This window comes from Peromyscus eremicus, unplaced genomic scaffold (assembly GCF_949786415.1).
Source record: "Peromyscus eremicus unplaced genomic scaffold, PerEre_H2_v1 PerEre#2#unplaced_603, whole genome shotgun sequence".
NCBI lineage: Eukaryota > Metazoa > Chordata > Mammalia > Rodentia > Cricetidae > Peromyscus > Peromyscus eremicus.
The window spans coordinates 78,752-150,840 of NW_026734839.1; the positions used below are offsets into that span (position 1 = coordinate 78,752).

At 36.9% G+C, this 72,089-nt stretch overlaps 1 protein-coding gene across 1 annotated transcript; it reads right to left on the bottom strand.

Moving 5' to 3' along the window:
* Nucleotides 1-1,180: 1,180 nt before the first annotated feature.
* LOC131901891 (probable alcohol sulfotransferase) lies at nt 1,181-38,966 on the bottom strand. Its single transcript, XM_059252958.1, has 6 exons — nt 38,834-38,966; nt 37,551-37,759; nt 35,788-35,914; nt 16,613-16,707; nt 5,477-5,654; nt 1,181-1,293 (listed from the first exon to the last, which is right to left on the bottom strand). Exons 1-6 carry the CDS (start codon nt 38,964-38,966, stop codon nt 1,181-1,183), a joined length of 855 nt encoding a protein of 284 aa, XP_059108941.1.
* Between the last annotated feature and the right edge of the window lie 33,123 nt (nt 38,967-72,089).

A 72,089-nucleotide genomic window follows, 5' to 3' on the forward strand; every position in this document is an offset into this window, starting at 1 on the left:
CAGAACAGACAGTCTATATAAAGATGAAAAGACAGGAAGTAGGCCCCTTTTCGGAGAGCTCTCTTGGCTGAAGCAGGAAGGGTAAGGCTCTTAGCTCTGACCTCTTGGCTTTCTTCTCTGAATCGGCCCTGTGTTTCTTACTTAATAAGACGGTTGGTTACATCGACACTAGGTATATTCTCCATCATACCTAAAATAAATAACTTTGTCGAATCATAAAAAGGAAAGGAAATAAATATTGCATTATTTCTCCATTCTGAACATCCATATTTAAATATAAGTGTGTCTACAGGACACTCAAGCAGAGAGGTGCTTAGTGGGAAAAGAAAGTACTAACATGAGTGAATGTATGGCACTTGGCAATAGAGGAGCAATACTGAGAAAATGACAATGATGTGCATGCATGAACCAAAGTTTCCTAATGAAACCCATTATTGTATACACCCAGTAAAAATTACCAAAAAGAAGAAAAAAACTGAAATGAAAATACACAATTGTGAGCAGAAATGAAAATTTATAAAGATCTACCATAGACTACTTAAATTAGGTTTGAATGTCTCTATAAACATGATTTATTTATTTTGCCCAAATGTCACAGACTAAAAATTATCTACAAATTTCTGTAGTGTGTTTTATATTTCAGATATTACAAGGGTTGTTTTAAGCTGGAATTCTGTGAAGCAAATTGGACTTAACTGGCAATGTATAGTAAACCAGTCATAATAGGAACAAATATTTGATGACTCAAGACTACAAGATTCAGGGCTGGAGAGATGATTCAGAGGTTAAGAGCACTGTACTACCCTCATAGAAGACCTGAATTTAGTTCTTAGGACACAAAGAAAGGAGCTTACAGTACATGTAATGGCAACTACTTGGGATCCAATGCATTCTTCTCCTATAAAGGTACAACACACAGAAATGTATGTGCACACCCATGTGCATGATGCACACACACAAACCCCCCCCCACACACACAGACTCACATAAAACAACCAACACTACGCCACTTCTACGACCACTATTGCTACTGCTATTATTACTACTAATACATTTTAGAAAAAAACTACACAATTCAATAATAGGATGTATTATTCTATGACCATACCCACTCAGTCACCTGTACAAGGTCAGAAAAGTAAACACCAGTGTGCATGTAAGATTTTAAAGTTTTAAGAATTTATTTCCATGGAAACAGCCCTGGAGGAAAACCAGCCATTTTCTCCTGGAATACTTTATCAAAGGTTTCAGCTTCAGTTACTGTAAAGTGATTCTTCCAGTCCCCAGCCACACCTGGAAAATGTGAAGCAGACACAGAGATAGGTTAATGATGATTATAAATCTGTTCTCGTTCCTTTATTCACATGATGTAACCCTCTGCGTAAGTAGGAACACACAGTCAATAAAGTAGAACTAACAGTTACTCTATGGAGAATGATTCTTATGCTTTGAAAAATATGCAAACAGACTTGTACCTCTGTGTAAGTAATGTCTACCATTTCTTATACCAATATATCAACTCCACAATATAACAACATAAACACTGGATCTATATTTTTAATGTCCAGATTATTTCTCCTTCTCATTAGACATTCTTCCATTATACTATTGAGCTCAGCAGAGTTTCATACCTCAATTATTCAAACACATTTCAATTGTTCTTTCTTTCTTTTAGGGTTTACTTATAACTGTTCTGCAAACTATACCAGCAACTTTTAAAACACCTTTTAAAATTAATTCTAATTATGTGTCTGTAGCTGCATATGGATGCACATGCCTGCAGAGGTTGAAGATATCAGATACCATGGAGCTGGATATAAACACAATGGTGAGTTACATGTCAGTCATCTTGATATTTCCATCAGATACAAGAGACACAGATACTGTCTGCTGAGAGCATCCCAGGATGTCTGTTCTCAGTTAGTATGGATTTTGGTGATGTGTGAAGATGATTTCATTCCCAGTATTTTTTTGAACCATACCTTGGTTCTCATAACCACATTCTAGGAGGTCTTTAGGTTTGGACTTAGAGATCTCAAATAGTCCACCTTCTCACATTGTATTATGTGTTCCTTAACCATGAAGTGCTGATGTGTTCCACATAGTCACTTGTTCTTTTGTTTCCTTATTTGTGTGATGGTGACCATCTCTTCCTATCTCCTCTCCATGTAGAATTCTACAGGTCCCATCCTTGCTGTATTTTATTTCATAGCTGTGACACTTTGATGAATTTCCTCTTTTTAAACATGCTTGAAATATGCATGTAATATGTTTGAAAAGTAAAGTATTTCTTAAATTGTCAAAGGCTTCATTTATCAAAGTGTATCAGACATACAAAACACTCTCAGTATGGAATTATTGATAGGATTAATGAATGAGTAAGGAAGATAGTGGCCTTGTTGCCATTTTGCTGATGAAGAAAAATTAGTCCTTGAGATCTTACCAGCATTATAGTGATGCATGTAGATTGGAAGCCAAAAGACTGACAATAGAAGTCATGTTTTTTCCTTACTAAAATACAATCTCTGTGTATCACATAAGTTAACTTTAAATGTCCAGTGGTACACATTAAAGGAAATATAATTATTGATACACAATATTCAAATAATATACCATTACTTGCAGTGACTGTAAGAGTTTCATCTATTAATAATGCAATCTATCAATGCCCATTGCTACTTTCAGCTTCATTATTATACTCATTATTGAAACAAGTTGTGTTATTGAATCCCACAGCAATCTTGATCCTCATAAGCCAGACTGGATGCTGAGCTACCAGAATCTCAGCAAATTCAATGTGTCTGCCAAATGGAGTGAATCAGTCCAGATGAGAGAATCATGTTTGTGGAGTGTACACATGAAGTTCTCAGTCCAACCATCTCAAAATCTTGTGTACCATTCATGCATATATTTTTCTTCAGTGCTTCTTTCTAAAAACCTCCTGATACTCTGATGTGTCCAGGGTCAGTCTAATCCTAATGCACAGTGGCTTAACTCTTGTTGGAAAGGAACTTTCTCCTAGTTTAGGAGGCTGCAGGTCTTATAAAATGTTGTTGTCCATACCCTCCTGGCTTTTTTTGCCTGTAGATAGTGGGCTTCTCCATAGGTCTTCTTCCCTCTGTGTCTCTTAATATCTTCTTTGTTACACCAGAGAAAATGATTACTGACACAAGTCCTCTTGTCTAGTAAATATCTACTGTGAACTAATGAGGGTCAAAACCTTGGAAGTTTGTCAGAAGACATTTCCTCTCATATGTCTTGATTGTGACAATGTCTTTAAAAAAGTTATGTCAACCAAACAGAACATCTCTCTGGTCTGTATTTCCTGAAGTATCTAAATATTGAATCATAATGACCAAAATTGTTTGTGGAAAATTTTTCATTGGAGCTTTAAACTAAATTAAAACCATCTAGCCAGATAAGTGATTCTCCCAGGTAAATAGTAGCTCTTCAGATTATCTCTCTAGAGGCAAGGAAATATATCTCTCTGGTGTCCTGAGAAAAGCAACTAAAGGACATCAAAAGTAAGTCGAGAGAATTCCTCTTGTTCAAAGCTAGTATAACATTTAACATAACTTTTCATGCATTATGATTTAAGGATTAGGTATCTAATGGTAAGTGATGAAATAAATTTTAGAATTAATCTTTGACCTGCTAATACTTTCCAGATTAAAAAAGGAATCAATCTAATGTAGGAATTAAGATCAACATTTTCCTCATTCTTCTTATTCTTTTCAAATTGTTTCCCACCATATGCATCTCAGCAACTTCTGCACTGGAGTCATGAATCAGGGTGAAAGGCATAATGAAGTTTGTCTCCCCCTTCATTGACCTCGTTTCCTGTGGGATGCATGGCTTATAGTGAGTTTAATACAAGGAAAACAATTTCTCAGAATAAAAGTTATCTTCAAATACAAAAGAAATGGGTGTCTTATATGACCATTATGATAATTAAAGCCCATATGACTTTAGGGACCATATCCAGTTTTTTGAAATAACTACTATATATTTTTCTCCTAAAAAATATAATACAAGGAAATACTATGTTTTAGAAGAGACTAAACTAAGATCCCAATGTGGTCTCATTCTGGAAAAACATAGATGGAAAAGAGGAAATTACATTTTTCCTCATGTAATTTTGTTCCAAATTCTATTTCATCTCCTCCAGTGTGTCTCAGATAAAACTTTTGTTAGTTTCAGTAGCCTTTCTCTATTAAACAAGCCACCATTTTGTTTTGGCATTTCATTGAAGCCATTTATGTACACATACTCTTTTATCTCTGCAGAACTATTATTCATTTCAGGAAATCCAATAATGGGCTATTTCTTTTTTTTACTTGAGATCTTCAGTTCTTGTACAGAGAACTCTATCTCCTTAGACTCTGGAGTAAAGGAGTCTAAGGTTATGTGTCAATGGCAGTGGACCCTCCCATAGGCCTCAGTTCTTAGTATATAGATGACCATTTCTTGCATTGACATGTTTGTGTGCCCAAATCTGAGTGTAATTTCCTCTTGTGAGGATACCAGGAGTATTAAATTAAATGCAATACACTAATGACTTTAACTCACTTATCTCTCTATATATTCCTAATGTCCTTAGAGTCTTGTGACCTGATCCTCACACTGTAGGTTGGAGGTTGACTGAAGATTAAGAATGAAGCATGTAAGTAATTAGAAGAGGAAAATTAAATACCTAACTCTCCACTTCCTGCATTTATTCCCAAGTTCTTTAGTCATCCCCAAATACCTCACATCTAACTCATTCCTTCTTAAACCCTGAGTCCCACCTCACCAATTATTCACTAATTTGGTGTGGTGTATTCTGGCAGTCACTCCTCAACTGCACAGCTAGGAAACCATACCCAGAATTTGCTTATAGCATAGAGAGGTGGCACAGACATAGAGAAGATGGATATTCCCATTCCAATGGAGACAATTCAGAAAAAAACAGTAACTATGATCATGAAGCAATCCAAATTGAGCTTGGCAAATGCCATCATATTTTAACACTGGAGGATAATTCACTTAGTCCTTATAAGTTCTACTCTTAGCCTGTAGTGTATCAGCAACCTTGACCTGTTGGACATCTTTTGCAGCAGTGAATGGAAGTGTATTTTGGGATTATCATCTAATATATACCTTTGGTTCTTTCCATTAAACATTTTCTTTAGAGTTTAGGGCTATGATACAGAGAGCCTAACAAAGACTCACAAAAACATGTCTCTCATATTCCATTGAGGATATTAGACACAACCCTCTAAAAACCCAAGATCATCTCCAAGATGTTTTCAGAAACTTTTCAGAGTTTCTGAAGTCCATGTCATCACCACAGAAAGATTCCACTGCAAGGTCTCTGAGAAACTATGAGAGATGAGCAATGAATGTTGACACATTCACAACAATTTCTTACAGCCTCATTGGAACAAAAAACCCTCCACATATTCTGACATATTTGGGGACTAAAGAGTTTCTTCACCTTTTCTCATGAGGACCAAACCATTAGTAATTATATCTTCTGAGATAAGACTAAAATTAGACATTTTGTTTTCTTTCATGGCTTGGAAGGAGCTGTACTTGAGGACCAGATCTAGCTCATCTGGCTCCAGTTTCTTTCCTAGGAAGTCACAGATCTTCTCTATGGTTCCCCTTGTATTCTAAAAGAAGAATCAAAACAAAAATGAGGTTAATAATTAGAGAATTCTGAGAAAACAGATGCAGAGAAGGTAACTACAGATGGAGGATGGAAAAAGAAACATGAAGAATGAAATGGTACCACGAAATGAGAAAATATTGAATTGGGTTTAGGAAAGAAGCAGGCCTTGTAAAGAGGGCAAGAGTCACACACAACATTTGTATATTTAGTCAGCTTGCAATGTGACTGATCTCTGGCCCCTAAAATACAGAAGCTGTGATTTTTTTTTATGGAGGAGTTAATATTAGACGGGTTTCATTTAACTTAGAATGTCCTCAAATTTACTTTGTATTGAATGAAGACCTTAAACTTTTGATCATCTTGACTTCAACTGTCTATTGCTATATTCACAGGTGTATGCCAATCTACTTACTAAATGCAATGGGATTTTTGTCTTGAGACAGTATGCTATGGAGGGAGTCCTATCTGGTCTGATGCAAATTGCTGTGGAGACCAGACTGACCTCAAACACAAAGAAATTTTTCCCCTTAAGTGCTAGCATTAAAATTGTGCACCACCATACCTAACCTGCCCTCAGAAGTTTAAAGATACTTATAGAAATACTTCTAGAAAGCAGTCAATGTGAGTGAAGGCAATATGCACAAAAAATTTGATAGAGGTTCATGTTTATGTCAAAGGATACTTTTTCCTATGGGTAACTGAGCAAAGCATAGATTTAAAACACTTTAATAAAAATGTTCTCAATAATTTTTACTTGGGGCTACTGCCAATATGTTATTTTGTTTTGAATTATGATTTCATGCTGTTACTTAGATGGGCATCAAATTCACAACCTTTTTACCTCAGACCCCCCACTGGGATTATAACTGTGCACTGCCACAACTGGCTCAATTCTAGAAGTTAGTCATAAGAATGCAAAATTTTGGAATAAGGAAGACTTTGCTTAGAATCCAAGCCCTACAAATGGGCTCATAAAGGAATTTTTGGCTCTAAACTTTTACTACAAATTTTATCACAGATTCAGTTAATATTTAATGTAAAGGTGAACAACCATGGCAATAACTGAAAACAGTGCATTGAATGGTTGCAAAGGAGACTTATGGGAAAATGAATAAGCATGCAGCAGAGGTGGTTAATGAAGTTTCCTGGGAAAAATTGAATTTTATAATGAAAAATTCAAATATTTCTCAAAAGACAAAGTATCTGATGGATGGCTTTGTTTTTTACATAGAAAATTTCTACCCCTGGAAGATAAAATCAAGAGAGCAAAATATTTTGGAATGATTCAATTTTTCTGTTTTTGTTTATCCTTAATATATTTCATCAAAGATTACTTTTCTGACTCATGCCAGGGAAGTAGGTTGGCTGACCACATATTTTCTCCTTTTCCTCTTTTCTTCCAGTTCCAACTCTGAAGTGTCATACCAACACCTCCCTCCATCAGGAGTGGATCCCAAAGAGCTTCTCCTCTTATCCTGAGTCTTCCAACTCATAAGATTATCCCAAGCCCTTACTTCAACTGGCCCTCCTTGGGAATCCACAGATTACTCTGGCCAGGGAAATGTAAGCTAACTATAGATTTTTGGCTCACTCTCCAATCCTTTGAGTCCCATCCCCCAGTGTTATCCCCAGTTCTGCATCAAAACACCTACATCAGACACCTCCATCTCTAGTGGATTTCAGAGACCCTCCCAAATACCCCTACCATAAATTGTTGATTGGTCCCACACCTCAAGTCAATCAACCATTTCCCAAGAACCCAAGGCAAAACTGGGTATGGAAGTAGTAGACTCAATGCAGAGCTTTATCTCTCCATTTCCTCCTCAAGTCCATTCTCCTAGTTTCACCCTCATCTCTTTGCAGAACACCTGCTATAGTCTCTCCCCAAAATTCCCCAATATGATGTATATACCATAGGCCTTATTCTCCAAAGTTCCTTCTACCTACTCATTGTTTTCCCCTCACCTCCAGATAAAGAAGACACTCAATAAGGACCCACAGGTCACTCTGAAAGCAAGTAGGCTAACTGTAGATGCTCACGTCTACCTCTGTTATCCCAAGGCCAATCATTCAGTTTCATTCACAGCTTTATATCCAAATTTTGCTGTGGCCTGTCCTCACTCAGCACCCCCTTTCCAGGTGGTTATCTATGCAGTTCCTGCAGAAAACTCTGCTTTCTTCCATGCTGGCGTCCTTCCTCCCCACTCCTAGACCACCTTATTTTCTAAGTGCTATGGAATGTTCCTGTACTCTGTATAAATTATGCCCAGCTGGTTCATTGAAAAAGCTGACTGACCAATAGCCAAGCAAGATACAGTTAGGCAATAAAATCAAAGTATGGGGGAGGAAATGAAAAGCAGAGTGGATTGAGCCACTGAAGAAGCAAGATGTTATAGGCAGGTGAAACCACAGGACATGTGGCAATACATAGATTAATAAATATGGGTTAATTTAAATGTAAGATCTTGTTAGTAGCAAGCTTGAGCTATTGGCTGAGCTTTTTGATGTTAATATAAGCCTCTGAGTGGTAATTTGAGAACTGGCTTTTGGGAGAGAAATGTCCATTTACATATGGCACCCAATGTGTGTCCCACAGTGCTGGAGGTCCTAAAAAGGCTTCTAGACACATAAAAACAGAGCCAAGAAGCTTTATCATTCATGCCTCTCATGTGGGCCACTATAGAGAGACACATCCCCTGGCTGTGACGTGTGGACTTGACCTGCAGCATGGCAAGTTATTACAGTCTCACACAGGATGATGTACAGAGAGGCATCTCCCAGCCACATGGTAGGTGGCAAATTTAGGTTTTTTTGCTCAAAAAGACAGAAAGGGTTAGAGGTACACAGTAAGGACAAATTTAGACATAAAGGCCTCTAAGTTGATCACAGTTTGTTTGGAAAACGTGTGTAGGCTTGGGATAGGAAGAGAAAGGATAGAAACAGTCATAGATTTAAAATGATTTAAAAATAATTAAGTAAAATTCTTAAAAAAGAATTCGAATAAAAAAATTATGATAAGCCATGTACAGTCAAAAAACACAGAGAGTCTAAATTCCGTATTATGTTGTGTGTTGTGTTTAGATTTTTTGACTGTTAATGAGTGAATGATAACATCTGAGAGACATTTGATTGTGAAAGCTATTAAATTAAACCAATCTATATATTTAAAATTATCTTGATTTCAAAATTTAAGTCAAAAGGTATGTTAATTAGAGGAGAGGATATGCTTTTATTTCCACAAAAAATAAGAGCCTATGGATTCACCTTGGGTCAAAGAAAATCAGGTTTGATCAAGAAAGATCCCCTAAAATCCTGACTACAGACATGAGAAAGCAAACCTAAAGTAAATACAAGAGAAATGGTGTATATTTTACCTGCTCCAACATAAAACAAAAAAAAAATTATTTTTGGCTAGTTTGTGTACAATGCACAGTTTATATTTTTAATAAAGATACATATATATAATATATAATATATATATATTATATATATATTTTTTCTTTCAGACCAAGTGGACAAAATACCAATAAAAATGTTGAGGGTGATCCAACATCCAAAATAGCATTAATATGGCTAGCTGAGCTGACCCAGGCTCACAAAATATTCAAGCCAAATCTTAACAATTATCCTGCTTTTCTCAGAGTTCCTGAAATTTTACCAGTACCTACCAATCAGCTGTAAGTATTCTAGAAATCTAGACCTACAGTCCCAAAATATTGATTATAAATGTTTGTTTTCATTTAAGAAGGGTTGGTTGCAATTTGAAAGTGATCATAATCTCTTTCTAAAAGCAGAAAGGGGATATGATACAGAAATGATGGAAATAAATTAGATCATTATGATAGGAAAAAAGAGTAGATTATGGAATATTTAATCCCCTCAAACAATTGTTAAACTCTAAATATTTTACATTGGAATGAATTTTACTTTATTTATATAAATTTAATGTTACTTTTGTAATAATGTATGTATACTACTACTATTTCTTAAGGCAATTTTTATGCAACTCAATAATAAATGTAATGTATAATTAAGCAATACAGATCAGTATTCATCTGTAATAGTCAAATTTATAGTCTTGTCAGTTAGATGTTCTAGGTATACAAACATGTATTTTAAATAGATAGGTAATCTTCCAAACATTCAAAGAACTACAAAATATGACATTATAAATGTTTTAATAATTTAAGCTTTTCATGAAAGTGAGATATGTCTGTCCTGGCAGAACCAATCTACTTCAGAATAGATGATGAACATCAAAGAAACTGTATGGAGTATTTTTTTGTTTTTGTATTTTAATAAATAAAGCTAGTAATGTGGTCAATGAAATGGCCTTTGCTTCAATTGCTGTCAGTCTCTGTAAAACCTGGGTCATGATAATGTAACAAGTGGTAATTGCCAAACTTTGCCAAGACAAGGTAGGAAGTCTTTCAGAATTCTCTGCTTCACACTAAAGTCTGCAAAATATTCCAGGACTGTATGCCAAAGATGGATTCCCCATCATTGCAGAGGATCTTTGGGTGACTGTTGATATAGCCTGATGTCCCTGTTTTTAAGTAATATTTCATCCTTCTCGGATTTGATGGAGTTGGAGAATAAGTAGTTATAAATAAATATTTCTTAGTTATAACGGAAAGAAAATTAGATACAAAACTTTAGACTAAGATAAGTTAGATAATAATTTTATCTACTTTTGCCAAACGCAAAGGGATTGGGTATTGGTACTGTAATTCTTAATAATTTTTCCATTTTATATAGCTTTACTATGCTAATGCTAAAACCTTCCTATTAATTTAGACAAAAAAGAGGGAAATGTTGTGGAATATTTCTATACCCTGTGTAAATTATGTTCTGATTGGTTTAATAAAGAAGCGTATTGACCAATACCCCAGCTGGATGAGGTTAGGTAGAAAACTAAACTACAGAGGGGAAGAAGAAGGGCACAGTTGACAGACGCAACTGAGATGCCCAAGGAGCAAGGTGCTGGAGGACAGGTAAAGCCACAGGACTTGTGACAATACAAAGATTAATAAAAATGGGTTAATTTAAATGTAAAAGTGAGAAATCAAACCAAAATTATTCAAAAAAGAATTTGGAGGATATTTTATACTTATTCAGGTAAAAATCCACCACGATGACATTTCAATTCTTGACATTTATTCTCCAAATGCAACAGCACTCATATTTGTAAGAGAAACATGACTAACACTTAAATCAAATGCCAAATCCCAAACATTTATACTGGGACACTTCAGAGGCTCATTCCTACAAATGGACATGCCATCCAGAAGAAAATTAAACAGATAAATAATGGAATTATCAAACATTATGGTGCAAATGACCAGGACATAAACCTATAGTACATTTCACCCAAACACAAAGGAGTTATACGTGTTTCCCAATCCCTAATAGAACCTTCTCCAAAATTGATCATATACTCAGTCACAAATCAAGTATCCACACATCAAAAAAATTGAAATAACCCACTATATACTATGAGACCACTGTGAGTAAAATTTGCATTTCAAAAGCAACAGACACTATAAAAAGCCTATAAAATCATGAAAACTGAAAAACTCCCAACTGAATTAACAATAAGTCAAGAAAGAAATAAAGTTATTAAACACTTCTTAGAATTCAATTAAAATTATTCCATGACCTACTGAATCTAATGGGACACAATTAAAGCTATGTTAAGAGAAGCCGCATAGCACTAAGAACCTGATACAGAAAATCTGGTATATTTATATAATGGAGTATTACTCAGCTGTTAAAAACAATGACATCATTAAATTTGAAGACAAACTGATGGATGTAGAACAGATAGTCATGATTAAGGCAATTCTGACACAGAAATACAAGAATGGTATGTACTCAATCATAAGTGACTATTACGTAGAAAGTAAAGGAGAACCAAGCTACAACTGACAGACCAAGAGAAACTAAATAACTAGGTATGCCCAAGGGGGTATGCATGAGACTCACTGTGAGAAAGTAAAATGAACATTGCTAGTGGATGGAGGAGGGACTTAGAAAGGAGAATGAGGATGGGAACAGGAGGGATCATGTGGGTGGAGGATGGGTTGAGAGAGAATTAGGAGAGACAATGGGATATGGAGCATCACTGGGATGAGATGGAAACCTAGAGCAATGGAAACACTCAGGAATCTATGAGGGTGACCTAGTAACATAGACTATGTCAGCTGATCTAGCCATCTCCTGTAACCAGGCAAGATTTCCTGTGGAAGGACTGGGACACCAGCCCAGCCACAAAGCCTTCAACCTACAATCTGTCCTGCTGACAAAAGTTGCTTGGGTAAAGATGTGGCAGAAATTGGGGGAATGAACAAGTAATGACTGGCAGAGCACAGACCCATATCCTGAGAGGGACTCCCCTCTGTGGGCTAGCACCCAGAGGCAGTATACCCCAGAGATTTAGGATAGCAAAAATGTGAATGGCAAAGGAAGTCAATGAAATGATATACTGCTTTTCTCATAGATTGATGTCTAGTACAACTGTTCATCACATAGGCTTCACCACAAAGCAACTGATGGAAAAATATGCAGATACTACAGCCAAACATTAGGTGGAGCTCACAAATATCCTTCAGAACAGGGCAAGGCTGGAGTGTAGGGCCCAGTGATATCAAAGTCACCAAAAGAAAATCCACAGAATCAACTAACCTGGGCTCATAGGGGCTCATAGACAGAACAAACAACAGTGGACCTCCATGAGACTGATATAGGTGTTGTGCATATATATTACAGTTATGTAACTTAGTGTTCATGTGAAACTCCTAATAATGAGAGCAGGGGGAGTCTCTGACTCTTGTAATTCCGTTCAACACCCTTTTCTGATACCAGATTACCTCATCCAGCCTTAATAGAAAAGGAAGAGACTAATCACCTGGCTATTTGATATACCATGGCTACCTGAAATCATTGGGAGGCCCACCAGTATCTAAAGAGTAACAGTGGAGGGGAATGGAGTGGGTGGGAGTAGTGTTGGAGGAAGTAGGAAGAGGGGAGTGAGGGAAATTTTGGTTTGGATGAAAAAACAAAAATAAATAAATAAATAAACCAAAAATAAATCATGAATATAACTCTCTAACCTAAAGAAGGAAATGCCTATCAAAGTAAAAAAATATGAGGAACCCAAAATAGACAACAGAAAAAAACAGACAATCAGGAAAAAAAGTTCATTCAGCTCATAATCATAATGAAAGAACTGAACATGGAGAACAAGTTATGGATGGATAGTCAAGGCCTGGAATGGGATAATCAAATGAGAAGGGAGGAGAGGGACTTGAAGGAGGGAGGGAATATGAGGAGTGACAGCTACAATTAAGGAATACACCAGTGAATGTATGAAAACCTAGTACAATACATCTTCTTAAAATATATACACATATGATTATCATCTAAATAATATTACCAAATAATGGGGGAGATCGTTTTCCAAATGACCATCTCTTGTCTGGTATTGGGTTACACCTAATAAGTTCTTGGCCAAAGGGATTCCACAGGACCCCTAACACAAGCCTTTGCCAAGACTATAGGTTGCTCTCCACAAACTGACAGCAAGGACTCATTGCTGAAGACAACACCTTTATCACTCATCAACCATGGAAATGCTGGTGATTACATACAGCTTTAAGCTCCGCATTCCATCATCATTATTAAAAGATGGTACTATGCATACTATCTAAAGAGAAATGCAAACGTTAATCTAGCCACAAATACTTTGATCTACAATTTTGTCCTGAGAGATATGCTAGAGTAATGTTTGCACAAAGCTCATGGGAGGAAATAACCAATAATTTATTTTACTTAAGGCCCACTTCATGAGATGGAATCCATACCTGACACTGCTTTGCTGACCAGAGGTTAGATAGCCTGGGGACCTAGTGTAAAGGAAACTAATACTGATCTAACAATTTAGTGACAAAATGACTCCTAACGATATACTGCTATGCTCAGATTTGTGCCTTGTTCAGCCATCATCAGAGAAGCTTTCTCCTGAAGCTGGCAAGAACAAATAAGAGACCCTCAGACAGACATTACACAGAGTGAATACTTTTGAACAAATCAGTTCTTAATGGTATGTTTCCACTAAATCCCTCCCTCTATAGCTCAGAGAACTCCTACTCAGAAGAAGAAAGTGTAAGAGCCAGAGAGGAGGGAGGACATGAAGAAAACAAGGCCCTCCACATCAGCACGAGAAAAACACATTGAAGCCACATTCTGCAGCATGCTGCACTGTGCTCCATGTCTGTACCAGTTCTCTACTTATAAATTAGAGTTTCTAGTTTCATGGTTTTATGGGCTTCCCAATTGATCAAACATAGAGATCACTGATTTTTGTGCCATTTCTTGTGATGCTTTTGTTCTGGTGATTTGTCTTGTCCAACTCTAAGATGAAAGTATTGTTTCATCATATTGTACCTTATTTTGTTATAATTTCTAAAAATGAATGAATGAAAGAATGAGTGAATGAATGAATGAAAATCTAGCCACTGGGGTAAAGGTTAACACCTGAACTGTCATTTATACCTGCTGAGAGAGGGAAAATCATGTTTCTGCAGTGCAGTGACCCTGTATATATCAACCACTCTAGGGCAGTCTTCATGTTCAGGAGTAATTGACTGACATATAATAGACTCCATAGTTTTGTGTGTGTGTGTGGGGGGGTGCTCACATTTGGTTACACTTTGGTGTTTTACTTTTGTTCCTTTTTTTTATTAGTATTAGAAATTTTCTATTCATTTTACATACTGACCACAGATCCCTTTCCTTACCTTCCTCTGACCCCCATAGCCTTCCCCCTCAACCCACATCCCCATTTCCGTCTCCTCCAATGTGAGACCTACGATGGAGAGTCAGCAGAGCCTGATATACTCAGTTGAAGCAGGTCCAAGCCCCTACTCTGCTGTGGATATCTATTGCTCTGTATAAATAAAAACCGATTGGCTGGTGGCGAGGCAGGAAGTATAGGTGGGACTAACAGAGAGGAGAAAAGAGGAAACAGGAAGGCAGAGGAGAGACTGCCTGGAGCCGCAGCCAGGACAAGGAAGATGTAAAGTACCGGTAAGCCATGAGCCACATGGCAAAGTAAAGATTAATATAAATGGGCTAAATATAAGAGTAAGAGCTAGACAATGATAGGCCTGAGCTAACAGCCAAGCAGTTTAAATAATGTAAGAGTCTGTGTGTTAATTTTATAAGTGGGCTCTGGGACTGGCAGGACTTGGCGGCGGGAGCTGGAGAGAAATTCTCCAGTAACACTACTCCTGCACCAAGGTTGTGTATGTTGTCCCACCCTAGGATGTGTGAACTCTCCAAAGCCTGCTATGCACAGGGATGGTCCCTGATCCCACTGTCAGGGGGCCCATATAGCAGAGCAAACTACTCAACTCTCTTGCCTGTGCAGAGGGCCTAGTCCAGTCTCAAAGTGTTTTTCTCTTTTGCTATTGTTTTCATTTGGGAAATTTTTTTTAACAAGGAATTTAAAGTTGGATGTGTAAGGAAGGGGAGACGATTTGGAAAGAATTGTGTAAGGGAAAGAATCTGATCAAAATATATTTAAATTGCCATGTGTGGTGGTGCTCGACATTAATCCCAGCACTCAGGAGGCAGAGGCAGGCAGATTTCTGCATGTTCAAGGCAAGGCTTGGCTACAAATTGAATTCCAGGACAGGCTCCAAAATAATATATAATTAATAATTGTTTTAAACAATAAAATATATAATAAGAGAAAATAAAATCAACAAAAAAGTTACAACTATCAGCAGCCTTTGTCATCACTAGAATCTACTTCTATAAGGTTAGCAGTGGCTGTAAGACTGCTTCTCCTTAACTAAATTTTTGAAGAATTCTGAAGCTGGACAAGTATTTTTTCTGACAGACTGCTTGCTCAGGACAATTTTGTTTTGCTCAATAAAAAGTACAATTGATATCTTTATCATTGATTATAAGTGTGTAAATGATGGTTGCATTTCACATATAACCTTCAAACTACTTAAATTTTTGAATTGCTAATCAAATGATAATACTTTCTTACTTATATGCTTGGTTTCATTATTATGTGCCCATCATTAGAGGGAAGATTTTTTTTAATTACATGAAAATAAATTAGACAAATGAACTTCAAAATTATTTTCCTGAGTAGTCTTTTGAAACAAGGTCTCTTGTACCCATGGTTGGCCTCAAACACACCAGACAACCAAGGATGGCCTGTGGTTCTTAGTCAGTCACTACCTCTCAGTGCAAGGTTTACAATTATGTGACACCCTGCCAAGATATGGGTTTTTTTATGTTTAAAGTAAGAGATATTTGTGACATGCACGTATTACTTAAAAATATTTATGACTTTCAGTGGGACATTTCAATGAAATGAAACCTGCAAAATAACATAAGGGTATGGCCTATCAGAGTATTTAGATATATTTCATTACTTAGTGTTGAAACATTTTAGATATTCTCTTCTAAGAGTATTGAAATTTCCAGTGTCTCCTAGCTAACCATGCAGAAACCCTCAGTACTTCAGAGCACAGGACACCTTCCTCCCTGAAAGATTGCATGCCTTTTTCCCCTCTTCTTTTCATCAAAGGGAGATGGCATACATTTCGTCACACCAGTGGTGTGACACTGTTTACCCCTTCCCCACTATCACTGGGTTATCAACTGTATCAAAATTGTTGCATAGACAGAATTGAAACACCACTAGAACAAGTTTGAGCTACCCCAACCTCCTTCAGGGTTAAGTAGGGTGACTAGGAGGCTGGAGAGTAAATGACAGATGCACCTTAATAAAGGAAATAGGGTATAATATCACATTTAGTGATTCTTCATGACCCTACCAGTGATAGAGTAGGTGGAAAAGGGATACTGAACAATGTGGGGTGCTGCATGGGCTGAATTGCTAAAGGAATTTATGATTGCTGTAAGAATGACAGTTACCTTTTTCATGTCTTCATAGCTGAGTAACAGGAAGTTGTCATTTCCTCTCATAGACAGCCAGCCACGGGTGTGCTCAAACCATGATCCATATGGCACTGTGTGAAAGGGGAAGGAAATTATTGATTACAAAGAATAAAATTGAGGTCTGCCTGTTATTATTCACTTTCCACAAATGGCAGACACTTTACTAAGAAAAACAAAACCAGTATTTACAGCATTTAATGTGATATTTTATATAGCCATGTCAGAGGAGCAGTAGGCAGCAACTGAAGATCAGTAGGTTAGTCCACCAGGAAGGAAAGTTCTAATGGGTGAATCTCAGATAGGTAAGGCCCCAAAGGCTTTGGCTCTAGAATGTCTTTTGCTAATGTTGCCCCTTAACATTTTTGCCACTGTTATTTTCCTATGGTATCTAGCATGGTGTGAATGCATGTGGGAAGATCCCCACTTCCCTTAATTTATTATGACTATCTCCAGGAAATATCCCATTCTACTGGGCATTTTAATTTGTGGATTATTATAAAAATGATTCCCTCCTAAGCTATTCTGTTTAGAGCAATGATTTTATACAAAATAATAGTGTTGGTTTAAACGGCATTTTGGTTATTTGGGTTCTTTAATAAATGTAGTAATTGAATATGATAGAGTTTAGTTGAGTGTAGAAACTAATAAAGTCAAAAGCAAGGTATGGTGTTTCCCCTGCCCATGATAAAGCATGGACTGCAGAGGATAGAAAATAAGAACAAGGAAATTACACATACCTAGTTTCTTTTGAGGATCCATATGGATTGTGGTTTAGATTAATGATTAAGAAAAACATTTGTGTTGTAGAATATTTTTAAAAGTATGTTACTTTTTTATGCTGAATTTGTTTAACTCTGTGAAATTGTGTTATTGCACCTTTCTAAACACCTGATGGTCTAATAAAGATGTGAAGCCAATAGTGAGGCACGAGAAAGGACAGAAGGGGCTGGCAGGCAGAGAACATATAGAAGAATTCTGGGAGTAAAAAAGATCAATGAATGAGAAAGAAATAGAAAGACATCAGAGTCAGCCAACCAGATACACAGCCAGTGCCAGTAGGAGTAAGAATAAGAGTAAGATTTACAGATGTAAGAGAATGGGAAAATCCCAGAGGCAAAAGGTAGATGAGTTAATTGAAGTTAAGGAAAGAGGGCAAGAAACAAGTCAAACTAAGCCCAGGTGTTTACAAGTAAGAATAAGCCTCCTTGTGCGATACATTTGGAAGCTGAGTGGTAGACCACCCAAAAGAGGAAAAATGAACAACAACACAATTGTGTCCCAAAAGTTAAGCTAGCTCAAGTTCTTTTAATCTTATTTTTAAGAGATGTGACATGGGCTTCAGTGTGCATCATAGCTGAAACAAAGCTTTCAATGTGACTTGCAGATAAGATAAGATATTTTTGTTAATAACTTTGAGGTGAAAAACCTGTGGAAAACATCTAAAGCTTAGAAAGGCACATAGTTGAGTGAGGGACTCATTGAGGTCAAGAAACACAAACAACGCAGCCTAGTTATTATTTGTGGATGGATATTTCTTGTTAGGATGGTTTGGCAATCCAAGATGATGATTAATTCCTTAATTCCTTAAATCCTGATAATTAATTCAAAGACAGAGATTAATTAATGCCCAATTTGCCCTATGCTTCCTGATACAAAAAAAGCTATTGATGAAGGAATACACAATCTGAGTATTTAAAAAACAGAAGACTGATTGTTTTTCATATATAATAACTTAGGTTTGTGACTCTTTTAAGATTATTTATAAGATTACCATTTGAGATAAGTAATAAATCATTGATCTTTCCTTTGTAACCACAAAATTTAGCCTGGCTGTAAAAGAATGGCTGAGAAATACATATTACTTGTTTATATTCTTTTAATCTATACCAAGTTGCTTGGATATGAATGTATGTGGGTTCTTCGGATAATTTGTTTTACATCCATAATGTGTAGGATGTTTAAACATTTGAGGGAAATTGGAAATCATGTTTTCTAACTGTATTCATTGTAATCATGCACTTGAAAAATAGACGTTTTTTTGTAAGTTTTATATTGCCTGCGAGATTTTGTTCAGATATATAAACCTTAAGAGAAACATAGAGAAAATGATGGAGAAGTATAAATGTTTGTGCATATTTCCTCCTTTTTGTTGGCCCCAGAGAGTTAAATTTTGTCCTCTCTCTCACCCCAGCAAATTAAATTTTACACCCTCTGATAGAAAATTCAAGTTAAGTGATTAGTTTGCCGACTCCATGGCTTCCCCTTCAATCCTTGAGCTCCTGAAGGCTGGTCATCATTTCAATGATACCATTTACCACACACACACAGTTAGTAAGCAGATAAAATCCAGTTCATTAGTGAACTCATCACCTCACAGATTTACTACTGATGCCATGAGGAGACATCCTATTAACAAGTAGCAGTAACAAAGGCATGAGTTGGTAAAATGTGATCACCACAGTATAGGAAGCCAGAGGATTCTGAGCATTTCCAGGTTGGGACTTTTTATTACCATCATGTCTGAAGAACACTATTAACTCCTTCTGAGGGATATCTCTTTCCACTAACATTCATCTCTCAGGTTCCACAACTTGTGGATAGTGACTCCTTAAGACCAAAGACACCAAAACATAGACAGCTAGAGATGCTCAAGACATAGTCTTCCATACTCAACCCAATGCTTCATTTACATTCCTAGTACTATTTTAATGTGTTTTCACTAGTCAGAGTGTCCTGACTGTTCCTCATCTAGTTGTGCTGTCTCTTCATGCCTCACCCGCCATTGCAGGCTTGTATTGTTCCCCATTATCTCAAGAACCAACTGAATTAGTCAGGAGAGAAGGTAGAGACTTAAGCCAGTGCCAGAGTAGTAGGATACATGAATTCAATGAATCTAAGATTTGATTGAAACCTGGTGGTGTTAAATGATCTACAGAGAATGTGTAGATATAAAGTGAGTTGCATAATATATGAGAGAATTAAGTCACTTAAAGAGATTGAAAGCTCGGCTCATGTGATAGCTCAATGGAAATCAACTGCCTTGTATGTCACAAGACCTGAGTTTGGATCCTCAAAAACCATTCAAACATGTGATGCAGCCTGTTTTATTAAACCTAGTACCCCTTCTATGACATGAGAGGTGGCGACAGGAGATTGCCTACATGCTTAGGACCTGCCAATTTGCCACACACAGGGATGTACAAGAAGAAGGAGATTGTCTCAAACAAGGTAGAAATTAAGGTTCAACACCTGATATTATCATCTGTCTTTAGCATAAGAACACCTACATTTTCACATTTGCATGCGCTTCATCATAAACACTAATACATACATGCATAAAAAGAAAAGCTAGAAGCCCAAGTGAAATGTTGTGTCACACATATGTAATGCCAAAATTAAGAAGGGAGAGCCCGCCGGGCGGTGGTGGCTCACGCCTTTAATCCCAGCACTCGGGAGGCAGAGCCAGGCGGATCTCTGTGAGTTCGAGGCCAGCCTGGACTACCAAGTGAGTTCCAGGAGAGGCGTAAAGCTACACAGAGAAACCCTGTCTCGAAAAACAAAAAAAAAACAAAAAAAAAACAAAAAAAAAAAAAAGAAGGGAGAGCCCAAAGACCAGGGATTCAATGTAATTTTCAATTACATGATGAATTTCTTGTCAACTTGGGATACAACAGATTCTGTCTCAAAACCAAAAAAACCAAAAGCATGTTAGTGAGTGCACACCAAAAATAAGCCAGTGAGAAACACTGATAATAATTAATAGCAGTTCTGCTTTGGAAGTTGTTTTAAAAGGTATTTGTTTGGGGACATGAATTACAAAGTGTACGCCAACAAGGCTGTGGTTAGAAGATTTCCTGTGTCCTGACCTGCTGGCAGTAGGGACACATCTCTCCCATTCGCATCTCCCAAGTAAACACACAGAAGCTTATATTAATTATAACTGCATGGTTATGGCTCAAACTTTTTGCTAGCTATTTTTTATATCTTAAATTATCCCATAACTATTAATTTGTGTATCTCCACAGGTTCTGTGGCTTTAACTACATCCCATTACATGTTGCTCCTAGGGTGGCTCACTGGCATCTCTTCTCTCCCTTCTTCCTGTCTCTTTTAATTTCCAGCCTGCCTCTAAGCTGCCTTGTTATAGGTCAAATGGCTTTATTTATCAACCAATCAAAGCAACACATATTCACAGCATACAGAATGACATTTCCCATCTTCTGTCTAAACAAAAGGAAGGTTTTAACTTTAACCTATTAAAATTATGAATAACAAATGAGTTATCAAGCAATAATTACAGTTACAATATCTAGTCTATTTGTATTTTGTAAAATTAAAGAAAATATTCTATCTGTCCTACATTTGTGAGTCTAAGTTTTCATATGTAATTTGTCTTTTATCATAACCAAGGAAAATTATAATTAGAACTATCTTGTCTTCAACTACATCAAAGACCCCAGAAGGATATATTATTTAAGTAAACAAGAAATACATTGTATGCAACTTCCAAAAATCTAGAATGACAGAGAGAGCTGGCTACCTGGACAGTTACATGCAACATTAGGGCATCCTTATTCAGTCTATAAGCCTAGTGTCTCTCAGTTGCTTCTTTGTGTCCTGTGGAATGTCTGACAGTCTCATCCGTTAAGTAGAAACCTGAAGAACCATCTTATTTTGAAAAGTTCAGTGGTCACCTTTTATGGGTCCTGGATGTCCACTTTATACAACATATTTTCTAACAGTCAAGGCAAGGACAATTTTTTTTGTGCAGTGACTAACTTTTGCAGCAAAGAAAGCAAACTTCATAATGAGTTTCTTCAAGGCCCATTATCTTCTCTGAAGTAGATTGGTGCTGCCAGGAGCAGACATGTCTCAATGTCCAGAAAGTCAAAGTTCTTAAAACATTTTAAATGCCATATTCTGTAGGTCTTTGAACTGTATGAAGATTACATGCATAATTGAAATATATCTATGTATATCTAGACAACTTAACTAAAATGACTACAAGTTTGATTATCATAGATGATTAACTATGAATATGTATTTCTTAATGATACATTACAACTTTAAATGAGTTGCACAAACAAAATACTTCCAAAAAGAGTATAAATATACATACAGCATAACAAAATTTATTTTAAATTTGTATCAATAAACTAAAATCTATAGCAATGTAAAACATTTTTAAACAATTATCTACCCTTTCAGCCTATCTTAACTATAACATTCTCTTTTCCTCTTTAGAAAGAAATTGCATTTATAATCAACCTGCTTTAAACAAAAATAAACATTTATAAACAATATTTTGGGAATTTGGGAGTAGCTTCTTATACTATCCATGCTGGTTGAGGGTGCTGGTAATCTTAGGGGAATCCTGAGAAAATTTGAGATAATGTTCAAGTCCTGGGAAGCCTGGTTATAACCTTTCTTGATAGGTACCATCTGTTAAGGTTCAAGATGTCTAGCTTGATCAAATTTGAACCCTCTTAATATGGAACAAATCCATAGCCTCTTAGTTTCTTTGGAAACAAAAGCAGAGCCTCATTTCCAAAGCAATGTATCCTTAGATCCAAATTTTGAAGTCAAAATACCTTTAAAATACATATATTGGTTTAACTTAGACTCCCATATAATCAAATGTCTTTCTGCAGTTAAAAATCCCAATGACAATATAATCCAAATTCTGTGTATGATTTCCATGTTTATGTGGCTCACTTTTTATATTACTTTTACTGTCTCTTTAAAGACTTTACTTTTTAAAACTTTTTATTTTATATAAATCTATATTCCTTCATTTCTCTTCCAAGCCTATATTTATTTTTACACTCACTGTAATCTCTTTAGGGTTTATCACATTTGAATCTGTCTCATTGTGAATTTATTGCTTTAAACTGCAGTGGCTAGTACTGAATTGTCAGACTCTGCCTACCTCAGCTTTTCAACAGGGTGGAGATAATTCACCACTGTCTCTGGGAGCCATGCTCTCCACTGACTCCAGGAGGCCATGGGTCTGTGCTTCCATCCAGAAGTGTGTAGCCCAAAGCCTCTTCCTTTTTTCTTTTGTGTGTACTAGCAAAAACTAAATCCACCGTGCAGCATGAAGATGCCTCTGTATACTCTGGGGGGAATCTGCCATGTTACTGGTCAAGCCCACATGCCACCAACCTGCCATACTCAAGCCCTCAGGCAGCAGTTGGCCACACAGACACACTAGGAAGCTGTTTTCACCTCCTTTTAGAATCCTTTTTTTAAAAAGCTTTCTCAAGTTTTGGGTGGAAACTCTTGCCACATGTTGGGCACCAAATGTAGCTTGAAGTTTTCCTACAGCCGCTCAGACACAATTTAAACACACAGAGGCTTATATTAATTATAACTGCAAGGTCATGGCTCAAGTTTTTTTTCTAGGTAGATAATTAAATTATCCCATAAATATTAATCTACATATCTTTACATGTTCTGTGGCTTTACCTGCGTCCCAACACATGTTGCTCCTTGGACAGTTTGCTGGCATCTCTACCTGTCTCTCTCTTTGTACTTCCTGCCTGCTTCTAATCTGCCTTGCCATAGGCCAAATAGCTTTATTAATCAACCAGTTGGAGCAACACATATTCACAGCATACAGAAAGACATTTCCCCCATTACAAAGCTGTCCTCAATCTTGGTACATAAACAAAGATGGCCTTGAATTTTTGATCTATTCATCTCCACCCAATTAATACTTACATCATCCTACTCGTATGTAAATTTATTATTTGTTACATTTGAATAGAAAGGTGTCAATTTTGAGACCTAGTGGCTGTACCCACAACAAACAACCACAAAATTTTAGTGTCAGTGGTGAGTAATATTCAATAACCAGTCAAGTGTGTTCTTGCCACCTGGAAAACTTCCAGAGGAAGTCTGAAAGCTCCAGTTACAAATATGTAAAGCATGACATCTCATAATATGACAGAAAGGAAGATTACCATCAATAAAGCAACCTGTTGAGTGAAATCAAATGAAGGTATGTATCAAGGTTATATTATCACATTAATAATTACATTAATGACCAGAGTGAGGTACATAAGTAAACTGGTAGAGAGAGAGGGGAGGTGTAGGGGAAGAGGAGAGAGAGAGAGAGCAGTAAAAGGAGAAAGAGAATGGGGATTTTAAACATGTATATGTGGATAAAATACAAATCTCTAGAAACTTGTGGATAAAGAAATAAATTTTCAATTGTTTATTGTATTTTTATTTTTGTACGTTTATATGTTCTTATGTGAGTACAAGTCTGTGTGTGTGTGTGTGTGTGTGTGTGTGTGTGTGTGTGTGTGTCTACAGAGGTGAGAGTGTTGGTTTCCTCTGAAGCTAGAGTTACAGGAAGTAGTGAGCAATTCTGTGAGGGCTCTGGGAAACAAAGCACCTTCTTCTAAAAAGCATTAAGTTCTTTTGGCCAGAGCCGTCTGTCAAACTCCTATGATAATATAATTTTAAAGAATAAGTTATATTGTAAAATGAAAAGTATAAAGTAGCACAAAATGATCTTCACAACAAATACATTGTAAATGAATTAACTAGTGATACAAAAAGGAATGGTGTGGTAATGACATGACAATGGGTAAAATGCTTGTCATATAAACCTAATGACCAGACTTCAGTCTCTGTAAACCGTATAAATTAGAAATGGACAACTGACTCCACAAGGTTTTTCTCAGGTTCTTCCAAATGTTCTGTGAGAGGTGTATACTCACACAGACACTTATGCACACATGTACACTAGATCACAATAAATAAGAAAAATTTAAAAGAAAAATATATCACGGTGTGAAGGCAAGGTAAAAGATGTGTGACAATTCAATAAGAAACAAAGATAATACAAGAAGAAGATATGAGTGGGAATTCCAAGATATTTGTCACTCTATGGAAAAAAAAAATTTAAGTGATGTTACATTAAAATTACCTACTGTTAACTTGCCAAAACCTATATCTGCTTTGGAACAGATATTTAATGAGGAATTATCTAGATCACATAAGCCTGTGGGTATATCAATGAAAGATTATCCTGATTGTTAACTAATGACGTAAAAGGTGAAGAATTATTGTGGCAGCCCCATTCTCTACTCAGGTGGGTTCAGGAAAGCATAAAGTAAGAGAATATTAACTGAAGGCAAGAAAGCAAGAGCAAACATATTTATTGTCTCTCTACTCTTGTCTGTGAATACACTGCCTTAATTACCTGCCTAGGCTTCTCATCAAAATAAACTGTAACTTGGAGTTGTAAAATAGATTAACACTTTTTTCTCTAGGTTGCTTTTTGTTCAAACAGATGCCAGTTAAGATAAAGGAGGAATTTAGAACACCATATATACAAGACCACAAAGTATGTTTTCCTCATAAAATTATAGTTGAAGAAAGTACATTGAAACTGGCAAGGGAGAAACACCAAGTCAAATGTAAAGGAAATTCTGTCAGAATAACAGATTTTTCAACTGAGATTTTTAAAATGCAGGAGGGCCTGGGACTGTATTTCAAGTTCTAAAGACAACCAATGACAACTCAGACTACTGTACCCATCAAAACTGCTTGTCATAAATAAAGGAGAAAAAATTATGCTAAAAATATGAAAATGAATTTATGACCATCAAAACAGCTCTACAGAATATACTTATAGGAATCTTTTCCAGTAAAGAGAAAAAATGAATCCACAAGGCTGCAAAAAGCAAAAGTTAACTTCAGTTTTTAAGTTGACTCAACCTAGAATTATCTGAGAGAGTCTCATTTAAGAGTTTGTATAGATCAGATTGGCTGGTGACAAAGTATTTGAGTTGTTGTCCTGACTGATGATTGGTGTGTTGGAGCCTACAGCATAGGTAGCTGTGACTGGATTTTATGAGAAAGACAACTCAGCATAAGACACTAAAACAAGTTAACATGCAGATTAGTAAAATGGTTTCTGCTTCAGTTCCTTCTGGAGATATTGCTCTGACTTCTCCCATAGATACATTATAATCTGAAAGTTTAAGCCAGATAAACAACTTCTTCCCATACATTGCTTCTGGCAAGAGTGTTTTTATCACAGAGACCATAAAGCAAACTAGACCAATAGTTAAATAAGAAAACAACTCAGTCATCTTGGTTAAATCATCAAAATGAGAGGAATCAACAAACATCTTTCACTATTGTAGTTGAAGTGCTGTGGGATGTCTTGTATGCTGTGAATATATGCTGCTAGAATTGATTGATTGATAAATAAAACACTGATTGGCCAGTAGCCAGGCAGGAAGGATAGTGTAGGCGGGACAAGGAATGAGGAGAACGCTGGGTGGAAGAAGGCTGAGTCAGAGAGATGCTGCCAGCCTGCCACGGGGAGCAGGATGTAAAGTACCGGTAAGCCACAAGCCACATGGCAAGGTATAGATTTATAGAAATGGGTTAATTTAAAATATAAGAACAGTTAGCAAGAAGCCTGAGCCATTAGGCCATACAGTTTGTAAATAATATAAGTTTCTGTGTGTTTACTTGGGGGACACTAGTGGGAGAGGTTTGCCCTGACTACTGGCAGGACGGGACACAAGAAAACTCCAGCTACAGGCTAGTAACTGAATATTAATGGTGCCAATTCCTTAATCAAAAGAAACAGTGTAGGACGTTGGATTAAAGTCCTACACTTTAGGATGTTTATATTTGTTGTAGGCCATCATATAAGACAGCTATAAACTTACAATGAAATAATGGAAAAAAGAGATTCTGGAAAAATGATGCTATAAAACAGGGATATGTTGTTGATCAAATATGACATAATAGACTTGAAATCTATTGAGCAATGATATACATTACTTCCTACTGCTTAAGGGAACAATTCATGGGGAGAACTGTACAATTACAAAGACAGGTTCACCCAGTTATGCACAGAAAATACTACTAGATGTAAAGATATAAGCAAGCATCACAGTACTTTCATTTCCAATAGTTAACACTTCATCCCAATAGAAAATAAATAGAATTAACTGACATCACAGGTAAAATGGTCTTAAAAGACATCTATAGAATATTGTATCCAAAAACTGAAGAATACACCATGTTCTCATAAGTACATGGAACTTTCTGTAAAATAGATTTGTACAAGGTCAGAAAGAACACCTTAACAAACATAGGGGGATTAAAGTAATTCCTTATGTTCTACCCCAAAACTATAAAATGTCTGTAAATAAATAAGAAAAACTCCAGAACATAAACAAAATCATGGAGAGTAAACAACTTACAACGTAATGATGAATGAGTCCTTGATAAAATTAAGAATTGAAAGATGAAATGAAACAAAAATACCACAATATTCTTTAACCTATGGGATACAATGAAAATGCCCCAAGAGGGATGTTTAAGGTTCAAATTAACTACATTATAATGTCAAAGAGATTTCTAATGAATTAGCTAACGAATTACCCTGGGGCTTTGGAAAAGGAATACGTCAAACATCAAAATTAGTAGCTGGAAAGAAAACACGGACATTAAAAAATAGTTAGTGAAATGAAAACAGCAGGAGCAACCAAACAAATCCAGAGAGTCAATGAAATAGTTTGTTCCTTCAACATATAAATAATATTGACAAAACTTTTAATAAATATAGACATATTTCTAAATGGTTTTATTAAAGAAAAGCCATGAAGCCAAATATAGGGGTGAAAGCCTTAGAGAGATCAGGGAACTAGGGAAAGCCACCAGCCAACCTTAACTCACCAACTCTGCAGCTTCCATAGAGAATGACTTCCTATCTACCCAGTCTTATATTACTTGCTGTTTGTCAACTGATTGGTCTCCTAGCCCAGATACCTCACTTCCTCTTCCTACACAGCTCAGTCATTTTCTGTCTCTCTGGACAGACTTCCAGGCCTCTATGGTTGGTACTGGGATTAATGGCATGTGTCACCATGCTTGGCTCTGTTCTCTAGTGTGGCCTTGAACACACAACGACCCTGCTTGCTAAGTGATAGAATTAACGGCATGTTTTACCACTGCCAGACTTCTTTGTTTACTTAAAATGGCTTTCTATTTTCCCTGATCTCAGGGCAAACTTTAGTTATTGATGCAAAAGTAAAATGTGACCACATTTGAGCACAAATAAAATATCACCATGGATAAACTAAGAAAAGGAAGAGAAACAGCAAAAGATAACACAGTAAGTCATGAAAGGGAATAACTCATTATGACAAGCACCAGTGAATTCAAAGATTTATTAAAGTTTACATTAAAATCATTCCACTAAACCAGAAAATCTAAAATATATGGATTAATTTCTACATAGGTTAAAACTTATCTAAATAAAACTAAGATGATATTTTAAATTTTTAAATAGGTAGATGTAGGAACAAGGCTCAGAAGTTAAAAATATTTACTTTTCTTCTAGAGGGTCAGGATTCAATTTCCAGTACCTACATGATAGCTCACAATGCCATCTTCCCGCCTCTGTGGGCACAAGACACATATCCAAAACCACACATACATGCAGCAAAACCCTTCTACACATAAAATATAATAAACCTGTAAAATAGTCAGGCCTGACCCTGCCTCTCATCTGCCACCTCTGGAGCTAAGGGAAGGCATAGCAAATACTGTGGCTGAACAACTCAGCTACCACTGAAGCTCATATCCTCAGCTTTTAGTTGGCTCTCTCCAACATCTACTCTATGTATGAGCTGCTGGAGATGATGGAAAGAGCTGGTCCTGTGGAACCATAGCCACAGGATTTCCTTGATTTTGAGCAATAGTAGGATATCTGAGAGGAGTCTGGATGAGGGTCCACTGTTGATAGTGTAGCAGAAGCCAGAGGCCCTGAACCAGACCAGCCATTTCACCAGGCAGGCTACCTGGAAAACAGGACCCCAAGAAAGACACAGGGATCACCCAATGACAGATAAATGGAATGAGATCTACATGAACAGCCTGGACATGAGTGGGGGTAGTGAAGGGCGAGGGTCAAGGGAAAGAGAGCTTGGGTGAGTGGGAGATCCCAGCTGGATCAACAACAGAGAGGGAGAACAAGGAATAGGAGACCATGGTAAATGAAGACCACATGAGAATAGGAAGAAACAAAGTGCTAGAGAGGCCCACAGAAATCCACAAAGATACCCCCACAACAGACTGCTGGCAATGGTCGAGAGACAGTCCAAACTGACCTACTCTGGTGATGGGATGGCCAAACACCCTAATTGTCGTGCTAGAAACCTCATCCAACTACTGAGGGATCTGGATGCAGAGATCCATGACTAGGCCCCAGGTGGATCTCTGGGAGTCCAATTAGCGAGAATGAGGAGGGTTTATATGAGAGAGAATTGTTGAGACCAAGGTCGGATAAAGCACAGAGACAAATAGCCAAACAAACGGAAACACATGAAATATGAACCAATGGCTGAGGGGTCACCAACTGGATCAGGCCCTCTGAGTGGGTGAGACAGTTGATTGGCCTGATCTGTTTGGGAGGCATCCAGGCAGTGGCACCGGGTCCTGTGCTCATTGCATGAGTCGGCTGTTTGAAACCTGGGGCCTATGCAGGGTCCCTTGGCTCGGCCTGGGAGGAGGGGACTGGACCTACCTGGACTGAGTCCACCAGGTTGATCTCATTCTGTGGGGAAGGCTTTGCCCTGGAGGAGATTGGAATGGGGGGCGGGCTGGGGGGAAGGTGAGGGGGGAGGGAGGGGGGAGAACAAGGGAATCTGTGGCTGATATGTAGAACTGAATTGTATTGCAAAATCTTAACAGTGGCCATTTCTAATTGGAAAATGTAAAGTTGAACATTTATTTATCCTCTTTATCTTTCCTCTCTATTTCCTAAGTAGTCTATAATGTATGTGTTGGCTATATCTTCAAAAAAGTACAATATGATATGTGAAATTAAGTTAATTATAAAATAAAAATATTAAATAAATTTTTAAAAAGTACAATAAACAGTTAACTCCCAAAAAAAAAAAAAAAAAAAAAAAAAAAGCAAAATAAAAATTTTAAAAAAAAAGAACATTTGAAATTAAAGCTTTTGGGGTAAAAGGGTATGTGGTATGACACACAACAGCACCCAATGTAACTATAATGAACAAATATGTGGTGGGTAGATGGGGAATACAGAGGAGTGAACAGGTACAAGTATGCCAGAATTTGAGATGTGAGAGCTGTGACTGGTAAGAGAAAATTGCTGATGGATAGCAGAGCTTGTCATTTCCCCAGAGGGGTCAGTGAGATATTTGTTTTTTGTTTTCGTTTTTATTTTTTTTTCATTTTTTATTTCCTTTTGGGCGGCAGGATACAAGGTTGGAGGGTAGATATGAAAGGACAGGGCAATGAGTGGGACTGATATGCATGATGAGAAGTTCCCAAAGAATCAATAAAAATTATGTTATAGAAATATTCTAAGGCCTAAAACAACAACGAGTTTGCAAAAGTAATTAAAAAATCTCTAAACAAAGAGAAATGTTCAGACCAGTTGAATTTTTCCAGACCTTCAGACAACACAATGTAGTGGGTAGCCATTCCAGCATTGATCTGGAAGTTCCAACCCCCATTGAGACTGTCACGCCTACAAGGCGGGGCCAAGGGAGGCGCCTGGGGACCCGAGATCTGGATCGGCGCCTGCCTGCTCGGTTCTGGGACCCTGGATGGTGGAGGTGGACCAAGCAGAGCTCCAGAGAACACCGCTGGACTGTGATACACCTTCCCCAGACCCCGCGACCTACCTATGCCTTAATTTGTAAGTTATGCCATTAAATAAATCTCCTTTTAACTACGTGGAGTGGCCTTAATAATTTCACCAATAACACAAAGATTATTGAACTGTTACATAAAAGAAGGAAAATAAGGCTCATTACCAAAGTATTTTTGAAGTATCATCTTGATACAAAGAACAAAGAAATATTAAACAACAAAAAAATCATATAGACCAAGATCTATGATTCACATAGCTGCAATGTTTCTCAATAATATAGTTTGATAACATGTTCAGGAACTTATCAGAAGACAGTAAAATGGCTGAACAGGTAAAGTTGTTTATTTCCAAACCTGAAGACCTAAATCCACATGGTCAACCTGCACATTTGGATATATATGGACCCACACAATATGCATATATATGTACATGCACATCTACAAGTACACACACACACACACACACACACACACACACACACACAAACATACACTATATCAAAACAACCATTCATTATGATCAAGTTGACTTTATTCCAGAGTCTCAGTGATGGGCTGGTTCAATACCCAAACATCAATCAATATAAATTAAATATTATAAATGGACTCAAGAACAGAAAACGCATTGTAATCTGTGTAGATATAGAAAAGAATTTTTGATAAAATTTATCATCACCTCATGTATAAAATGCCAAAGAACTTAGAATAGAAGAAATATCTTTCAACATATTAGTGGACGTACATAGGAAAACTGTAGCTTACATTCCACTAGGTAGGGGGAAATCCAATACATTTCCAGTACAAGCAAGAAGAAAATGAACTGAATTCCTCCAGTCTTATTTAATAGAGTACCAAATTCTAAGATAGAAAAAAAAATAAATGAACAAAAAAAAAGCTGTACAAATAAAAAATCAAGTCAAAGTACCTACTCTTGAGTGATACAATTCTATCAGTGCAAGACTGAAAGTATTTAGCAGGGATCACTTAGATCTGATAAAGACTTTTAACAAAGCGACAGGGTACAAAATTATCAAACATAAACAGTTTTTCTCTATACCATTGATGAACAAATTGAGAAACAAATCAGAGATATCAGTCTATTACAAATGTCTAAAGAATACACCTCAGGGTAAATCTAAACAAGTTTGCTGGCTTCTAAAAATGTCCCATATAATGTTAAGGTTTGAATACTTGGTTCGAAGTTGGTGTATCTTATGGGAAGATCAGCAAGTATGAACTTGCTGGAGGAAATATGTCACTGGGGTGGGATTTAAGGTTTCAAGGACTAGCACTGTTTTGAGTGCTCTCCTTCTGCTTCCTGTTTGTGGGTTGAGGTGTGAGATCTCGGGTGTTACCCCCATGCCATGCCTGTCTCCCTGGTGCCATGCTTCCTGTAATGGTAATGATCAACACTTATCGCTCTGGAATCATAAGTTCCAAACAAAGCATTCCTTCAATAGGTTGCCTGGTTAATGGTGTTTTATCACAACAATAGAAAAGTAATGAATACACCCAGGAGGCAAAGCCCTCATTACTGAAATCCTCAACAAATTGAAGACAGAACCTTATGCATATATTAGAAGATGGAAAATGTTCCCATGGTCACAGACTAGAGAAATTCATGTTATGAAAATGCCCAAACTAACAAAAGCAATGAACAGACTCAATATAATACCAATCAAGATTTTAGTGTTATTCATAGAAATAAAAATTAGTAATCTTCAAATTATTGTGGAATGGTTGGATGCTCATTCTTAAATTCAACACTACAGAACTGTCTCTAATCCTCAGGGATCATTGCAGAAGAGGGAATGTAAATAATGTAGAAGCTGAAAAGAGAAAGAGAAGGGATGGAATGTGCTGACATGTGAGCATGACAGAACAAGTGTACTCAAGATCTTAAAACAACTGAAGCAGCTACAAAGATCATGCATAAGACTAGCCCAAAAATGAGGTATCATGGACTGATGAGGATACTCACTGGACACTACAACTTCACAATGAAATTATGAATACTGAATGATTCTGGGTAGTAGGAAGACACTGTCCTCAGTTGGGTCCATAGTGAGGTGCCAGCTAGGTTTCCATAGGTGGTCCAAACCCCACATTCCCACAGAAGATAAAAATCATGGTTAAATTAAATGGGTCACAAATAAAGAGATGTGAAAGTTATAAAAGATAACTGTAGGGAATGGGGGTTACTAAATGTGAGAGGGAGATAAGGGAGGGAAAAGGATTTCAATAAGCAGAATATAATTTATAAATCTTTGTAATTTCTAAGGAACAAATTCAATAATAAATTCATACAAAAGCACAAACAATTCCAGATAATAAAAGCATCTTGGAAAAAGATAGGACCTTATTTAAGTTATACTACAGAGATAGAGTAATGAAAACAGCAAAGTACTGACACCAAACAAACATGTGGATTAATTGAAATGAAAACCAAGACATAAGTTCACACAACTGCAGGCACTGTATTTTTGACAAAATATCAAAAACATGCATTGGAAGAAAAATCTTGGTATCTTCAGTACATGGCATTTTAGAAACTAGATTGCTGTGTGTAGAAGAATGAAGTTCAATCTTAATCCTTCATCACACACGCACACACACACACACATTCACACCAATTGTAAATGTATCAAGACCATCAAGAGAAGACACAACACTCTGACACAGTTGAGGAAAATACAGGAAGTGTACTTTGAGAGGTAATCACAGGTAAGGACTTTCTTAATGCTACTCATCTCACTCAGAAAATAAGGCAAATACTCAACAAGTGGGACCCCTTGAAATTAAAAGTTTTCTATCCACCAAAGGAAATCATTAACCATGTGAAGATTCAGCTAATAAAATGGAAGGAAGCTTTGCCAGTTATATGCTTCCAGACAATGTGTATCTAGTATCTAAAAAGAATTAAAGATAATAAAATATTTAATACAAACAAAGAAATGGATCAAAACTTGTGGTATGGAACTAGAAACCATACCATAAAAGAAAGAGAATGCCTCATATGAATTTTGAAAGTGTTCATCAACATTAGCTATCAAGGAAAGACAAATAAAAACTAAAAATTACTTAGGAGTCCATCTTATCTATGTCAGAATGGCCATTGTTATTTAAAAACTTATGCCAGAGCTGTAACACAGAGAAAATGCATCTCAGAAACAACAAAAAAGAAAAAAAAATAAATGTTTGAAGTGTATGTTGAAAATGTTTGAAAATAAAGATAACTCAAATATAAAGGGATGAGAAAGGAGTAGTTGCAAGTAATGGACAGGAGTGTTGAATGATAATATAGGCTTATATTTTTCTTGTTCTAAATTTCTCATGGATTTGGGGGTCTTGTGGTCCAAAATTGGGTGAAATATAAGCAATATTGAAAGTATAACATTTAATATGAAGTTTCCCATCTTCTCTTTTGGAAACCAATTCTAACTGTACATGAATTCATTAAATTGCATAGACTCTGAGTCTCAATAATTTTGGTGAATCTGGTTTTTATTTATGTACAAGTTGCTTTATAATAAAATTTAGTTGTTTTTTTTTTAATTTTCATAAAAATTGTGGGGAAAGAAAAACACTGTTGGGACTGAAAACTGCATAGCCAATACTTAAATCACTGTGGGAATCATTAACAAAGATGAAAACAGAAATTCCATATCACCCAGCTATCAAAAATTAGGTATATACTCAAACTAGGTAGGTATATACTACTATAGACATAGATATATACAACAGCATATACTTGAACAGTTGTGCTAATTGCAGCTCTATTCACAATAGATACAGAACAGGTTTAGCCTAGATGCCCATCAACTGAAAATAGATGAGATTGTGATATGTACACACAATAAAATTTCATTCAGCTTTAAAGATGAAATTATGAAATTCACAGTGGAATATTTGGAACTAGAGACTGTAATTAATGAGTTAACACAAGCACAGGTAGACAAACACTGCATCTTTTGTCTCATATTTGGATCCTAGACAAATTTTTAGCATGTTTACCTTGATCTATATATAAAGGAGAGGAAGGCAGAAAAGAACCACTAGAAGTGTAGCAAGAAAAAAGAGACCTTAAGAAGAGAGAAGTACCAGGACACATATGGTATCAATATGAAGGAAGGGAATATGAGACTGATCGTGTGGATGCAAAGATGGGGTGGGTAAATTAGGGACAGAATTAAGCAAAACCAAGAATATATAAAAATGCCATATGCCAACTCATTAGTTTGTAAAGTCATTTAAAATTTTACTAAAGAGTTTAAATCAAGGCAACTTTCATGAGCAGATACTACTGCTCCCAGAAGTTATTGGTTATAAATGAAAACTGCATTGCTATTATTGGGATACCTCTCTAAGAGTTGTTGCCTAAAACGGGCCTGAGGATCCAAATAATGTAGGCAATTGTCACTATTGTCAGTTGCCCACAAAAACTGATTGGGAAGACCCTATTTCTTTCTTTTTTCTTTTTCTTTTTTCTTTCTTTCTTTTCTTTTTTTTTTTTTTTTTGCTTTCGAGACAGGATTTCTCTGTGTAATTTTGGTACCTGTCCTAGATCTGGCTCTGTAGACCAGGCTGGCCTTGAACTCACAGAGATCCACCTGGCTCTGCTTCCCGAGTGCTGGGATTAAAGATGTGTACCACCACTGCCCGGCTAGACTTTATTCCTAAAGCCAATCTCATAGTCTTGTCACACAACGTAAGGAAAGAAAATTGGGAATGAGCTGAAATACGCCTATTCTGCTGAATAGTCTTCATTGTAACAGAAGGTTTATGAATGATTCTAGTGGGACAATCTTGTCAATAATATTACTATATGGACACTGATATCTATATTTCAACCATCCATACAACATACACCCACTGGTGCAATAACTGCAATTGTGGTATCAGAGTAACCAATCATTTTCTGATTGAGAAGTCTTCACATCTGATATAGTCAGCATGTTCAAATATTCATGATGAGGAAGAAATAGGTTGTTGCTATCACTGTTGTTCTGTTAACCACAAGGTATAACATTTTAATTAGTACTAGAAAGACTAGATACTCCAAATATTGCCAGGATTGTTAGTCATAGGTCAAGCTGTAGCTGTGCCATTAGGCAGTGGCTTGTGGGAACAGGAAGACTTCGCAATTAGGTTTGTAATGGTAATGATCCTTGGATTGGTTGGTAGAGTGTAGAGGAATAAGATGGAGGGAGCCAAGTTAAAATACAGAATATACTAAAGGCTTGAGTTGTAACCAAGTTAGATAACATAAATGACTTGGGGGTTAAATCCCAGCATTAAAGAAACTGAATATTGAAGTGAGTGCTTATAGTCTTAGAACTCATGAAGGGCAGAGAGGACGAGCAGATATCCAAGTTAATCCCTATCTGCATAGAGAATTCAAGGCCAGGCTAATCTGTATCACAACTTATCTCCATAAATGTAACTGAGCCTCCCTCAACCCGTATATTTAACAGGACACTCACGATTTCCTTTGAGGAACCATTCAATGTAAGTTCTTAGTGACTCTGGATTATCAACAAGGTTTGTGTTACCTTGGAAAAAATAACCAGACACAAGAACATCTCTGGGATTTCTGATGATATAGATCACCTTAAATGGAAAAACATGTAAATGAACGTCAATATAGTTGTAAACCAATTTTATCTGGCATAGTTTATATGAAAAGTCAATCAAATATCAGTGAGGTTTCCAAAAATATTTATTATTTTTATTTGAACAAAATATGAACAGAAGTGCAAAATGTCTATATTTATCAGAATTTTCTTTTATAATTTTGATTTACAAAAATGTAACAGCAAAATGACTGAGGTCAGTAATACTGTAATAAAACCAACAGCAACAATAAAAAGACAAGATTGATTCAATACTTGTAAAGATCAATATTTTACAAGGTGAAAGACTATCCATCCACTGTGAAAGAATGTTTTATATACATGGAATAATGCATACTGTGCTAAATTTATCTTCAAAATGACAAACTAATTGGTTTCTGTAACTGTAACTATAAAAGAAAACTCTCAAAAGAATCATTATGCAGAGTTTAATGCTAAAGTTTCATTGCAAAATGGTGAACACAAAGACCCATGAGCACCTAAAAAATGCTGAGATTGAAAGAAATGGGAAAAGCATAGCAATTGGTTATACAACACCAATTTCTTAGCCCTGAAAACATAATACAAGTAACATTGTACATACTGAGCAGATTGTACCAAGGTACTTAGGACTATGTAGATACATATACAGATGTAACAACAAATAATGAAAAAACACAAATTTGTAAGACAGAGAAGAGGGGTATGATGGTAAGCCTGGAGATAGGAAGAAGGGGGAATAATGTATGTAATTATAGTATAATCTCAAAACAGAAGAAATAGTTTAAAAAAATTAATGAAATGAAATAAATATTTTGTCCCAATGCTCATTGTGACATTATTATATAATTCATCTTGTGGGCCTTAATTTCTCCAGACACAAGTTTTCTAAATCCACATAAGACACAAATATAGCTTTATGATCACAACTTCATTGTGATAGTTTCAAGAGACATTATTTTCTACATTTGTCTTTGTGTTTAAGCATAAATAATAATAGTTTCTAAGGTGTGGGGATTTCCACAAAACTTTCTTATTAACACTGAGCAAAGATGTGTCAGAACCTGGATATTTCTGATTCCTTTAGGAGATCCCCTATCAGTGATGTCGGTGATTTTTGTGGCTACTGATCTTAATGGACAGTTAGACACAGCAAGACACAATGGATACAGATAAGCCATGGTTGTTGAACAATCTCCCAGATTACAGCATTAGTGCCTGTTCAGGCTGCTTCCCCTATGAGCAACTCTGCTTGGGTGATTCACCCATTAGGTTTCGGCTATATGTAGAACCAATTTTAGCTAAATGACTTTGATGACAACAAAACAGTAATATCCACTGTACACTAGAGTTTGACCTCTACTTGACCTGTATGTGTAGTCCCTGAATGCTCTACTGTGATAACACAGTTTTTTGCATTATATCTGCCCAGGATCACTGAGAGGTGGTTGATATCATGGTATTCTGATATAGTCTGAGGAGGGGACAGATTAGTATCACCTAGTACATGAAAATCCCAACTTCCCTCTCCAAATCTACACAGAATGCATTTCAGGCAGAGGTCCAGGGCCCAACGCAGTAGAATAAGTTCAACGAGCATTTGGCCAAAGATTTCTCAACCACTGGACACTTACCTTGGCCTTGGATCTGAAGAAAGACTTGGGGAAAAGATGGAAAGGGAGGTGGGAGGTCATGAAGCGTGGTCCTTCCTTATTGATTAATATTGGAAATCCCCTTTGAGTCTCTATCCAGGGTGAACGGTCCCAGATAGGCACAGATTGGATCCATTTGGGATTTCCCTTGGTCTGAATCAAGCAGACAATCTCAATCAGCCAGTTAGTTCCTGAACAAGAAGGAAAAGTTATTGACACTCATATCAAAAGCACTTCTGAAAAGCCTTCAATAGAATATACAACCATACAGTTTACAATGTAGCTGTTTCCAAGCACAAAAGCATGTGGTATTTGCAATATCCACATCGTGTAAGTACAAAATATATTCTTCCAGAAGATTGAAAATACTTCACCTAACAAAACTGAGAATCTTTACTCAGTAAACCCTACCTGCCTATTGAACATTCCCTTCAGTCAAGAACCATTCTGTTTCTGTGAATTCAACTATTCCAGATATTTGTCAGGGATGCAGTCATGGTATCTGTCCTTGAGATTGAAACATTTTATTTAATACAGTGTCATTAAGATGCATCCATCCTGCACTGTATGTATTAGTACTGCTTCTCTTTAGCTTAAATAAATTCCATGGTCTATTTACCATACACACATGTATTTGTGATTATATGCTCATTTGTCAATGAGTGTTTCTCTAGCATTATTCTCTGGGCTATTATCTGAATCCTTTTCCTGCACTCCACTGTCCTTAGATTTTTCATGTTATTGCCCTTTGATGTTAGCAACCTAATACTTAACCAATGGTTACTGCTTCTGCCATCTGCCACACTCCTACCCCGAATGACCATGATGCCTTTCTTGCTTCCTTGAGTTTTGAGACTCTTTCCTCTACTTGAAGAAGGTCCATGGTAATTCTTCTGACGTTGTCCTCTTCTCCACATATTCTTACATTCATGCCTTTGTTTCTTGATGCTCTTTTATCTGTTTATTCTCATCAATATCTCTTCCACATAGAGAGAAACGAATGCCACAATCTGCTTTAGGAAACACTGTCATTGCTCCAAGGATCAGCTCAGGCACTGCTAGTGCCTAAACTGCTCCACTGACAACATTGGTTAGGTTAGAGTTCTTCCTCTTAGTATTAATGCTCTCAGATACAGCTCTTCAAGCCCACAAACCATTGAAAACATGAGATATATAAATCATTCCATTCACCACCTAAATGAAGGATGATTAAAGCCCAAAACTTCCACAGACAGTTCAGGATCATTCTCAGTGATGTTCCTTACCTGATTTAGGATAACTCACTATGACTGTGTCTTCATCTCTGATCACAAACTTATCATGGCTTTCTTCAATAATTTCTCTTTTATACACTATAGCAGGGAAAGCTATTCCTTCAAACCAAAAGTAGGCTGACATCCCAAAGAACTCTTTCTTGGTGCTGTAAGAATTCCAGCATTGATCACTGTTCAGATTAAAGCAAATGCTGAGAGGTAAAATTTATAGTGCAGTCAAAAAATCATTAACATCCCAAAGTTTGTACTGAAATGAGCTGCTGATAGGAAGAAATAGAGATTGCAGAAACCAGTCAAAGGTTGCTGTATTAAGCAACTGTGAACTTATTCAGAGATTATTCTAGAAAATTGTGAGCCTGAGGTCATGGCCCCAAACCAGAAACTCAATAACAAGTACTTAGATATTGAAATAAGGCTTAGTTAAAATATTTCCTAATACAATTAAGTATTCACAATGGTTTCAAATGTGCAAAAAATTTACAGAGACCATAAAAAATGTTGCCCTGAAAAAAAGTTGCCATGTACAATCATTTTTTTAAAGTAGGGATTGTTTTCGATATATATAGTGCCTTTACTATACCTCAGCCTCGTTTTTCCACTCCAATGCTTTCCTTCCTTTCCCATATTCATGATCCCTTCTTTAATTTTCACTTCTATGTTGATAAGTTCACACATTTACATAACATACAGAGTCCATTTACTTCTCTTTGTATGTGAATATATCCTTAGATGAGCACTAGGGTTTGAACAACCAATATGGGATTTCCCCTCCTGAGGCAGTTGATTCTACCTTCATTGACTTGTTTTGCTTTGTTTTATTTTTTTCATCTAGGGATAAGACAATGTAAACTTTCCCCTATCATTATTTGGGTAAAAACTGGTGCCATTATGGTGATTCATTTGGGTAAGTATACTGGTGAGGGTTCAAAAGTGTGTTGCTCTGTCATGTCTGTAGGATATGTCCTATCAACAGATATCCTCAGGCTCTGTGTTTCTACAAGCCTTATGTAGAACGGATTCAATGTAAAAAAGTTTTGAAACTCTGTGGGTTTGGTCCTGGTTTTTGGCACCAAAATGTAGTTAGGTTTTGCAACTCTGTGGATTTGGTCCCAGGTTTTGGCACCAAAATATGAATTTTGCAACTCTGGGGGAAAGGTATCTTTACTATTTACAGAGTCAGGTGACACCTTGAGCTGCTAGGACAGCCCTGACAGCAGGAGCTGCAATGAGAAAGCTCAGCCCTAGAGGGTGAGGTATCTGGGATACCTCAAGCTGCTAGGACAGCTCAGCCCTGGAGGCATCCCAGATACCTTGACTTGCTTAGGACAGATCAGCCCTGGAGGGGAAGGTCTCCCAGATACCTTGAGCTGCTAGGACAGCTCTGAGGGCTGGATCTGAATGAGACAGCTCAGCCCTGGAAGGGAAGGTATTCTGACTTCTCAGGAGAGCCAGGCCTGGAGCTTCTAGGACAGCTCAGCATGAAAGGGTGAATTAAGATCTTCACACCTAAAACGCTTTTGAGAAAGGAATTTATTTGGGAAAGAGGATTCCAGTAGAGTGGTTGCCTCTAACAGGGTTGAGAGAATTGCCCACAACTGAACATGCAGGGTGCTCTATATAGAATATCTTGGGGGTGGAGTCAACCAAAGATTGGTTAGTTTTTTCTGCTCAGGGTTTGGTTAGTTTTATGGGTTAGGGGCAGAGTTAGCCTTGATCTCAGAGCCAAACTGTGTTTTTTTTTTTTTACTGGCCTTTCTTGGCTTTTTGACATTAATTCTAAGGCTAGGGCATATTTCTTTCACTGACTCTGATTCTAGGGACCAAGTGTGTTTCTTTGGTAATGGTTTCAGAGTCAGGGCATGTTTCTTAGGTTCTGGGTTTGGGGATAATTTTTCTTTCTCTGGCTCAGTTCCCAGACCCAGGCTGTGTTTCTTTCCCTGGTTCTGGGCTCCAGGGTCAGGTTGGGTTACTTTAACCAGCCCCTTTTCCCATATTCACTGCAGATGTGTCAACTGGAGTTGGGTACTTTACAGTGAATTATTTGTGGAACTTTGTGATAGTCTCCATATATTACAAAAAGAAGCTTCTTTGATGAGGGGTGAGAACTATATTCATCTGTGTGTATAAAGATAGGTATTTAGAAAACAGCTGGAAAGTATGCTGGTTAGTTAGACTGGCAGCAGCAGGTTCACCTCTTGGGTCTATGCCCTCTCCTTGCCTAATTGGTTGTCTATGTTACAGTACCAGACAGGGCTCACCTCTTGTTGAGTGTGCTTTAAGTCCAATTAGACAGCCCGTGAAACCTCTGGATAGGTCTAGTGACTGATCCTTTCCCTTTGCAGCTTTTCACTTTTGAAAGCCACTTTTCAGGAAAGAGGTTCCAGGTCAGGTTCAGTTCAATTCCCCAAATAGCTGTGTCTGAAATGCATCGCATCGAGACTTTAACAAAAGAGTTAAATTTTCAAATTCTGAGACAATCAAGGGCAACATTAGCTGATAGTGTTTTGGAAATCTCATGGATTACCCTGACCAACAACTTAAAAAGAGGTTTCTCATGCATGGTACTTGGCTATATATATATATATATATATTCCACGGCATTTGGGGTAATATGATCACTATTAATGCATAATTTTAAAAAATACATGGTAATACATGCATATTATATGTGATTTTAGATAAGGATGGAATAATAAGATCATGTTTGTCTTTTTAAACATGCTTAGTAGTATGTATCCCTCCTTCCACTCTGTCAATCTGTGTTGCACTCTGTGACCCTTTATCAGTTAAAGCCCCCATACATTTATTCCATTTCTCCCTTTGTAGTACCTGCATGCTGTTCTAGTATTGAGAGATGCTTTACCAATCGATCCCATTTTGCTTTCTTGGTTCTGCAGTTGCTTGAGGTTACAAACTTGCATCTACAGGTTCAAAGTCAGAAAGCACAAAGGAGAGAACATTTAACATCTGTGTCTGTGTCTGTGTTACCACATTCAGTATAATATTTTTTACTTTAACACATTTACATGAAAATTTCATTAATTCATTTTTTCTCCATTCCTGAATAGATATCCATTGTATACATGTATCATGTTTTCATTAGTAGTTCATTGGTTGAAGGACATTTAAGTTGTTTTTCTTTCTTATCTATTATGAACAGGGAGTAATGAACATGGCCAAGAAAGTATTTGTGAAATAGAATATCAAGTTCTTTAAACAATGTCAAGGAGTAGTGGATTTGGGCCTTGTGATAAATTTTCCACACTGATTTTCAGAGAGGCTCAACTGATCTCTAGAGTTCCTATCCCACTAAAAGTGCATGAGGGTTCCCCTTTCTCTACACCTTCTCCAGCATTTATTCTCACAAGCATTTGTTGTTTATGGTTTTTGGAATGATAGTCATTCTTGCTGAGTAAGATGAAATCTCAAAGTAGTTTCAGTTACCATTTCCTGAAGTGTAATTATATTGACCAATTTAAAATATAATTCTTACAGGCGTAAGGTGGTATCTCAGAGTTGTTTTGATTTGCATTTCTCTGATGATTAGGGATGTTGAGCAATTCCTTAAATGTCTTTCAGCCACTTGAGTTTCCTCTGTTGAGAATTCTCTGTTTAATTCTATAGCCCATTACTTGATTGGACTGTTGGGCATTTTGATGTCTAATTTCTTGAGTTCCTTATATATTCTGGATATCAGTCCTCTGTCACATGTGGGGTTGGTGAAGATCTTTTCCCATTCTGTAGGCTGTCGCTTTGCCTTGTTGACCGTATCCTTTGCTCTACAAAAGCTTCTCAGTTTCAAGAGGTCCCATTGATTGATTGTTTCTCTCAGTGTCTGTGCTACTGGTGTTCTATTTAGAAAGTGGTCTCCTATGCCAATGTGTTCAAGACTACTTCCTACTTTCTCTTCTAGCAGGTTCAGAGTAGCTGGATTTATGTTGAGGTCCTTGATCCACTTGGACTTAAGTTTTGTGCACGGTGATAGATATGGATCTATTTGCATCCTTCTACATGTTGATATCCAGTTTTGCCAGCACCATTTGTTGAAGATGCTTTCTTTTTTCCATTGTGCACTTTTGGCTTCTTTGTCAAAAATTATATGTTCATAGGTGTGGGGATAAATGTCAGGGTCTTCAATTTGATTCTGTTGGTCCACATGTCGGTTTTTATGCCAGTAACAAGCTGCTTTTAGTACTGTAGCTCTATAGTACAGCTTGAAGTCAGGGATCGTGATGCCTCCAGAGGTTGTGTTATTGTACAGGATTCTTTTGGCTATCCTGGGTTTTTTGTTTTTGCATATGAAGTTGAGTATTATTCTTTTCAGGTCTGTGAAGAATTGTGTTGGTATTTTGATGGGGATTGCATTGAATCTGTAGATTGCTTTTGGTAAGATTGCCATTTTTACTATGTTAGTCCTACCTATCCGTGAGCATGGGAAATGTCTCCATTTTCTGACATCTTCTTCAATTTCTTTTTTCAGGGACTTAAAGTTCTTGTCATATAGGTCCTTCACTTGCTTGGTTAGTGTTACCCCAAGGTATTTTATGTCATTTGTGGCTATTATAAAGGGTGATGTATCTCTGATTTCTTTCTCCGCTTTTTTGTCCATTGTATATAGGAGGGCTACCGATTTTTTTGAGTTGATCTTGTATCCTGCTATGTTGCTGAAGGTGTTTATAAGCTGTATCAGTTCCTTGGTGGAATCTTTGGGGTTGCTCAAGTATACTATCATGTCATCTGCAAATAGGGAAAGCTTGACTTCTTCCTTTCCAATTTGTATCCCCTGAATCTCCTTATGTTGTCTTATTGCTCTGGCTAGAACTTCAAGTACTATATTGAATAAGTATGGGGAGAGCTGACAGCCTTGCCTCATTCCTGATTTTAGTGGAATTGCTTTGAGTTTCTCTCCATTTAATTTGATGTTGGCTGTTGGCTTGCTGTAAATTGCCTTTATTATGTTTAGGTATGTTCCCTGTATTCCTGATCGCTCCAAGACCTTTATCATGAAGGGGTGTTGGATTTTGTCAAATGCCTTTTCAGCATCTAGTGAGATGATCATGTGGTTTTTTTCTTTGAGTTTGTTTATATGGTGTATCACATTGACAGACTTTCATATGTTGAACCACCCTTGCATCCCTGGAATGAATCCTACTTGATCATGGTGGATAATTGTTTTGATGTGTTCTTGGAGTCTGTTTGCCAGTATTTTATTGAGTATTTTTGCATCAATGTTCATGAGGGAGATCGGTCTGTAGTTCTCTTTCTTTGTTGTATCCTTGTTTGGTTTGGGAATAAGGGTAATTGTAGCCTCATAGAAGGAGTTTGGTAATGTTCCTTCTGTTTCTATTATATGGAACAATTTAGAGAGTATTGGTATTAACTCTTCTTTGAAGATCTGGTAGAATTCTGCACTGAAACCATCTGGTCCTGGGCTTTTTTTGGTTGGGAGACTTTTAATGACTGTTTCTATTTCCTTAGGGGTTATTGGACTATTTAAGTAGTTTATCTGGTCTTGATTTAATTTAGGTATGTGGTAACTATCCAGAAAATTATCCATTTCTTTTAGGTTTTCCAGTTTTGTGGAATAGAGGTTTTTGAAGTATGACCTGATGATTCTCTGGATTTCCTCAATGTCTGTTGTTATGTCCCCCTTTTCATTTCTGATTTTGTTGATTTGGATGCTCTCTCTCTGTCTTTTGGTTAGTTTGGATAAGGGCTTGTCTATCTTGTTGATTTTCTCAAAGAACCAACTCTTTGTTTCATTAATTTTTTGTATTGTTCTCTTTGTTTCTATTTTATTGATTTCAGCTCTCACTTTGATAATTTCCTGGCATCTATTTTTCCTGGGAGACTTTGCTTCTTCCTGTTCTAGAACTTTCAGGTGTGCTGTTAAGTCACTAGTGTGAGATTTCTCCAGCTTATTTATGTGGGCGTTTAGTGCTATGAATTTCCCTCTTAGTACTGCTTTCATAGTGTCCCATAGGTTTGGATATGTGGTGTCTTCATTTTCGTTGATCTCTAGGAAGTCTTTAATTTCTTTCTTTATTTCTTCCTAAACCCATTGGTGATTCAGGTGGGTATTGTTCAGTTTCCATGAGATTGTAGGTTTTCTGTAGTTTTTGTTGTTGTTGAAATCCAACTTTAGACCATGGTGGTCTGATAGAACACAGGAGGTTATTCCAATTGTTTTGTATCTGTTTAGATTTGTTTTGTGACCAAGTATGTGGTCGATTTTAGAGAAGGTTCCATGGGGTGCTGAGAAGAAGGTATATTCTTTTTTGTTAGGATGGAATGTTCTGTAGATGTCGATTAAGTCCATTTGAGTCATGACATCAATTAAGTCCTTTATTTCTCTGTTAAGTTTCGATTTGGGGGATCTGTCCAGTGGTGAAAGTGGGGTGTTGAGGTCTCCCACTATTAATGTGTGGGGTTTTATATGTGATTTAAGCTTTAATAATGTTTCTTTTACATATGTGGGTGCCCTTGTGTTTGGGGCATAAATGTTCAGAATTGAGACTTCATCTTGGTGGATCTTTCCTGTGATGAGTATGTAATGCCCTTCTTGATCTCTTTTGTTTGATTTTAGTTTGAAGTCTATTTTGCTGGATATCAGGATGGCTACACCCGCTTGTTTCTTAAGACCGTTTGATTGGAAAGTCTTTTCCCAGGCTTTTATTTTTAGGTAGTGTCTATCTTTGAATTTGAGATGTGTTTCTTGTATGCAGCAGAAAGATGGGTCCTGCTTTCATATCCATTCTGTAAGCCTATGTCTTTTTATAGGTGAATTAAGTCCATTGATATTGAGGGATATTAATGTCCAGTGATTGTTCATTCCTGTTATTTTTTGGTGGTGATGTGTGTGTACTTTTCTTCGTTGGGGTTTACTGCTGTGGCTTTATCTATTGTCTGTGTTTTCGAGTGTGTATCTGACTTCCTTAGGTTGGAATTTTCCTTCTAGTGCTTTCTGTAGGGCCGGGTTTGTGGATAAATATTGTTTAAATCTGGCTTTGTCATGGAATGTCTTGTTCACTCCATCTACGATGATTGAAAGTTTTGCTGGGTATATGAGTCTAGGCTGACATCCATGGTCTCTTAGTGTCTGCATTACATCTGTCTAGGACCTTCTGGCTTTCAAAGTCTCCATTGAGAAATCGGGTGTTATTCTGATAGGTTTGCCTTTATATGTCACTTGGCCTTTTTCCTTTGCTGCTCTTAATATTCTTTCTTTATTCTGTACGTTTAATTGTTTAATTATTATGTGGCGAGGGGACTTTTTTGGGGGTCTAGTCTGTTTGGTGTTCTATAGGTTTCCTGTATCTTCATAGGCATTTCCTTCTTTAAGTTGGGAATGTTTTCTTCTATGATCTTGTTGAATATATTTTCTGTGCCCTTGAGTTGGTATTCTCCTTCTTCTACCCCTATTATTCGTAGGTTTGGTCTTTTCATGGTGTCCCAAATTTCTTGGACATTTTGGTTCATGACTTTGTTGACTTTAGTGTTTTCTTTGACTGATGAATCTATTTCTTCTATTGTATCTTCAACGCTAGAGATTCTCTCTTCCATCTCTTGCATTCTGTTGATTATACTTGCATCTGAAGTTCCCAATCGTTTTCTCAGATTTTCTATTTCCAGCATTCCCTCTGTTTGTGTCTTCTTCATTTTTTCTATTTCCCTTTTCAGGTCTTGGACTGTTTCCTTCATTTGTTTCATTGATTTTTCTTGATTTTCTTTCAGTATTTTATTGTTCTCTTCCAGGACTTTTTTGATTTCTTCTAATTTGTTTGCCCTTTCCTCTAGTTGTTTACAGCGTTCTTCACATTTTTTTGTCTTTTCCTCTACATGAGCCTCTAGCTTCTTCATGATGACATTCATAAGGCTATTTTCTTCTGCTTCTTCCAATTTCTGATGTTCAGGTCTAGGTGTTGGAGGAGGGCTAGGGCCTGGTGATGGTGTATTGCTATTCGTTTTGTTGTATGTGTTTCTGCCTTGACGTCTGCCCATCTCCTTGTGGTTCGTTCTTGGCCTTATCCGCACACTTGGTTCAGACAGAGCTGACAGATTCAGGAAGTCTCTCTCTCTTGTCCATATGGGAGCTCTCTTGTCCAAATTGGAAGTCCGGGGCAGGATGGGAGCTCTTGTTCAGAAGGGAAGTCGGGGGAGGATGGGTGCACTTCGCTCTCCTCTCTCTCTCTCTCTCTCTCTCTCTCTCTCTCTCTCTCTCTCTTTCCTCCAGATGGGAAATCCGGGGCAAGATGGGAGCTGGGGGCCAGCCTCTAAGTCTCAAGAAGAGGCTTGGGGCTTGGGCGGATGGGCGTGGGGTCAGGGCGTGGAGACTGCAGGGTCTGCCAGGGGTCTTGGAGAAGGGGATCCTTCCCGGTGGGGCTAGAAGGGAACTTGTCCGGTGACCAGAACCTGGGGCCAAGTTGGACAGGTCTTCCCGAGTGGCTGGTGCCCATGGATGGGGTCGGGGGCAAGCTAGGGCACTCACCTGTGCTTCAGAAGGGAAGTCCAGGGCAAGATGGGAGCTGGGGGCCGGCCTCTAAGTCCTTGTTTATATTTTGAAGGACCAAAATTGATTTCATTGACTCTGGGGTTTGTTTTCTTGTTCAGCTGTTTTCATTTCACTAATTTCATTAATGTCAGTACTTTCTTTCCAGCTCCTGATTTTGATGTGTAACTTGTTCTTTTTCCAGATCCCTAAGATGAAACATTAACTAAATTATTAGAAATCTCTTTAATTTTATAAGGTAGGCATGTTGACCTTTAAACATCTCTCTTAGGACTATTTACATTGCATCTCACAGATTAAAGGATGTTGTGTTTAATTTTCATTTTATTGAAGGAGTCTTTATACTCTTGGTTTCTTCAAGAAATCATTCATGTTTATGTTGTGAGTTGTTTAACCTCTGTGAGTTTGTTTACCGTCTAGAGTTTCTCATGTTTATTGAAGTTATTTCATTGTTGTCATGTAGAATAAAAGGAAATATTTCAGTTTCCCCATCTTTGCTCTGACGTTCTTTGTGTTCTAATATATGATCTATTTTAAAGAAAGTTCCATGGGCTGCTGAGAACAATTTGTATTCTGCAATGTTTGGATACAATATTCTATAGTTGACTTTTCAGGCCATTTTACCTTTGATTTCATTTAAGTCTGTTTACTTTCTGTTGGGATGAAGGGTTAATTCTTAGAATGAGCTACTATGATACCTGGTGATAAACTGTGGCTTTACATCTAGTAGTATTTTCTGTGTAGTACTGGGTGCACCTGTGTGTGGAATTGTACAGTTCTCTCCATGAATTGTTCCCTTAATCAGTAGGAAGTCATATTTATCATTTCTTATTAGATGTGTTTTTAAGTCTATTTTGTCAGATTGGATCAGCAACAATTACTTGTTTATAAGCTCCATTTGCCTCAAATATCTTTTTTCATCAGTTCATTTTAAGGTTACATATATCTTTTATGATGGAGTACAACAAAAAATACTTCATACTTTATTATTCTAATCTCCTAACCTGTGACTTTTGATTAAGGAATTGATTCCATTATAATTAAGGTACTACTGAAAGGTCTGTATTCATTATTGTAATTTTGATGATTTTGCCAATGTGCTCGAGCTGTTTTCCTTTTATTATTGTTTGTTTAGCTGTTGTTCTACTTTGCTTTATGGTTTATGTGAAGAAACACTCTTGCTAGAATAAATGTAGGGGAAGAAATTATTATATTTTCTGTTCACAATTTATCTATTGGAGAAGTCCGGGCAGTATCTCCAAAAGGAACTGAAGCAGAAACCATTTTACTAATCTGCTTGTTAACTTCATCTGTGTTTCATGCTCAGTTTCTTTCTTATACAACTCAGTCTCAGCTACCTATGCTGTGGGCCCAAACACACTGATCATCAATGAAGACGACGTCTCAAACACCTGGTGACATGTCAGCCTCATGAGGACAATATCTTAACTGAGGCTTTCTCAGATAATTCTAGGTTGTGTCAAGTTGACTGGTGAAATGAATTTTGCTTGTTGCATTCTTAAGGGTACACCTATTTTTCTCTTAATTATAAAAGACTCCTTTAAATATACTTCATAGAGCTGTGTTGGTGGTCATAATTTCATTTTGCATATTTTTATCATATAAATTTTTATATCTCCTTCAGTAATGACAAGCAGCTTTGATGGGTAGTCTGAATTGTCATTAGCTGTCTTTTAGAACATGAAATACAGCTTTCCAGTTTCTCCTTCTTTCCAAAATCTCAGCTAAAAATCTGTTATTCTGACAGACCTTCCTTTAATTTTGTCTTGACATTTCTCTCTTATCAATGTTAATACATATTCTTTATTTAAATATAATATTTTGAGAGGAGGTTCTTTTCTGATCTTGTCTATTTGAGGTTCCAAATTCTGCCTGTATCTGAATTTGTATCCATTCTAACAAAATGCAACTTAGCGAGAAAAGGGTTTGTTTTGCTTACAACTCCAGAGTACAGTATAGTATTGATAAGAAGTCTTGGTAGGAAGTTCAAACACTGCATTCACAGTCAAAATCAGACAGACAATGTGTTTACTCTTGCTTTCTTACCTCAAACTAGCTTTCTCTTCCCTTATACTTTTGTGGACTCCTATGAGTAGGGAATGATGCTGAATGTGATTCATCATTCTACATTATAAATGAATTATCAGGATACTCTTTCAAAGACATGCCTACAGGCCAATGTAATCTACATGATTCCTCATTGCAAATCTCTTCCAAGGTGGATATAGGTTGTGTTAAATTAACAATAAAAGCTACTAAACGTAACATCTCATTTCCTAATTACAAGAAATGATCATAAAATGTTTTCTATACCTATGAAACTTAGATTTCATCTTTGCATAGGGTAACAGATATCTTGGAATTCCTCCTTTTATCTTCTTATTCTGTTATCTTTGTTATTACTGGATCATCCCAAGTCCTCCATCTTGCCTTCACACTATTATTTTTTTTCCTTTAAAAATATCCTTTTTTAGAATTTATTCATTTTTTCACTTTTCTTTATAAAGAGATTTTTCTACTCACTCCACATACACTCACAGATCTGCCCTCCTCCCTCCTCCCAGCCCAGCACTAAAAATATCTTATTAATTATGATCTAATGTGTATGTGTGCAGGAGTGGCTATGTGGTTACACACATTTCAAAGAACATTTGAGAAACTTGAGAACAATGTTGCAGAGTTACTTTTCTACTTCTGATTTATGTGGGTTACAGAGACAGATTGGTTATCAGGTTTATATGTTAAACACTTTTTTTTACCCATTGTTATCTCATAGTGCCACCATTCCCTTTTGTATATCTATTTACTTTATTTACAATTTATTTGTTGTGTAGAGCGTCTGTGAAAATTTCTACACTTCCTTGTTCAAATTGTTTTTATAACTTACTCTTCAAAATTAAGTCATTAGTGCTGGATAGTTACTTCAGTAATCAAAAGTACTTAGAAGTACTAGAAAAAAGTACTTAGAAGAGTGGCATGTGTTTCCTAGCACTCACATTAAGTAGCTCAAATTGTTTCATGGCTACAGCTTCAGGGAACTGACACTCTTCAAACTTCAGTGGGCACACACACATATGCACACTCACACATACACACACAGATTCATACTTCTATGAAAATATGCAAGCATATACAAAAATTAAAAAAAATCTTTTGAAAATGATTTCATTAACTACAAGTTTCTAGGGCCTTGCATGCTATCTGAATGCCCATGTGAAACCTCTCTCTCTCTCTCTCTCTCTCTCTCTCTCTCTCTCTCTCTCTCTCTCTCCCTCTACATCTTTCCCACTCCTTCTCTGCTTCCCCACCTCAGTCTTTACCAGATGATTTATTCTCCTCACTCTGTTCATTGATGTGATAATTAACAATGTTATATAACCTTGATTCATACCATCAATTCTTTTCACTCAACATGTTTTTGTATTGATGGGAATCATTCATTCCATCATTATACAAAATATTATTCTTCCCATCTCTGTCATGCAATCTTTCTGTTCTATTAGCATACTTCACCAGGAGGCAGGTATTTACTTGTTTGTTTTTTGAACATTACTCCCTGTTAACACATAGATTTTATGGTTGTTTTTTGTTAGATCCAGCCATTAGATGTCATCACTTGATACACATCAATGAAAATGTAACAAAATAATAAATATCAAGGCTGATTATTATGATGTAAGCCTTCGATCACAACATTCATGGGACAGATTCAAGTAGATCAATAGTTCATGACCCTCCTCATCTACATGCCAAGACTGAGACAACCTTATTGACATACCCTTTGGAATCCCTGCCTCCAAATAAACACATATTTCCAATTTCAATTCCAAGTCAGAACCACTGTTAATTATCAGCTACATTTATGACTGGTTATTTTTGTGTTTTTGCTAACAGAGTTTGGCTTTTTTTACGGCATCTGATGTACTCCAGGATGGCCACAAATGCTATGAGAACTGGAAAATGACACAGAATTTTTGGTCATCTCAAGTCTCTTTCTTCCTCCTGCGTTTTAGTATCACATATGGATGCCATCACATTTGACTTGCCTTTTAGCGTTTTTTATGTGCATAGGTGTGTTTGTTTATGATGGTGTGGATACAAATGTGTGAATATGGTTGTTCTTCTGCCAAAGTTTGAGTACAGAAGAGAAGCAACAAAATCACATCTATTATATATTGGTCAACTGCTCCTGAACATGAAGATTGCATTGGAATGATTGATATACCAGTTCACTGCATTGAAGAAAAACTGAATTTCCCTTTCCCAGCAGGTATAAATGAAAGCTGAGTTGTTAACCTTTGGCTTAGTGCATAGATTTTCATTCATTCATTCACTCATTAATTCATTCATTTTAAAAAATATGGCAAAATAAAGTAAAATATGTTGAAATAATATCACCTCACAAAGCTGGACAACACAAACCAACAGAAGGAAAAGAGCACAAGGGAAAGCAGAAGCAGAGACCCACATGTTCACAAACTCAGGAATCCCATAAAATAACTAAACTGGAAGTTATAACTTATAAACAGAAAATTGGTGCAGAGTGGAGTGGCACTATGCATGTTGTACCAGTCTATGGGGTCATATGTGCTTTCCTTGTGTTGAAGTGGAAGGCCATGTTTTTGGTGTCCTCCTTCTTCCCTGGCTCTAACATTCTTTTTTCTTCCTCTGAAGAGTTCTCTGAGCTCTAAAGTAAGAGATTTGGTAGAGACAGATGATTTAGGGCTGATTGTCCAAGAGCATCTCAAACTCTGTTTATTGTCTGTCTGTTTGTTCCCAACTGCTTTGGGATGAAATTTCTCTAATGTTGGCTAAACGAGGCTCTAATCTGAATATAGCAGAACATCATTATTTGTCATTTTTCACAATATTTTAGGAAAATATTATTTGGTTTTACCCTAGTCTCTTGCCATCAAAGCAGTGTCAGGTATGTATCCCGTCACATGGAGTGGGCCTCAAGGAAAATATTTTACTGGTTGGTTACTCCCATGAGATTTGTGGCATCATTGATCTAGCATACATATCTTGCAAGTAAGATTATGTAAATGAATGTTTCCTGTTCTAATTGCCTGGTCCCAAATAAGCAACACAGAAGGTGAATGGGAATTTTGAATGATTGGCTGATAACTTAGGCTTGTTACAAGCTAACACTTACCTTTAAATTTACCCATCTCTGTTAATCTATATATTGCCAGGTGGCTCATGGCTTTACCTGTCCTCTAGCAAGTCTTGCTTCCTGGGTGGTTGGCTGGCATATCTCCTAACTCCACCCTTTTTCTTCCCATCAATCTCAGTTTTGTTTTTTTCTCTATTACTCCCATCCAATCAGCTTTTTATTAACTAATGAGATTAAATATATTCAAAGTGTAGAAAAGGATTGCTGAACAGCAGACATCATTATAGATCAAAGGATTTGAGTCTGGCTTCATGTCTACATTTCTCTTTTGATTGTGTGCAAAGTAAGTTCCTCTACCAAAGATGCTAGAAACTAAGGGTGAGAGCTCTATGTAGTCACCAATCAATCATCTCCATGTTCAATGAATTCTGAACGTGTTTTCTTCAAAAATGGGTCCTTTATGTCAGTTTGTAAAGAGCAACCTACAAACTGTGTTGTTTAAGGTTTCAATAATGTCTCTTTGCCAACAACTAAATTAGACTTAATCCAATCAAAGTAAAAGAAAATTACTTTGGTGTCTAGAGATAGACATTTGGGACACCATCTACCCCATTATTAGTTTATATTATTTATATGGTATTCATATGTATGTACATTTATATTTGTTTACTTATATATTTATATATTATATATTATATAAATTATAATATTTATATAATTATTGTACTGGATTTTTTCTTTTTCCTCTATTCTTCTTATTAAACTTATTATTTTTATGCTGTACCAGATATCCTGAATGTATTGTGCCAGGAATATTTTAGATTTAACATTTTCTCTGACAAATGTCTACATATCTTTTACATTTTCTTCAATGCTTGAGTTTCTCTCATCCATTTCTTGTACTGTATTCATGAAGATCATCTCTGAGGTTCCTGATTGATTTCCTAAATTTTTGTTTTGCATTTCCTTCAATTTGGGTTTTCTATATCTAATACTCTTTCCATTTTCAGGTCTTGAATGGTTTTATTCATTTCCTTCTACTGCTTCTGTTTTCACAGATTTCTTTATGAGAGTTATCATTTCCTTTTTAACTACCTGTATCATCTTCATACAAGCTTTTTAGTGTTCTTTTTTTAATTTTTATTTTGCAATACAATTCAGTTCTACATATCAGCCACGGATTCCCTTGTTCTCCCCCCTCCTGCCCCCCTCATCTTCCCCCCCGTCCATTCCCCATTCCCACCTCCTCCAGGGCAAAGCCTCCCCCGCGGACTGAGATCAACCTGGTACACTCAGTCTTATTCTGCAATTATGTTGGAATAGTCAGAGCCTGTTGTAGTATAATTTCTGGGCTCTAGTGAAGCCATACTGTCTTGGATGTTATTGACTGTGCTTTTAGGCTGGCATCTAGGCATCTGGGATTGGGAAAATTGTAATTCTACATGCTGATATCTGGTACTGTCTTTGCTGGGTTGGTATTTCCTTCCTTATTTTCTGTTGCTGGGTCTGGTACTTAGGATAGTGTGTTGGCTGTGAGTTGCCTGGTAGAAAATTCTTCTGGAATCCTGATAAGTGTGGCCACTGGGGGTTTCAGGTAAAATATCTCCAGGTTTACAAAGCTGACATTTAAGATTAGAGATGATCTAGGAGGAAGGCATAAGCAGGTCCACAGAAGGGAAGAGAACAGATTATTCCATAGGAGTTACTTAGTTAGTTACCTGGGAATAGGACAACTTAGGGAAGTCAGATCACAAGAGAAAGTTTGAAATGAAGCTGTGAATGAGACTGAAAATTGGACTTGGAAGAATGGAAGGAGAGATCAAGATCTGCAGTTAGTCTAATTGTTTCCTGGTTAGAGTGGCCAGTAAGTTCTTAGATAGTATCTTCTGGATTTCATGATTTGCTAGGACAAAGAAATGAGAAGGGAGAAGGAACTTTGGTTGTTAAGATCTGTGTTATCTCCATGAGACAGGGGCATATGTGGGAGGGAGGCTGCAGCAGGTGTTGTACATAGAGCTTGAAATGAGACTAGGAGACTGGACATGGAGAAGCAAATGGAGAGGTGAAGATCTGCATTTAACCTAACTGTTTCCTTGCCTAGGTTGGTCTGTCTGTTTTTAGGGAATGCTTGATTGAGTTGAGGTGTGGGGCAAATCCTTGCATTGTGGTAGAGATGTTAGCAGGGATCTCAGACATCCACTAGAGATGTGGGTGGCTAAGGCAAGTGCTCTGCTGCAGAGCTGGGGCTAAGGCTGCAGGAATAAACTCAAAGGAATAAGGAAGGGTAAAGATCTGTTTTTAGGTTAGCTCTTCCTTGGCCACAGTGGTTGGTGGGTTCCCAAGGAGGCCATGTTGGAGTTAGAAGTTGAGACAGTACTCCGAGTTTGATTATTGAGGTAAGAAATTTTGTTGGATTCACTCTAGATGAGGGGAGATACCACAGATTATTCTGTGGCACAAATGAGGATGAGACAGGGGAATTGGAGCTGAAGAAGCACAAGCACAGGTAAAAATCTTCAGTCAGCCTAACTGCTTCCTTAGCAGGTATTGTTCAAATCATAAAAGGTCTTATTAAAGCTGGGTGGTGGTGGCATATGGCTTTAGTCCCAATACTTGGGAAGCAGAGGCAGGTGGATCTCTGTGAGTTTGAGGCCCGACTGGGCTACTGAGTGAGTTCCAAGAAGGGTGCAAAGCTACACAGAAACAATGCTGCAAAATCAAAAAAAGTCTTATTAATAAAAATCCATGAGCCAGATAATGGGGTAAAAGCTGAAAGATCAGAGAAGCAGAGCAAGCCACAGCCAACTTCTACTTACTGACTCCTTAGCCTGTCCTGAAAGACTCTGAGTCATAACTGTAAAGGCATAAGCCAAAAAGAGCCTCTAGTCTCCTTGTAACTTATAGAACTTTCTTCATCTTCACATATTACTTCCTGGTATTAAAGGCATGGGTACTTCCTCACCAACGGCATGAGATCTCAATTGTTAGGATTAAAGGTGTGCACCACCATTGTCTGGCTTTGTTTCCTCTCTGAGACTGAGTCAGTATCATGTAGTCCAGGGTGTCCTTGAGCTCACAGAGATACAGATGAATCTCTGTGTAGCTGGAGAGATCTCCATTCCTGCCTGGCCCACAGTCAGGACAAATCTCTCTTACCCACCAGTGATGCGGCCGCTTAGACCCAACCAAATAAACACACAGAGACTTATATTGTTTATGTTCTGTATGGCCACAGCAGGCTTTTTGTTATCTAGTTTTTATATCTTAAATTAACCCATTTCTATTAGTCTATAAGTTACCACGTAGCTTGTGGTTTAGCGGTACCTTACATCTGGCTTGTCATGGCAGCGGCTGGCAGTGTCTCTCTGCCTCAGCCTTTTAATTTTTAGAATTCTCCTCTCCTTGTCCCACCTATACTTCCTGCCTGGCTACTGGCCAATCAGTGTTTTATTTATTATCCAATCAGAGCAACACATTTAATATATAGAACATCTCACAGCATCTCTGCCTCCCAAGTGCTAGGATTAAAGGTGTGTGCCACCACTGCCTGACCTCAATGTCTAATCTAGTGGCTGGCTCTACCCTCTGATCCTCAGGAAAGTTTCATTAGGGTACACAATATATCACCACATTTCCCCATTTTTGTCTAGAGTAATAAAAGAAGATTATAACTAATATAAGAAATCTATATTCAATAAGTATAATAAGTATATACAATATATATAGTCAAGAATTACATTAGCATTGTCTAGTCCATTAACATTAGACAGACTCAGAGAAATTATTCCATTATTTATTACATTTTGGTGAGTCCAAAATGTTGTAACTAATTCACTTTCTATCCTAACTTGTATTACCAACTGAATACTCTCTTTTAATGTCTTTCAAACATATATACTTTACACCTATTTAGTGAGTTTCTTTTCTGAATTAGCTAACAAGTAAAACTATAAATATCTAGTCTTCAACTCCCTCAGAGACCCAAGAAGGAAATAATATTAACTAAGTAAGCAGGAAATGCAAGCAAGCAACTTCCAAAAAAAATGTGAGAAATGACAGAAACTGATGGCTGCCTGGACATTCACCCAAGGTTTCTCAGTTGTGGTATCCATCTTTGGCCCAAAGGCCTAGTATTTTGGACAGAGTCATCCATGAAGCAGGATTTTCTAAAGGGCCTTCTATCCTGCCTATGCAAGGTTCAGCAGTCCTGTCTTTTGTGTCCTCCTTGTCCATTCAGACAGTCTACTGTCAGCAGTTGAGGCAAGGGCACTTTCTTACCAAGTGGCTAACATTTTGCAACAAAGGAAGTAAACTTCATAAGGAGTTTCTTCAGTGCCCCTCATCTTCTCTGAAGTAAATTAATGCTGCCAGAAGCAGACATGTCTCATAGACATAAAAAAGATTATATGTTATTAAAACATCATTAATACCATATTCTACAGACCTCTGAGGTGTTTGAGATCACCTGCCTATCTATAATATATTTTAGTTTGATTTTGAAAATGTACCTAATATAAATACAAGTTCAAGTGTAATAAGTGACTAACCACTAACTTGCATTTCTTTATATGCTAATTAGATGGTAATAAATTTCAAGGACTAACACTTTGCATTACATTTTAAATGATTTATATAGGTACAAAGCCTTGAACAAGATTAGAATAGTTTCTACAATATGGTCTTGTAGACAAATTTCTAAATGGTCTTATTAAATAAAAACACGGAGCCAAATATAGGGGTAAAGCCTTAGAGAGATCAGGAAAACAGGAAAAGCTACCAGCCAACCTTACCTCACCAACTCTGTGGCTTCCAAACGAGAGCTACTTTCTGTCTACCCATGCCACTTTATGCCTTGCTTTTCTAACGTCTTAATGGCTCTTAGAGCAACTACCTCATTGCCTTGTCACTGTCTGTCTGTACAGACCTCCAGATCTCTATAGTTGGTAATGGGATTAAAGGCATATGTCAACACACTTGAATCTCTTCCCTAGTATGTCCTTGAAAAAACAGAAACTCTGCCTGCTAAGTGATCAGATTAAGGCCATGTGCTACCTGAATTTGTTTACTTAAATGGCTGGTCTCTCACCCTTATTTCCATGGAAACTTTGTTTCTAAAAGCACAAATAAAATATCACCACATTTCAGCAGGAATAAAATGTTCTCACATTTCGCCTTTTTTCATCCAATAAAAATTTTAAAAAAGTAAAAATGTATAATTAATATAAGAAAAACTATATACAATAAGTACAATAACTATATTCAATATATACAAGCAATAAAAACATCAATAATGTCTAGTCCATTTGCATTTGACAGATTTAGAGAAAATATTCATTAATCTATTCTATTTTGGTAAGTCCAAAATGTATCTAATTCACTTTTTATCCTAACTTATATTACCAACAGAATACTATCTTATGATGTCTTTCAAACTTATACACTTAACATATCTTAGTGAGTTTCTTTTCTAAATTTCTTAAGTAGGAAATTTGTAACTACACCTATTTATTGTTTAACTCCCTTGGAGACCAAAGGAGGAAATAATATTACCTAGTAAAACAGGAAGTGCAAACAAGCGACTTCTAAAAAAATGAGAGTTCACAGAAACTGTCAGCTGCCTGGACGGTCATCTGAGGTTTCTCTGAATGTTGAGGCATCATCTTCAGCCTATGAGCTTAGGGTATCTGACAGACTCATTTGTGAAGTAGGGTGTATGCAAGGCCTACAGCTTGACATCATATTTGGTGCAAGTGTTCCATGTGCCATATAAACTTGAGTTCTACCAGTGTCCTATCATGATTCAGGAGTTTATGTTTTTGGTTTTGAGCCTAGCCTTTAAGGATTGAGCCATCTCTCAAGCCCAATTCACGATTTTAAATTCTGGAAATTGTTGTTGATTTTGGAATTCGGTTGTTCATTCTTCTCAGCTTGTGGGTGGCTTCTTCTCAGAATCCCATCATTCTCAGCTTATGGGTGGCTTCACCTCCTTTATTAAATGCCAGTCTACCATTGAGGGGATGGATTCCATCACCCTAGTTCCATCACTCCTTTGTAGCTAGAGTTTTCCTGCCTGGCCCACAGTCAGGACAAATCTCTCTCACCTGCCAGTCCCACAACCGCTCAGACCCAACCAAGTAAGCACAGAGACTTATATTGCTTACAAACTGTATGGCCGTGGCAGGCTTCTTGCTAACTGTTTCTTACAGCTTAAATTAATCCATTTCCATTAATCTATACCTTGCCACGTGGCTCGTGGCTTACAGGCATCTTCACATGCTGTTTCTCATCGTGGCGGCTGGCAGTGTCTCTCTGACTCAGCCTTCCACTTCCCAGCTTTATTCTCCTTGTCCCGCCTACACTACCTACCTAGCCAATGGCCAATCAGTGTTTTATTGATTGACTAATCAGCAACACATTTGCCATACAGAACATCCCACAGCACTTCCCCCCTCCCTTTTTTTTTTTCAAAAAGGAAGGTTTTAACCTTAACAAAGTAAAATTACATATAATTTGGGAATTTGGGTGTAGCTTCTCTTACTACTTCCTGCTGGAGGGGGGCACTATATCTTATGGGGAAACAAAGAAAATTTTAGGATTATGGAGTAGTCCATGAGGGTGTATCGTCTGAGCCAGTTCCCTTCAAACCATTCTGGACATTGGATCATCTGGGCCATGGTGTCATCGAAGACCTTTCAGGGGGTCTTGGCTGGTCAAACCTGATGTATCTTAATCTGGAACAAATCCATAGCCTCTGGCTTTCTGTGAGAACAAAAGCAGAGACTCTTTTCCAAAGCAACATATCCTTATATCCAAATTTTGAAGTCAAGGTATCTTTAAAATATACATTTTGGCATAACTCAACAGCTTTTAAAATCAAATGTTTTTCTGCAGTTAAAAATCCCAAAGACAACACAATCCAGATTCTCTGTGTAATATCCATTTTTACATGGCTTATTATTTATACTACCTTTACTGTCTCTTTAAAGACTTTATTTTTAAAATGATATATTTGTTTATATAACTGTATATATCACCTTTTTTGTCTCTTTCAAGCCTACGTATATTTTACACACATTTAAGCTATTACATCTGAATCTGTCTTATTGTGAATCTATTGCTTTAAACTGCAGCAGCTGTGGCTGCTGGCTCCACCCAGCTCAGCTTCCCAACATGGTGGTGGTAGGTTTTCCACCAGCTCAGGGAGGTATTGTGGGTCTATGCTTTTATCCAAACAGCGTGTAGCCCAGAAACCTCTTTTTTCGTTTTGTACTAGCAAAGGCTAAATCCACCATGCAGCTTAATGTGCCACTTGCAGAGGCCTCATTCCCGCCATACTGCAGGTTGATTACACACGCTAGGAACCCACCAGTAGCTCAAACCAGCAGCTGCCGCTCATTTGAGAGAGACAATTAGGAACTGTTTTTAGCTCTGCTTTAGAATCTTTTTTTCTCAGTTTTTAGGTGGAAACTCTTGCCACCATGTTGGATGCCATTTGTAGCTAGAGTTTTCCTGCCTGGCCCACAGTCAGGACAAATCTCTCTCACCTGCCAGTCCCACAACCGCTCAGACCCAACCAAGTAAGCACAGATACTTATATTGCTTACAAACTGTATGGCCGTGGCAGGCTTCTTGCTAACTGTTTCTTACAACTTAAATTAATCCATTTCCATTAATCTATACCTTGCCACGTGGCTCGTGGCTTACCGGCATCTTCACATGCTGTTTCTCATCGTGGCGGCTGGCAGTGTCTCTCTGACTCAGCCTTCCACTTCCCAGCTTTATTCTCCTCCTTGTCCCGCCTACACTACCTACCTAGCCAATGGCCAATCAGTGTTTTATTGATTGACTAATCAGCAACACATTTGCCATACAGAACATCCCACAGCACTCCTTCAAGAATAACTGTTTCAGTTACTGTTCCACTGCACACCAGAAGCCATCAGGGCACTGTTTGTTCAGCTGCCTTCCAATAAAGGGGCACTGTACCTTTTCTGGATTGCAAAGCCACTTTGGTAATTGTGCCATATTGTCTGGTCTCAGAGGACATCTGTTGGCAAAGCTGCAACCACACTTGTCATGGCAAGAATTCGTCATCCTTTGTTTTGTGTACTATTTGTCCATTTTGGACAGCACACTGTCAGCAGTCAATGTGAGGTCACTTTGTTGCCCAGTGGCTAGCTTTGCCACAAAATGTTCACTCCATATGCATTTCCTTCATTGCCCATATCTTCTCTTAAGTAGATTGTCTGTTCCTGGCAGCTAAGTGAAGCCTTTTTCTAGAATAAGTTAGTACTCTGTATGACCATTAACATCGTGACAAAAAATTTAATAAATATGTTATTATATATTAATCTTATAAATTTTGATATAAAATTCATATCTTAAGAAAAGTATAAATAATCTAAACAGAACCAAAAATTGAGATCAGTGGCAATAGAACAGTTCCTTAATTTTTTGGTTTTCTCCTGCCTATTATCAGAAGATGGCTCTTTCTTCTGACATGATACAGAGAATTTGCATTTTTCTTTTAACAACATGCTTGGGTTTAGAGAAGGAGAGAACCATTTTCCAACTTCAAAGCCAAGTTAATTTTTAATTGAAATGGGACTACTTAAAGATCATTTGTGTTAAGCATCTGTAGAGAAGAGTAGAAAAAAAAAGATTTAAGGAAGATTTATGAAATTTTATATCTCCTATCTGTCCTATTTCTTCAGATGTCTCTTTTATCCAGTATTCTTCAGATTCCTTAGCCTTCATTCTTCTGATAGACAAAAACAAAAACCTCTCCCCCAGTCTAATTTGGGGATGTTTCCGTTTTGGCTAGTTGTATCTGATTAAATGAAAAACATTTGTTACTTGTGTAAGTTAGTTTTCAATTGGATGGTCATACTGGTTGATGAACTATCACCTCTTCTAATTAAGAGGTCTTTCCTGTTCAAATCAATCCTTTATCACTTTTAATGATATCTATAGCTTTTCATCTCCTGTAGAAACAAAAGCAAAATATCATCCCCAATGTAAAACATGTCCTGGTTTCCATTCTGATTTGCACATCTATAAAGTATATAGGCTAATTTAATACTGTATTTTTTCTATTATCTAATGTCTCTCCACAGCTGTTCCTCTATTCTTATTAGCACTGAGAAAATTCAGTGCTAATAGAGCACTATGTAATCTATTTCTGGGGGTTTTTGTTACCTTTTTTCCATTTTTTAGCATATTCTTTAGAGTTGTATTTGATCTTTCTGTGACTACTTGGCCTGTAGGATTATGTGGTATACCTGTAATATGCTTTATCTTATAATAAGCAAAAAACAGTTTCATTTTAACAGAGACATATGATGGATCATTGTCAGTTTAATTTGTTCAGGTATACCCACAATAGCCATCACTTCTAGCAAATGTGTGATTACAGAATTAGCCATTTCAGAACCAAAAGCAGTTGCCCATTGAAATCCAGATTAAGTATCAATGATGTGGTATATATATTCCAACTTTCCAAATTCTGCAGAGTAAAACATCCATTTGCTAGATTTCTTTCCTCTGAGTACACTTTGGGTTAAATCCTGCTGGTAGTGGAGTTTGATTACAAATAGAACAAGTAGAACGTTTTCTTATAATTTCCTTGGCTTGTTGACAGGTTATGGAAAAATCCCTTTTTAAAAACCTTTACTATTATATGATTTTTTTTATAAAATTCTGAGGCCACCAGCAAATTTCCTATCAATAATTTGTCAATCTCCTCATTACCTTGTGCTAGAGGGCCTGACAGACCTATATGGGATCAGATGTGAGTTACATATGAAGGATGCTTTCTATTCCTGATTATATCTTGTTACTGAATAAATAACAAAGTTAGTTCTGACTCATCAGGTATAAATTTTGCAGTCTCAATATGTAAGACTACCATTTCAGCATACTGAGAGTCAGGAACTATTTTGAGAGGTTCAGAAAAATCCATTAATACTAACAGAGTAGCATAAAATAATGGTTTTTGAACTGAATTATAAGGATTTGAATCACTTTACTTATTTTTTTTTATTTTTACCCTGCCTTTCCTGGTATGTTTTCATCTGTATAAAATGTATGGGCTTCAGATATGGGTGTTTCCTGAACAATTTGAGGCAGAATCCAATCAGCTCTCTTTATAAGTTGAATACTATCATTTTTGGGATATTTGCTGTTAATCTCTCCCCAAAATTTACAGCAAGTTCTTTGCCAAGGTTCACTTTCTGCCCAGAATTTGTCATTTTTATCTTTAGTTAAAGGCACTACAATTTCTGATGTGTCTATTCATGCTAATTGACAAAGTCTGAATTTTCCTTTTTAAATTTAGTAAGAGATCTTTTCCACATAATTTTTTTAATTTTTTACTCGTTTACTTGGTAGAAATATTCCTTCCAGTGTATTATCTTCCCTCTACACTAAAATTCCTGTAGGATAATGCTTACACTGCAAAATAACCAAGATGCAATCAAGCTTTGGATCCATATGATATACATGTCCTTCCTGTACTATCTATTCTACCAAGACCAATTCTCTCGGCTTTACCAGACAATTCTCTTGGACTATTTAAATTCTTATCACCTTTTAAGGTTTTGAAGAAATTACTCAGTTTATCATTTTTTTACCCCAATAGTTTGTGGATTGGAAATGTTTCCAAATAAACTTTGAAATTAATTAAGAATCTCTAATAGATCTCTTCTAATTTGCACCTATTCGGGTCTAATTTTTGGAGACCTATGTTATATTCTAAATAGTTAATGTAATCTCCTCTTTGTATCTTTTAAGGAGCAATTTGCAATCCCCAACAAGGCAAAATTTTATTTACTTCTTCAAACATTTCTTCTAAATTATCTGCATTTGAATCAGTTAGTAAAATATTATCTATGTAATGATAAATTATAGATTTGAGAAACTGTGTCTGTATTGCTTCCAATGGCTGTTGTACAAAATACTGGCACAGGGTTTTGCTATTCAACATTCCTTGTGGGATAACCCTCCATTGATATCTCTTAACCACCTGAAAATTATTATAAATAGGCACCATGAAGACAAATCTTTCTCTGTCTTTTTTCTTGTAAGGCTATTGTAAAGAAATAGTCTTTTAAATCAATACCTATAATAGGCTATCTTTTAGTTAACAGAGTAAGCAAAGGAATTCCAGATTGTAGAGAGCACATTGGCTGAATTACTTTGTTAATTGCACTTAGGTCTGTTACCATTCTCCATTTACCAGATTTCTTTTTAATAACAAATATAGGAGAATTCCAAAGGCTGGTTGATTCTTTGATATGCTGGTCATTTAACTGTTCTTGTACCAGCTCTTCTAAAGCCTGCAGTTTCTCTGTTGTTAAAGGCCATTAATAAACCCATACATCTTATCTGTTAACCATTTTAAAGGTAGAACTGTTGGAGTCTTTGAAAGATAAACAGTTGTTGTGTCCTGTACTTGTACAATCTGGATTGCCAGTGATCTCTCTTTGTAATAAGACCTCCTAATATTTCTCTCAGAAACATGTGTTAGTTTATGGTTTGCTTCTGAGGTTGGAGGAATGCTAATCTGAGTATTCCATTGTTGTAATAGATCATGGCCCCATAAATTCATAGCTATATTAGCTACATATGGCTTTAATGTTTTTCTCTGTTCTTCTGGAACTATACATTTGAGCCATCTAGAACTCTGTTTCACTTGAGATAATGTTCCAAACCCTAACAGCTGAACATTATCTCCTGAAGAGGCAAATTTGGATGCCAAAATTCTGGTGCAATTATTGTAATATCCACATCTGTGTCTACCAAATCGTCCAAGAGGATGTCATTTTCATATTTTTAATTTTTGTATTTGTTCATTTATAGAATTTTGCCAAAAAATTGCTTTATGGTTTCTCCTGAAATTTCTATTCTCTCTGCTATAGCTGTTTTATCACCCCGAGCAGCCTGGTTTATACAAATAGGCATTTGGCTATTTAATTGTTCTGAGAAGGGGTTTCTTCTATGTTGACAGGAAAGGTCTCAAATTAATTTGCTGTGGGTACCTGCATGAGACCTCTCTGGGTATTTTCCAAGGGCAGAGGAAAAGGATTACCTTGTCTGTCCCTTGTTAATATACACTCCTTGGTCCAATGTTTACCCTTACCACACCTTCTGCATAATCCAGAGTGGAGGGGCCTTCTGTTGCTGTTGTTTCTTGAATTAACATTCTTTCTAGGAACACCCTGTTTACACTCCCTTTTCAAATGACTTTGTTTCTTAAAACTGAAACATCTGACATTGTTTTTCCTCAAAGCTTTAGAAAGCACCTCTCCTCTCCACATCTCATCATGGTCATGAGACTCAATATTAATTGTTTCCCTGATCCAATACTCCAAGGGTGCTGATCTGGCCTTTACTGGTCTGATTATTCTTTTCCATGCTGCATTCACATTCTCAAAAGCCAAATATTCCATTATTATCTGTCTAGCTTCTGAATTTCGTAATATTCTATTTACTGCTGAAGACAGCCTTTGTAACAAATCCATGAAGGATTCTCTGGGGGCCCTGTATAACTTTTGTAAATGATTCATTTTTCTTTCTTGCTTCCTCAATTCTCTCCCATGCATTCATGCCTCCATGCAGCATAAAATTAAGGTTTGGTTATCATATAAATATTGTCTTTGGATATTAGTGTATTTGCCTTCTCCAAGAAGCTGATCCTGGGGAATTTCCACAACTCCAGGCCTATATTTTTGCGGTATTGTTTTAGCTTCCTCTTTGAACCATATTATCCATTGTAATTGAGTCCCAGCTTCTAGGACAGCTGTAACTAATTCTTTCCAGTCCTGAGGGACAATTCTATTACAAGTTAACCACAAATTTAACATATGCTGTACAAATGGAGAATGCATACCATATGAGACTATAACTTCTTTACATCTCCTTGAGTCTAATATTTCCACTGGAGTCCTGTTAGCTTGTACATACCCTTGAAGAGGTAATTTCTATAAGGTTACCAGTAGATTAAGCTTGTTTGTTTGAAAACAGGCTGTATCTCTGAAATCATATAATTCAATACTGAAATAATTTCACCTTTATATTCTTCTGTCTGGGTCTAAATTTTTCTATAAGTCATTTAAACAGGTTTTTCTAAAGTCAATTGTAGATGAATTTCTAATCAGTCTTTTAAATAAGAAACATAGAGCTAAATACAGGAGTGAAAGTTTAAGAGATCAGAGAAATATGAATAGTCACCAGCTAATCTTAAATCACAATGCTGCTGTAGCTTCCAAAGCCAACCAGCTTCTTCCTGTCTAACATGTACCTTTATTGCCCTGCAGTTCTTCCTTCTCATTGGCTTTTAACACAGACAACTCACATCCTCATCACTGCCTGTCTGTGCAGACCTCCAAGTCTCTGTGATTGGCAATGGGATTAAAGACATGTTTCACCACTCTTTTCTGTGTCCTTGAACACACAGACTCTGCCTGCCATGTGATCTGATTAAGGGTGCGTGCTACCACTGCCTGACTTTTGTTTATGGCTGGCTATGTTTTCTGATCTCCAGGCAAACTTTATTTATTAACATACAAATAAAATATCACCACTGTCAGTCCTGAGAGGTTCACATTTAAATTCTTCTCTCTGGGTCACAATTTATATGATTCATTTTAACAAGTTTTTCTAAAACTCTTTCTTATAATGGCACTTAAGTTGACCAAATATTTTAATACTATAATAAAGATGATTAAACAAATAATACTCATAATTGCTGTTATTATACATCCCATCAACATTAATTATCCTCTCATTTAATTGTTCCATGTTCAGAATGCCTAATGTGTTATCAAACTGAGACCAAATTCCTTCCCTTGTAAAAATGTTTTCCATTTTTAATGTGGGAAAAAAATTCTCCTTTAACTAATTTTACCCTTTAAAATATCTTTATTGATTTACCAAATCTGTCTTCTGCATAGAACAGTAGAAGTCTGAGGAAATTTCAAAGCAGTTACCAAGTGTTGTGGCAGTACAAGATGGAAATCCAGAGAGAGACAGAGGTGGTGGGAGTCCGCTACCCACAAGTAGAGAGAACACCAAAGAGATTCTGGCCACATGCTTGGGCCTGAGTCATGCAACTGGTACTGGAGCCAGGGGCTCTGTAAGCCCAGAAGTAGTCTGGCTGCATGTAGCTCTGGCCACTTTGCAGCTTCAGCTGAGGGCAGTGCCCAGCTCTGGTGGTGCTGGGACCATGAAAGGCCACAGGCAATTGGATTTTCATGAATTCCTGCCCCACTGTTGGATGCCAACTACAGATGAGTTTCTAAATGGTCTTATTAAATAAAAAACATGGAACCAAATATAGGGGTGACAGCCTTAGAGAGATCAGGGAAATAGGAAAAGCCACTAGCCAACCTTACCTCATCAAATCTACAGCTTCCAAATACGAGCTACTTCCTGTCTACCCAAACGTTTATATACCTTGCTTCTCTGCCCTCTTATTGGCTCTTAGCTTCCTTGTCACTGTCTGTCTGTACAGATATCAAGGTCTCTATAGTTGGTACTTGGATTAAAGGCTTGTATCACCACACTTGGCACTGCTCTCTAGTATGGGCTTGAAAACACAGAGATCCTGCCTGCTAAGTGATCAGATTAAGGGCATGCGCTGCCTGACTTGTTGACTTAAAATGGTTGGCCTTTTAACCCTGATCTCCAGACAAGCTTTATCAAAGCACAAATAACTATCACCACATTTCAGCACAAAGAAAATATCACCATATGGTCTAACAAAATTAATCTCTAATTTGCATTAATATACAAAATTTGTATACAACATACAAAAATTCAATCTGATGTAAAGTATTTAAAACTACTAGTTGATGTTTAAGATATGATTCAGTAACCTATCCTTTTTTCCTATCATTTCTATGACATTTTAGAGAAGATTGAGTAATCTACCTCTTTTCTATATCCTCTTTTTTTTCTTTCACAGTAGATTCAACAATCTACTTTTTTATCTTATCATTTCTATATTTTTATAGTAGATTTAATAATCAAATTTCTTAACTTATCATTTCCATATAACACATTTCTCTATCATACCCCTTACTTCTTTTAGAAAGATATAGATTATGACCAATAACAATTTTTAGCCAACCAATAAACATAAACAAACATCCATAATCTATTTTTGGGAATGTGCACACAGTTTTCCAGGCTACTTCCCTCTTATTGGTAGTGCTTGTAGTCTTAGGGGGACAGAAATAATATTTAGAATATGGTCAAGTCCTGTTTAGAGTGGTCTGTGAGGCAGTATCATCTCAGCTAACCATCTTGATATTGTCCTGAGCAGTTTGTATTCCCAAGCCATCTTTGTGTGGTGTTATTCAGATTAATGGAATTATCATAGTCTACATGGATTCATCATTGTAGGGTCTCATCATCTGTTTGGAGACTTCAAAGTTGCTGTTAGGTGTGGTCATGTTTAACTGCAGAAAACTAATAGAGCCTCAAACCTAAAATTATGTACAGGCTTGATGCAGCCTTTTTTGCTAGAATTGTCAGCACTCTATATGACCATTAATATCATGCCAAAATTATATATATATATATATATGTATATATACGTATACATATATATACATATATACATATATATATTATAAATTTTGTTATGAAATTTATACCTTAAGAAAAGTTTTAAAGAGTCAAAATATAACCAAAGTATCATGAGATTCATAACAATAGAATACTCCCTTAATTTTGGTTTTTCTTCTGTCTCATATAAGATGGATCTTCTGAAATGATACAGCAACTTTGCATTTTCATCTTAACAAACATGCTTGGGTATAGAGAAGGAGAGAGCCATTTTCTAACTCAAAAGTCAGCTTTAATTTTTAATTTAACTATGAGTATACAAAGACCATTTGTGTTAAGTGTCTGTAGAGAATAGAAGAAACAAACATTTAGGAAGATTTATGAAATTTTATCCTGTTAGATATGTGATACACTAATAGGCCAACTTACTCTTTTTCTTGGAATATTTTCTCTGCATGATTTTTCCTTTTACTTTAGATGTCTTATTTGTCCCGTGTTCTTCAGATTCTTTAGCCTTCCTTCTCCTGAAAGAAAAATACAACCGCTTCCCCAATCCTAACTTTGGGGGCTTTCCCTTTTCTAATATTCATCAAATTTGATTTGTTTTCTCTTTAAATTTTTGTTTTGTTTTCTAAAGCTGTAATTTTTTTGTTCTCTTTTCTATAGCTGTTCTACCACTCAGAGCAGTATGTTCTTTTTTTTTTTAAATAGGCATTAGGTTCTTTATTTACTCTAGAAAGGAGTTTTCTCCGTGATTACAAGAAAGGATTCAACAGAATTTGACATGGGGGGCTGTGAAAGGCCCCTCAGGGAGTTTCCCAATGGCAAAGGCAAGGGATTACTTCATGTGTCCATTGTTGATCTACATTCGTTATTCCTGTATGTGCCTTTGCCACAACATAATCTGCATAATCAGCAGTTCTGTTGGGATTACTCCTAAATAAAAGGTTATTTATAGGAATGCCCTCTTTTCAGTCCCTTTCTTTGGTGACCTTGTTAGACTCAGTTAAGACATATATAAAAATTTTTCTTTCAAACTTCCAAAAATCAGCTTTTCTTTCTAAGCATCATCATGGCCATAAGATTCAATATTTATTGTAACTCAGATCCATTCATCAGAGGGTACTTGTCTTGCCTGTAACAGCCTAATTACCTTTTTGTATTGTGCATTAGAATTTTTAAAAGCCAGAGATTCAATTATTATCTGTCTAGCTTCTGAAATTGGTGTCATTGTATTTACTGCTGAAGGCAGTCTTTTCAAGAAATCATTGAGGGTTTCTTTTTGGCCCTGTATAACTTTAGTAAATGATTCATTCTTTTTCTATGTGTTCAGTTCCATCCCAAGCACTCAAGTATGCCATTCCGCATAAAGACAGAGTGTGGTCTTTATATGAAGATTGTCTTTGTATATAAGCATAATCACCTTCTCCAAGAAATTTGTCTTCCAAAATTTCTATACCTCTAGCTCTATTTTGTTGTTCAATGGTCTTAGTCTCATCTTTCCACCAGATTCTCCATAGTAATTGAATACCAGCCTCTAAACTGCTATAACCAAATTTCTCCAGTCTTGGGGGATAATTCTATTACAAGTTGATTATGGGTTGAACATCAGCTTCATGAAAGATGAGTGGATGCCATATGAGATGGTTGCTTCTAAGAATCTCCTGAAATTTAACATTTGCTCATGAGTCAAATCAGTTCTTACAAAGTCTTGAGGATATAAAATCACTTGGTATTTCCTGTAAGGTTTCTGGATAGATTAACATTGGTTGTTTGAAAGACTTAGGCTGTTTCTCTCTTACTGTATAATACAATATTGAGATTGGTTCTTTTTTAAATTCTTCTGTCTGGGTCTGAATATCTCTATGATCTGTTTAAACAAGTTTTCTAAAACTTTTATCTCTGGACTGATATTAACCAACTTTTTTAATGATAAAATAGAAATGTTTAAACAAGTAATATTTATCATTGATGTTATGTAAATCCCATCAGCATTAATTATCCTTTCATTTAATTGTTCCATTTTTAGAGCATCAATTGCATTATCAAACAGAGACCAAAATTCCTCCATTGTAAAAGGTTTCCCATATTTCATGTAGGAAGAAATCCTTCTATTAACTAATTTCTCCTTAAGAAATCCCAACTGTATCATCAAATCTGCTAACAATGAGATTCAGATGATTGTGTGGCAGCAGCCAGAGGAGTTTACCAAGAGAAAGCCAAAACCCACAAGGAGAGGAAAGAAACAAAATATCCAACCATCTGCATGGGGAAAGGGTTTAGAAGTGGCTAACTCCTGTCATTTTTGGAGTCAAAAAATACCTACGAAATTTGCTGCAGAGAGTCTGCAACAAAAACTTAGCCAGAAAGTATAGAACCCAGCCCAAATGAGGTGAAGACTCTGGCTGTGTGCAGATCAGCCTGAGCAGGGGGGACTGCAAGGCCACACCAAGTGGCTTTTATGTGAATTCATGTTTCACAAGTTGTATACCAGATGTTACTCAAATTCTACAAGGTCTTTTAATAAAAAATCTGGAGCCAGAAATTAGGGTAAATACAAAAAGTTCGGAGAGACCAAAGAACACGCGATTTCTTACAGCTAGGACTCCTCAGCCTGAGAAGCTTTCCTCACCTCAAAGATTTTAGATCCTCTCTTCTCAACCCCCATACACCTCTTTTGCTATGCCATATTACATCTTGGGGTTAAAGGCATGCTTGATTCCCAAGAAAAGGCATGAGATCTCAAGTCCTGTGGTTGAAAGTGTGTGCCACCTCTGTCTGGCTCAATTTTTCTCTGAGACTGAGTCAATCTCATGTAGTCTAGCGTGGCCTTGAGCTTACAGTGGTGCAGACGCATCTCTGCCTCCTGAGAGCCATGTTTAAAGGTGTGTGCCACCAATGCCTGACCACTATGTCTAATCTAGTGGCTGGCTCTTTCATCTGATGTTCAGACAGGCTTTTTTTATGGTACACAATATATCACCACAAGCAGGAGTAGCAAAAGCAAATTTGTTTTTAATGACAAATATTAAGGAGCAATAAAAACAGAAAAACTAGATCATTCAAAAGAAATTGGTATTAATCTTATTATCCAGGAAAGAAAGTTCCCATGTAAGTAGCAACACCAACAACTGTTTAGTCTATTGTAAAACAGTTTACTTTTTCATTATAAAATTCAATATTCCCCAGGAAGCTTCCTTACACAGGTGTATCTCTTGTTTAGTAGTGCAGTTTCTCAAAGTCCCCTGTGCAACCATTCAACACATTGTTTTCAGTTATTGCCATGGTTCTTTCCTTCCCAGGAAACAGTAACTTACCTTGTGATAAAATATGTAATAAAACTTGTAGCTAGAGTTTTTCTGCCTGGCCCACAGTCAGAACAAATCTCTCTCACCTGCCAGTCCCACAGCCACTGAGACCCAACCAAGTAAACACAGAGACTTATATTGGTTACAAACAGCATGGCCATGGCAGGCTTCTTGCTAACAGTTCATATAGCTTAAATTAATCCATTTCCATTAATCTATACCTTGCCAAATGGCTTGTGGCTTACCGGCATCTTCAAATGCTGTTTCTCATCGTGGCGGCTGGCAGTGTCTCTCTGACTCAGCCTTCCACTTCCCAGCTTTATTCTCCTCCTTTTGCCGCCTACACTTCCTGCCTAGCCAATGGCCAACCAGTGTTTTATTTATTGACTAATTAGCAACACATTTGCCATACAGAACATCCCACAGCAAAAACTATTGAGCCAATAATACCTTGAGGACTCAGGACAGTGGCTAGAATTCAAATCAACTCAACAAGAGATAAACTACAGGCCTTAGAACAGGTGGTACAAGAGCAGTTAAATTCCCAGCATACTGAAGAATCAATCAGACCTTGTAATTCTCCTGTATCTGTTATTTTAAAGAAATCTGGTAAGTGGAGAATGGTAACAGATAAAAGAGCTTTTTAAAAGGTAATTCAGCCAGTGGGCTCTCTACAATCTGGGATTCCTTTGTCTTCTCTGTTACCTAAAGGATGACCTCTTA

Excerpts from the sequence above, each read along its gene's own strand:
- LOC131901891 (XM_059252958.1), bottom strand. The coding sequence starts at position 38,966 with ATGTCAGCCTACTTTTGGTTTGAAGGAATAGCTTTCCCTGCTATAGTG. Across the intron at positions 35,915-37,550 it reads TCTTCAGATCCAAGGCCAAG|GTGATCTATATCATCAGAAA; the intron begins GTAAGTGTCCAG and ends TTTCCATTTAAG. Across the intron at positions 5,655-16,612 it reads GCTATGAAGACATGAAAAAG|AATACAAGGGGAACCATAGA; the intron begins GTAACTGTCATT and ends TTCTTCTTTTAG.